General features: G+C 43.8%; 1 protein-coding gene and 1 long non-coding RNA gene across 2 annotated transcripts; one reads left to right on the top strand and one right to left on the bottom strand.

The window, feature by feature from the left end:
• Window positions 1-932: 932 nt before the first annotated feature.
• LOC149857082 (uncharacterized) lies at window positions 933-44779 on the bottom strand. The gene is made up of 4 exons (XR_016444334.1): window positions 43685-44779; window positions 39654-39733; window positions 23463-23633; window positions 933-15768 (listed from the first exon to the last, which is right to left on the bottom strand). It is a non-coding gene; the product is annotated as an uncharacterized LOC149857082 (long non-coding RNA).
• Window positions 42826-45153, top strand: HSBP1 (heat shock factor binding protein 1). The gene is made up of 3 exons (XM_090063860.1): window positions 42826-43671; window positions 44786-44852; window positions 45035-45153. The coding sequence occupies exons 1-3, from the start codon at window positions 43627-43629 to the stop codon at window positions 45151-45153; spliced, it is 231 nt and encodes a 76-aa protein (XP_089919986.1). The 5' UTR covers window positions 42826-43626.
• Window positions 45154-72089: the final 26936 nt, after the last annotated feature.

The following is a 72089-nucleotide window of genomic DNA, read 5'->3' on the forward strand; positions in this document are numbered from 1 at the left end:
GTCGTTTGACCCCAGTACTCTTTCCTGCCATGGCAGGGGGTCGGACTCGGTGATTTGCTCAGGTCCCTTCTGACTCAACCAACTATGAAACAGTAAGGGTTGCCAGAATCTGGAATGAGCTCCAAGGGAGATGGTGCTCTCCCCTCTCTTGGGGGTCTTCAAGGGGAGACCGGACAAGCACCTGGCTGGAGTCGCATGACCCCAGCACTTTTTCCTGTCACTGGCAGAAGGTCAGATTCGATGATCCTTTCATGTCCCTTCTGACCCTCGCATCTAATGAATCTAATGAGGAAAATTTTTTGTTTCAAACTGGTCATTTCTTTCAATTGCCTACTGAAAATAAACACAAAATGAAATCTTTTACAAACAGTCATTTTATAACCCAAGTCAGAACAAGAGATGGTGAAAGCCGAGGTAATCTAAAGCAATGTTGTTTGTGATTGTACATGAATTTTTCTGCCCGTGAACTCAATATATACTTTCCAATTTAAATCAACCAAGCAATGAAGCTTCCTTGAATTTGCTTGGGAAATTATTGCATGATCTAAAAAGAGCATTATATTTGCTATAGATGCAAAAGGCCAAATAAGTCAAATAGCATGATGTAGAATATTTTTAACATACACTCTGGGATTTCTTATGACCTCTTTTTTTGCGGCATTCAAGTGGGTTTTCTTAGTTTGCAAGGCACAGAAATTAGGTAACAGGATTCCTTTTGGGAAGTTGGCATTCAAGAAACTTGATTGTTGCAGTTTCATTATTCATAAGAATACACTGATTAGTTTTGACAAACAATTTTCTGCTTATGGGTGCTGTTCATTTTAAGAACATTCTGTTCATTATCAGCAGTGGTAGTATTGATCTCCTAATTTTTTTTCTGAGTGAGTGAAACTGTAATCAGGAGAACAAATGAAGAAGAACATAACAAAGAGTGATTTGTAGACAGACTTTATTGCTTGCAGATGCCCTTGGGAAGAAGGATGCTTTTCCAAATGTTTTTGCAAAAAACCCATTTTGCATAAATAATCATTTTTACAGTGTACCCATATGCTCAAACCTTAGCCAGCAAGAATTTGGCTGTTTTCAACATTCAACCAGCTGCATATATGGACCATGTTCTGTCAGTTTTGGGAAGAAAAAGCAGGCAATGTGTTGTATGACCAGCTAGGATGTCCTCTATCACTGAGATGATTCTTTAGAAACCATCAGGCTGGTAAGTCTCTTTCCAGGTTTGCTTGGGTCTCTTTGTCAGTACAGTCACTATGAAAACATAACTTCTAAATGGGTGTTGTCAAGGATCTATGGACACATTAGTCTTATGTGATAAGAAGGAATAAGATTTAGGCACATCTTAGAAAATATGTTTATTCCAACAACCCCTGAGAGAGTAACTATAAAAAATTATCTTCACTGGGGTAAGCAAAGATTCAAACAGGCTTAAACAGCCCTGAAATGTCAGGATTCCTGCCCACTGAATCTGAAATTGTTCTTGTTCCCTTCCTTCTCCGTGATCCTCCACATCGCTATACCTATTAACCATTTGCTTCCCAGTGACTTTTTCGGGCTACAGTTGTAAAGCTGACTAGCTCAGCCATTGACACCAGCTTTCTACTCATCCTTATGCTGGTTTACAAGGAAATCCAACATCTAGTGAGGCACAATGCATTCTGGGGATTTATTTTGTGCGAATGAAATGTCTATTTAGATTTGTACCAGCGGCCAAGAGACTTATTAGTGTAGTATTTTGGGTTTGGGACAAGTGAAAGGAGCTTAAGGGTGGTCATCTTAGCTGAACTATAAATCTAGCATGTTGGGGGTTCAGCTTGAGGAAAGAATAAAAGTTCAAGCAGGTTTTATTTTTCCAGAATTTCATCCCTTGTTTCATAACCAAAACGCCCGCAGGAAATAAATGGTTGGAACAGTTCCTTGGGGCATTTTTTTTCTCAAAGTTATAATCTGTTATATAACCACTAATAAGCACCAGAACACAGTAGTAAAATGTAATCATGCAGACACAACATCTAATTGTACTTGAAATCTTAACACTTAAATGAAAAGGTCTGTTGCTTAAACTGACAGTAACTTAAGAAAGAGAAAAACAAACTTTAGGATTTAATGTCTCAGTACAGAACTCTGTGTAGTATATAAGAAGGAAATAATATCTTCTAAAAATGTCTTGCTCAGTAGTCCTAGTGTTCACCCAGGTATCAGTTACTGCTGGACATTAGCCAAGAACCAAAGATTATTGTCTTGCAACTTTCTAAGATAAGTCCTTATTATTTGTCATCAGGTTGTGATTTTATCTCTAAGAACAAATAAGAAATGTGTCTTTTCCTTAAAGGGACATGCATAAACTGGCAAATGTGGACATAGATCTGTATTTTTAGTAGACAAGTCCATAGGAAATGAGATTCTCCATTGTCTTGCACTTTGTGCCATCACTTATACCAGGGCAAAACAGAATGTAACACTGAAAACCCAAACTCCAGGAAGAGCGAAGGAAACATTACAGGAATTAAATGTATTATGGAGATTTTGTGCCAAGCACTAGAAGGAGGGGAAGTATGTGAGACAAATCCAAGATGAAACTGTGATTGAGAAAAATAAAATCACTCAAGCAGCTCGAAAAAAAAACTTATCTAAGCTTAACCTTTCCCCGTACCCTCCAGAAGGCATGTAGGATCAAGGAAAGAAGGTGAGACCTACGTTTGCACGTCTAGACAAGAGCCTAAGCAATTATTTTGGGCAGAGGGCCGTTCACTGAGTTTTGGAAAGCCATCAAGGGCCACATGACAGGCAGCCAGGTGCAAATAAATATTAATTTTCTAAATTTTTTAGGGGCCCCGCAGGCTGGATAGAATGGTCTGGTGGGCCGCATCCAGCCTGCAGGCTGTTTTTTGCCCACCTCTGCTCTTACAGGCATCAACCGAAAAGTTAGCCACATGCACCGTCAAGTTACCTCAGGAGAGGGGGAATAGGAGCCAGATAATGGTATAAATCCACACTACACAAATTGAAGCTAGGGCTCAAAGTGTTCTTCTGCCTGCTACAGCAACCTCTCTGCCATCACTGTCGCCCTGCACACTTCACTGAGCTTGCTGCATTAGTCAGAGATGCAAAACTGAGTCGGTCGCAAAGGCAGAGAACCAGATTATTCATGTAACTGCGATTGGCACATCACGATGATGAGAAAAGCAAGGCACAAAGATGGCCTGGCCTTGACACTGCCCTTCCCCTCAAGTGTCCTACAGCACCAGAAATACATGAAAGCCAAATACAGATCACTGTATCGTCCCAGCCTCACCTACACTCTGCCATCGAATGCACCTTTCCCTGACATGCAGTGAACCTTCTTAAAACATAAGCTCCCCATCCTCTGAAACACCAACAGATTAAAAGGCACATGTTAGCAGGGATCTTGCTCCTGGTTTTAAAATGGGAAGGATCTTTATAGGAGGACAGCTACAACAGTATGACAGGCTCCGTGTGGGGTATAAGAATGAGCTTGTGGCAGGTTGATGGTGGAAGAGCATAAAAGTAGCTGCGTACTGAAGCTAGACTCAATATTGTCTTGTGCTGCTCCCCACAAGAGAAAAAGAAAGTGGTGAGGTTAGGTGCAGGGGGTTATGTCAGTAGATAGGGGTGAGAAGGGGATGTTAGTACCAGCATCTCTCTATTATAAATCCGCTATGTTTCAACTATATTCTAGCCTGCCTGACACAGGGGAAAATATATTGTAATTAGAACTACAAGGAGCTGTTGAACAAGCTCCTCAAGGGCATGATCATTTGGAAAAGCTGGCATAATCACAGCTGTTTGCTTGCTAGGCTCTGGATAAAGAAGCAGCTCTGAGGGCTGCCAATATTTGTTTATGCAATTTTCTCATTTAATGCAGAGAGCAAGAGCAATCAGTACTGCAAAGCTCGGACAGACCCGCACAAAACAAGACAGTGAAGCATTTGTTTTTCCCCAGAAATTCTCTGTTGAATAATCAAGGGCTTAGAGTAGGCTTGGAAGCTTTTCTTTTTCAAGGGCGCTTACACATGAAGTGGCTTCTTCCATTTTCTTACTGGATTGCTGATCACCAGTGCTGTCTCTGAGTGCTGGGTGAGATGTTTTGAATATCCCTTTTAGGTACGGGAGACTGCAGTAACTGCTCTTAAAGAAACAATGAAAACTTCATCAAAAATGTATCTTGTTGTGGATGAGCAAGGCTTTTTGTGGGTCAACTTTTGTTGAATCAACTGTGTAGCTAGGAGAGACCTAGACAAGATTTCAGGATGCATTTTAACTTTGCTCCTAATACCCACATGCAGTTCCTTTGATATGTCAAGGACCAAGCAGAGAGGGGTAAGGCCATTTTATATCTGTGCTAACAAAGTGCCTGACCCATGACGTTGGACCTTCTGCTTCTGATAGCGACCAACACCAAACCCTGCAGGTACAAGAAACCTTGTGTTAGGCAGTGATGGAATATGCTGCCCGTGAGACATTTCATGCCAGGACCTATATAAGGCAACATTAGCAGCAGGATTATTACTGATCTTCTTGGTCCTTCCCTTTTGTTTCTCTCAGAGTCACAGAAGTGCATCCCATTATCCTGACAGCAAGGCCTCTGGATCTAAACTTCACACAGGGAGGCCCTTTTACCATCATCTTTGCTTATGCCCCTGTGGTGGTACCTGGGCTGAGATCCTGCTGCTGTAGCTCTAGTGCCACCAAGTCGTGTGCATGCTACATAGCAAGGGGTAGTGGAACAACTGAACCTGCAGCTAGGAGAGGGACATGTTATATATTGTTCTGGAATTAGCAGCTGTCTTGGGAAGGTGGGATTTACAAAGGTGCATACAGATGAAGATACATGTATTTCCCCTCGTTATTCAGAATAAAATTACTGTTTGTCTCAACAACATATATATTAGACAGAGTGATGCACAACCAGAATACTCAGCATTATAGCACGGCCCTCTCTGCCTGTTCCCACTCCGTAACCAGCTATACCCAGCAATCTGTTACTCAGGGCTGACGAGAGGCAAACGGTCAGGAGGGCTAAAGTGGATCTTAAAGATCTTCTCATCTATTCTTCTCCTCTCCAAGATCCATGAATTGCATTTATTCTTAGCAACATAGGACTGAAAGAGGAGCCCTGCATCATTGGGTTCAGTCCCCTGCAATCACAGGCTACCATGAAACAGGGTTTCCTCCAAAAGGCTCCATAAGACCTTGCTCGATAGCCCTCCTCGCACACAAGAGCTATGGGGCACTCAGGCAGCACAACTCCAGCCTCGTTGTGTCCCACCTTCACCTTCCTTTCCAATAGGGGTCCACAAACAGCCTTTTGATTATGCACGGCTCCCTGGGGGAGCACTGGCATTTCTCCTCATCTGCTATAATGGACACCATGCTCTGCTTCAGAAAACTCCTTGGCTCCCATGCCCCAAACCATTTGCTGGTTCCTCCCTTTACCTGCAATCAATGCTAGATGTGAAGGGAGTTGAATATATTGGGAAAGACCTAGTTTGTCTCAGGCATTCTCTTTACCTGCTTCTTCACCAGGGGAACACAGTTTTGCCCCATCCCCAACAAACTTTGAATCATTGGCACAGAATAGGGCTTTGATCAGCTAATAATAAAAAAAGGCACCAGAAACTTATCAAGCTCAGCTGCTGTACTCTTGTATTTGAAATGGGCATTTAATCCTGTTTGTTCTTTGCCTTACCTATATGCTTTTGCATGATCCTCCCCATCAATACCCCCCCCACAAACTTCCTCTTATCTGATCCCTGCAGACCACAGTGTTCTTTATGTCTTAGAAAGAACAGCAGGGAAGGAAGAGAATGAGCTTACAATAAAATTGCAGTAGGGATTTGTGTAATGTATAGCACACATCTAAGATCAATAAACTGTTGCTTTCCTTCTTAAAGCACAGGCATCATTCACCATGCTGCAGATGCCAAAAGATGCCCCTTCTTTTAAGCAGTTGTACTGCTTTGGAACATAGAAAATTATGAAGCATTGGTAAAAGATGAGTTAGCAAGGAGATGGGAACCTGAAAATTCACCCTCATCATTCAGTCTGTTTTGCCACCAGAGCAGGAGCATAAAGCAAACCATAGATGTTAGGAAAAAAACTAAAACTAAACCAAGGAGTCATTGCAGGCTCTCTAAGCACAAGGCTGCATTGGAGTTCAATGCACTGCTGCAGCCACAGTGCATGCTGTGACTTGGCATATGTAGCTCAGAATGAGTAATCACTGTGCTTCAAAATGGAGCTAAACTAGCATCCCCACTGCCCGCAAGCTGCAGCAGGACTAGATCTGCAAGGATCTTACACTCCTCATACAGGAGCAAGTACTTATAATCCTATGGGCAGAAAGGGACAACCCTCCCTAACTCTTCTTTGGGTTGAGCTCCCTCCTGAAAAGAAACTTTCCCTTTCCTATACAATAACCACACTGACAACACTCCAGACACCTAACCCACAGCTCTGACTCCCAGATCTCTAGTCTTCCCAGAGGGCAAAGCTACTCTGCTCTTATTAATTATTGTGGTCATCAGCTGGCCCTCATTGCCAACGAGACGGATTAACAGAGCCAGATTTCTTCCCTGGCCCTTTCTCTGAATCTTTAATCCTTTCCATGTCCCAAGACAACAGGAAAATGGGGTAGGGGGAGAGAAGGGAGAGGAGAAGGAGCTGAGAAAGAAAACCCCTTCAAATATATGTCCCTCCGTAAATATTTTGAATAATCTGAGATGAAGCCGTTTTCAAAGTTAAACACGGGGTTTTCATGTTTCAGTTGGCTTTCAGTAAGAATTCAGAACTCAGCTTATTTCTTTCTTTTTTTTAAGTGTTATTGATGTAGACTAGAGACCAATTTAGTAATTCACTTGGAGAGTCTTTATCACCAGTTAAAACACTGAAGTGTGGTTTTATCAGCTTGCAAGCTGGCTTATGTGAAGCTGAATCTGTCTTTAGATAGAAATAACACCTGGAAGGACCAGCCTGTTTCTTCTGTTGGATTCTTCATGAGTGGTAGGATTTTCCTTCTCCTCTTAGCATCCCCCTGCATAAAGAGACTTCAGTATGAATCCAACATCCAAGCCATCAAAAATCACCTGGCATGTCTTAGGATGCCAGAAATAATGCTGAGTGATGTGGTAAGAGGGCCAATTACAAAAAAAAAAAAAGGGAGGGAAAATACCCATATTTAATTTATTGCTATAGCCACAAGGAAGTTTAACATTGGTTTTTGGCTGGTTCTTATTAAATCTTGCATTGTTTCTTAAACTGAATTATCACTACATGGTCCACAAGGATTAACTAATATCATGTTGTTATTAGACCAGTTATTGGCTCAGTATGTCAGAAGACTGGAAGATGAAACGAGCTAAGCTCCACAAAAGCAGAACAAAATTCTCTGCTGCTCATTCAAGAAGAAGTTACAATTTTCAGCATTTTGGAAGCAGCCTGATATGAAGAAACGTTTTTCTTCACCGCAAAATGGTCTGTTCGCAACTCCCAACAGAACGCTCCTTTTCAACAACTGTGCATTATAGATATTCATGAATTAGGAAGCATTAGACTCATGCTGGTTTACTTTGTTCACTTTTTGACAGCCTAGCTGTCACCATTAAGTATGAGTGTTTGTATAATCAGGCGCTACTTCAGTGCACTGGGCAGGAATGGAAGATGTGACTGGACATGCCTCAGACAGCAGCTTATTGCAAAGTTTAAAGAGGTGCAATAGTATTGCTGATAAGATACATGCCTGGAGTTGTTAAAAAAAAAAGCTCTTGGCATAAATTCCAGGTTTATTTAAAAACTGGGTAAGGAATAGAAAAGCCTGTGTGTTCTGAGCTCTTGTCTCTGGCTCGTCAGCTTTAGGATCTACTTTCTAAAGAAAAAAAAACAGATCAGCTAGACACATTTTGCTCAGTTCAATAGCTGAGCAAAAGGAAACTGTCACTTTCATATAACTGCTAATGCTGCTACCTTAAATGAACACAGGTTCAATTTTTGGGAGTCTGCCTGAAAACCAGATAGTTCTGTGTTTATAAGCAATGCTGACATGCATTATACTTTATTGTGCTTTGACGACAAGCTATAAATTTCTTCTAACTCAGATGTATATTCACATCTCTGCTTTCAACACCCTGCTACTAAACATGGAAGCAATATGCAGCATTTCATTTACCATATGTGCATATGAATCTATATTTCACTGAAGACATACACTCGTTGTGTGTGTCTGTGTATATATATATATGTATAACAAAGACATGCACACTCATTGATAGAGGTTATATTCGGTACTCAGCTGGACAGCAATATCACCTTATTACAGGAAAAGTGATTTAGATAAATGTGCATTTACTGCAATAATTAGAGCATGTTAATTTTTTATATAAGAAAGATGATGAATTCAGAGACAGCCACCTAGTGTAATTCTAAATCAGATCTGTCTTTCACGTTGTTATCTGTGCCTCTCTGCAAGTTCGGTATTAGAAGCACTGGTTCACTCAGGGTTGTACTAAAGAGAGGAAAGCTAAGCAGTCAGAAGGAAGGATATCTTTCAGTAAGAGAGACAAGGCATGGCGTACACGTACACTGCACAAAAATGTGGCTGAGGTTTTCAAAGATAATTAAGGGGGCTGGATTCCAAAGTGGATTTTTCAGCCATGCCAAAGGGAGGTGCGTAGGTATCCAACTCCAGCTGACTGACAGTGAGACAGTGCAGACTCGAGTATTTTGGACACTCACAAAAATGATGTTTAAACTTGTCCTTTGAACGTGGGTGTCCAGAGCTCTTGAACAGCTTTGGAAATGTTTATCTTTGCGTTTTAAGTTATGATGTACTGTCCTGAAAATGTAAGATATTTTATAGTCTCTTATATATGTCCTTTCAGTAATAATTCACTGGACCTCCCAGGCCCGGACTGCAGGATATATTCTCTTGCACCAGTAGAAAACTTGGTCCCCAGTGCTGGAAGGTCTGTATGGTATGGCAGGAGCACAAAGCCCTTGTGGACCCAGGCAGAACTTACCCAAATGAGAATGAAGCTTTGAAACATTTGCAATTCATAGCTGAGCAATTACCCACTTTCTTCCAGGCTCCTATTCAGCCCTGCAGTCATGCTCTGGTAAGCGTCTCAATTAAACAGATACAGCTGCTAAAATTAGTTACCTCAATATCTATGCATCACTCCATGCTTTTCCTTGGAGGCTCACAGGCATTTCTGTGGGGGCAATTCTATTTCTAACAATTTTAGAGCCAGCACAGGCAACTCTCCTGCCTGAACTCTTAATATTGCCAACCAGATTCTGCCCTGGGTTAGGCTTGCCAGGCTCCGCGTAAAGCAACATTGACTACAGCGGGGACCGCACATAGGCATGGCTGCCTATTCACGCAATGGGTATTTCAGGCTGGGGGCCTTAGATTTGCACAGTGCTCTTCTCTTTAGTTAGGCTGGAGCAGAATTTGGCATCCTGATTTGAATTCTCTTTTTACATACTGTACCAATCTCAGTGCACACAAACGTGTAGCTCTTCAGCTGATGTAAATCAGTACAGCTCTACTGAATTCAGCACAGCAACATCAGTTTACCACAGCAGAGAATCTGGCTTGGTGTTGCCAAAAGTTCGTAGCTCCATGATACCTACCAACTTAAATGGACATACCTGGCTACATCCTCTTGTTTTAGCCTGCAAATGTAGATAAAAGATCGGCTTCCACACCAAGCGTCTCCTGAAATCCCTTTCCAAATCTTTAGACTGTACTGGGCTTCTCCTAATACTACATTAAGAGCTTTCCTTTTCTTCTGACTTTGCATTTCTCTCAGTTCAGCCTCCCAAGAATTCCAGTTCCCTGCATCTGCCCTGAGCAAACTACTTGGCTTCACTTGCTGTGTTTACAAGAGGAGAGTGTCATAGGTGACTAATTTCTTGCAGGTCTAGCAATATTGTGTGAATGTTTACCTTATTTCTTTGGCCTGATTGGTGGAAGGTTCTATCATCAATGCAAGTTTCCTGACCATACAGCATCTAACACCTTTATGTGGAGGGCTGGAGAACCTTAAAGCTAAACGCAACAGCTGCATCTTTTTGTCTTCCCCTCTCCTCTGCCTTTTGCTTTTAAGATCTAGAGTTCTCACTCTGTTTTAGGCTGTGTACACACATTCAAATTATCCGGAAGAATTCTCTCAAGTTTGTTCTCATGGTAGAAAAACCTACCCAGATCCATGTGTACAGACATTCGAATGCTGGGGCCCTGAAGAGTAGACAGCCTGCAGGGAGAGAGCCCTGGGCACACGTCTCAATATGCTCTCAGGGCTCCATTAATCTACCTGGCAACAGATGGCAGCAGTGCATATGGCAGGTCTAACTGGCTAACCCAGACTGCCCATGGCCAGCTTGTGTTGCCAGCATGTACAGACATTTTCTCTCCTAGAAGAAATTCTCCTGGCAGTGATTTAACCCTGGTTGTTTCCAGAGCAGCCATTTTTACATTGGGAGAAAAAAGCCTGAACTTCTGTACACTTGTGTTTTCTCCTGGGAGAGCAGCAGCTCTCACCAGGAGAAACTGAATGTCTGTACAAGGCCTTACCTTAGGCCTCACAAAATAAATATGAACTGTAGCCCCAACCCAATGTGTCAGTGAAAATACTTGCACTGATTTCAGTGGGCTTCGGGTCAGGTCACCAAGCCCCTCTAAGTACTATGTGACATTGTATAAACAATGCACAAGTTGTACCTTCAGTTATGATGTGAGCTGTTATGGCTTCTGGACACAATAGGCTAAAGGATGGAACAGAACACGTGTTGTCAACCAATAACTAACCAGATTACTTTTAACACATATTCACCCAGGGTTTGAGTCCTTTCCCATAAGCCCATCCCTCTGAGTCCTTTAATACTGGACCAAGGATCCATCAATATTGCATCAATGAGGTAGAAGGAGAAAAACTGGGAATTCAAAGCTCATGGTATTATTAGGACTGATGGAGTTACTCCTCTTAGCTGTTATTACTACCTCCATATTTAATAGTAAGCTTCTTCACTGGTAGTTATCTATACACATCTCCTCTGTGGCTCCTTAATGCTGCATTCAAAGAGGGAGGAGCAGGGACTGGCCACCTTTGAGCCGCAGAAGGATGATCAGGTTGGCAGCCATACCTGGCAAATGTTTCCCCTTGGTGACACTGATGGACATCATTGCAATGGCAGTTGTCACAGAGCAGCTGGCACTGGCAAAAGGTAAGGAATGAATGCTTCCAAATCAGGGAGTGCAAACTGCCGATCAGCTGAAACAGTCCCACTGGAACAAGCCAAAATGAAGACTTCCAGCAGGACATTACTAACTCTAATTACTAGGTGTCCAGCAGGATATTACTAAATCTCCTTGGGATATTTAGATTCCTAACAATGTAAATAAAAAAGGCAGGGATTTCTTTAGCCTGGGGAAAGACCTGCTGACAATTATTCAGTTCAGAAGACAGCCATTAATATGCATGAGCTCCTCTAAAATCAGTATTTAAAAATCAGTTCTGTAATGGACGATTTTCAATTTTGTTCTGATTTTAAACCTGAAAGCACTTACTGAATGCACTTTACAGCCCCACCACACCTAGGATGTCTCAAAGTGAGATAGTCAGGAATCTTGACTGAAGTTCCAACAAACTGCCGCCTTCCCCCCGACCCCGCAATTATGTCTGCATTTTTAGTTAAAGATGCAAGATAGAAGTCCAAATTGGAGGGTGTCCAGACATAAGGGAATACATGTTGTGTCCTCCATTAGCATAAACTTACACAACTTCACTAATGTCAGTGGAACTGATTTATACCATTTGAGGATCTGGCTAATAATTCCTAAAATTAGCCTTAAAGGTGCCCTCTCTGTGCACGAACTGAAGAGCTAAGGAAGGATAAAGATAAAACAAGAACACCTGCTCCTTTCCAGCAGGCCCAGCCATGCCCCCAGAGTACCGTTCTGAAATCAATAAACCAACAGTAATGCGAGATGTAAAGTCTCAAACCTCAGCAGCTGCTTTTGAGTCCACAACCCTTGTGTAATCCCAAATGCCTCCTTGGTTATTTAAAATCCCAATGAACAGTCATCTGGGCTGAAATAAGCAGATCATTCACGATTCGTGTCTGAAACTGACACATCGTTTTTCATTAACTCTGCCTCACAATTCACTTGTCTAAAGCAGTTGCAAACTTCAAAGATAAATGTCACAGCTTTTAAATTATGTTGCAGAATGTTTTGTTCCTAATATTTCTATATGTCAAGTGCTAAAGTTATGCCAACAAATATTAAAGTTTTGCTAAAATGACTAGAAATGAAAGCAGTATAGGAAAGTTGAGGCTTTTATATTATTTTCCCTTATAACTAAACTATACATTAAAAGTCACTTTCTACTCATTAATTTATATTTACTTGAAGTGAAGTTTTGAAAATAGAGATCAATCTCTTGAAAGCAGGCAATTGAGGCATGGACCATTTTAGTATGTACATTGTTCATATATTTCAGCCTCAAGGTATGTATGAAGGAAAAAAAAGCCCTGCAAGGAATATGCAGACATATAATCAGTTACTTAGATTGTGGATTTTTTTTGCGGCCTTAAATCTTTAAAACCTCTGTGGCATGTCTGACCCTTCATCTGTCTCAGCTGGGATGCGGGATGAATGAATCTAAACTGAATTACAGAATGAGTTATAAAATGAAAAGAAAATCCAAATATCAAAGCCCTGTTGGGTTATAAAAGGACTTGGCATTCCAACTGGACCCAGCTCTGATTTAATGTCACTGCTTAAAGAGGCACTGTATCTTCTTTACCTTCCTGCAAAAATTACAGCCTGAAAAGACTGGGACCATTTATAGTCTCACAAACAACCATAACTTCCATGTTAGAAAACCAACTCGGTGAATTATTCAGCCTAGCTTTCTTTGAGTACAGCCTTATGGTCCTTATTTATCAGTGCTTTAAACAGACAAATAGCTACTGGTTGCTCTTTGAATAGCAGAGTTCTTAGCAGCTCCAAACTTCATGGAAATAATATGGCCCATTTTGTTGTTGGAGTATGTAATAAATACAAATGTTCATCTATTCAGAATGCTCTTTGTCACAACGTCTTGGAGTAACAGTGGTAATATGACATTCTACCTTAAGCAAAGAGTTAGGTTAGTTACCTCCTGGGGTCCATTCTAGTCCTATTTTCCCATGATTCACATGAAATAACCTGTTAGCATGAATGTTACTTTTTGTCTGTAGATCTCAATGCTTTTTTTTTTTTACAAAGCATCATTTATAGACAAGATGGCCGTCTACGTGCGCACTTAACTGCAGAATAGATTAATCAGCCACAGAGTAAGGCATCACTGTCTGCACGTGCAGCACTATTAGGCTGTAGTGAACTAATTAACACTGCAGTAAGATAGTACTGTTAGAGACTGTACTATCTCACATCAGGGTAATTTACTGTGATTAAACTCACACGTAGGTGCTGACGGTGGGCATAAATTGTGCCTGGTCAGCCCAGCCAGCAGGGAGCCAGACTCCTGCCTGGTGCCTAGCCACATGGTTCTGCACTTTCAGCACCTTTGGGAATTTGTACATGTGTTTTGGGACATGGCACCAGGTGCTTTAATTAGGGAGCCATGCTAATTAAAAGTGCCCGCATGTCATGTGTTTCAGTTTCCCCACACTGAAAAATGGTGGTGGGGCACTTTGAACTAAAGTTCATTGAATGTGTTTTAGTTCAAAGCACCCCGCCGCCACTTTTTCAGTGCAGGGAGGCTGATACACGTGACGTGGAAGGCTGCTGGAGTGTATCAATTTCCGTGCTCCAACGGACTCGATTAATCGAGCCTGCTCCGACATGCTGGATTTCCAGCGTGTCAGAGCAGGCCCTCCACATATCTACAGGAGCTCTTTGTGTCCCAGCCAGCCCCTCAACTGCCTGATGACACTACAGAGCTCAGGACTGACCCCTGCTCCACGCCTTTGCCCTCAGCCCTGGTGTAAACTGCTCCACCCCAACTCTGTCTTGTGTGCACGAGTTGTGCTCATGCCGTGCCTAGGAGTTATTTACTCCAGTTTAAACCACTCTGGAGTTTATTGCTTTACATTAAATGCCTGTGTAAATGCACCTGATGAGAGCAATGGTGTGATTTTCAGTGGCACTTAGTACTGACTTCATTGGAAAGTATTCAGAACATATGACAATCCATCTCACTTGCCAGATTTTCCAGAGCACCTAAACCCATAGAAAATGTTGGGTGCTGAGCACTTCTTTGAAAATTTAGCTGTCATTTAAATCCTAAGACTTTGGGGCTTTTGCCCATTGGGAATACCTGGCTTGAACCAAAAAGTGATGATGGGGAAAGGGCTGAACCCCAAACAACACAAAAAAGGAGACTGCAGATTCATAAACTGGAGCACAAGAAGAGGTTTTCCAGAAGAGACAAGTTCAAAGGCTATGTAAAATCCTAGTGTAATTGGGTGGGTGTGACTGGCCATTGTACTAAAACAGATTTACAAGGCGCAGTGGCTGCAGTACAGCCTTGGGGGTTAAAAAGTGACAGTTCTGTTTCTGGCTCAGTCTTTGTAACTTCAGACAAATATTAAGCCGTTTTGTGCCTCAGTAATCTCACCTGTTAAATAGGTATGAGAGCCTACTGTTATTTAGCCCTTCTTCTCACGCAATTGCAGTTTGACTTGGTGTAAACGCTGCAGGATATGGACTTCAGCAACAAGGGAATTCATAGCACCAAGGTGCTTCCCTAATGTCTCCCAAGAAAAATGTTCAGGTGCCTTCACAATTTGATCAGCTGTCTAGAAAATAACAGTGACCAGGGGCAAACAACTTGTTTCCTTGAAAAATATGATTCTGCTTGGTTTAAAATGATTAATGCTAACGAGACCCAAACCTCACCTTCACTTCTTGGCAGCTGCTTCAGTATCCTCATGATGCCTCCCTCTGTTTAATTAGAACAAACCGGTGTTATTTCTTACCCAAGCAAACAAGTCTTTGAAAGTGATGTTCTTCAGAGGGAAAGTGAGTGAGAGGTGCGCCACCCTGGGTCATGCTATGGGGCCAGGCGTTGCATCGTCTGAAAGGAGTTCTTTCCAAGGCATCATATATATCAAGCCAAGCAGTGTGCACTCAGGCATGTCTTCTGCTGTCCATGGATATAAATGGCTTCGCTTTATGTAATAGAAGTGCAATCTGTACAATTTGTGCATGCGAACCCTACAAGGTGAATTTATGTTGTGATTTAGCCTGATTTTCTGGTCTGTCCAAGGAAGTGGGAGTCAAGGAGAGTACTGAGACATGCTTGAATTCCAGGTGGCACTGTGATGGATGGAATTTAAACTATATGACAGAGAAACTAGTGGTGTTATAGCACGTGATCATTTGGTTGTTAGCTGGTGGTATAGTTTGCTTGTATGGGCCAGCAGGGACAGTGTGGGGAGAGAACTATTAAGCTCCAGAGTAACCCACAATTCAGGCCCTTCATTTTGAAAAACAAAATCTGCTTTTGTTCCCATATGACCTCTTCACCTTCATTGTGGAAAATTACTGATAGCAGAAACAAAGAATTAGAGATTATGAATGAGTTATTTACATTAAAGGGACAAAGTGCATACCAGTTCAAGTTTCCTGAAGTCAGAATTTTTGCACATCATATTGGCTCTTTGTCAAACTGTGTGCCCCACAACTGGACACGTGCAAGTTCAGAGTTACACCTTCAGCATCTTGCTTTCCTACAAACAAGGATAACATTAATATCAATGGAAGATCAAGACTGATTGTGTAGAAAGCTGTACCAATAGCAATAAGTTTTAAATGCACAAAATGTCAGCAAGACAAATGCACTGAATCAATTCTAATGTTTGAAAATCCAGACACTTTTTTTCTCCCTTTGCTTCAATTGTCTCGAGATGGGAGGTTTCTATTTTATTTTTGATAGCCATAGAATCTGAGGAAGGATAATAAATGGTGGTGGAATGTAAGATAATTAATGCATTCAGTAGAAAATAGGCTATATCTCAGCAGGGTATAAATTGCAGCCAGTTTGACAGACACTCTTCAAAAGGAGTCATAAGTTGTGCCTGTGCTGTTTTGCCCCGAAGAGTACTCCACTGATTTTTCTCTTGCTCTTCTGCATATGTAGTTATTAAACATTAATGGCAGGCCTGATTTGAATGATATTGCTGATGTCTCCTAAAAACACATGTATGAAAGGAACCATTGCAAACCACTTCATGCAGCCAGCCATGAGTGGTAATGCACACTCATGGTTTATCTGCTTCACAGTCATTTACTTCAGAGTTTGAATCCATGACTCTTCCCTGCTCATTAAAGATGATGTTAAAAATATGACTTTCCACCAGTTACATTCCTTTGGTTGGGATGGATACAACAGGGACTTACCTGTATGAGCTGAGCAACGGAACAACTCGAGCCAATGTGCACCCGGTGAGATGGGTGAAATAAATGCCAGTTATGAAACTACCTTTTATAATCCATCCTACCAGTGCTCAGGTCAATTCCTGTACTCGCACTGAGAAACACCTTACTCCATTCACTTTGCACATCCTACACCACCTCTTTCACAGTGTAGCAGCTATGTACTTCCAAGTGATGAACACCACCTATGAGTCCACACTCATTCAGAGTCCAGGGACATAGTGTCTTGGGAGCAAGCACTTTAAAACCAGAACCAGGCCACCAGGTATGGAGGGATTTCCTGCTGGACATAAAGCCGATGTAATGACTTCATCCCACCCTCCCTGCATCCCCAGTTATAGAAATTAGGCAGGGTGGGGGGAGGCACCAAAATGATGGTGCTGTGGGAACAACCCCGGCAGGGAGAATGAATTTAGAGCAGCCCTTGGCTTGAAAAAAGTGACATAAGTCCCTTAGCTCCCACGCTTTTTGTTTCTCCACTGAGCAGTCTGGGCATTACTGACAATCAAGCCCCCAGTGTGTCCTTGCAGCTTGTAATGTCAACACTTCTGTCACCAACGGCTGTCACGAAGGCAGAAGGCCCAGTCTCTATCAGACACCGAAGCCTTGAGCACGTTTGATACAGGGAAATCATGCCTGCCTTACTTGTGCCAACAGCAGCTTTATTCCAGGAAATAAATAGGAATAAGACCCACATGGGACCAAGGAACATGAGACTACCATAACGTGTGCCCCCACCTGTGCCTAGACTGCTTTACCTCATCCTGGAAGCTCATCAAAGCTATTACCACCTTGTTTGCAGACTCCCCCCATCCCCCCCTCCTCCCCTATAACATGGACTTTTCTAGACAATGGTATCTTTAATTCAAATAACAGCACAAGAGGCTTGAGCTGAGAGGGTCTCTTCTGCAACAGCTGCCTGGGCCTTATTCTGCATCCCTGACAGATAAATACTTCAACCACTTGAATTAATGCATATTCATTCAGCCAGAACAGGACTCTGCTTGGCGGTAATCATGGCTGGGACCCATAACAGCACTTAATGTCACCAGCCACCTAAATTTACTGTAATAAATGGAACGTTTCAATGGATTCCTAATGATTTCTATTATTAGAGCATAAAAGGCAGAGACCTGAAAAACCTAAATCACACATCTTATTGCCATTTGAATGGTAATAGCTCTGCTGCCTGTTCTCCTGGCAGGCAGGGTGAGTCCCTCAGAGAAGAAGTCCTATATGTATTCGTGCAGCCGAACGTATTTTAATCAAGCCAGGCGTGATCAGAGACACGTTTGTTTTATGACTGGCACATTATCACAGAGCAGTACATGGAAAGGACCTCAAAGCTGGAACTATCTCAACTGCTGTTGCCATCTCCCAGTGTGTATCACTAAGTGTCAACTACCTAGGCTTTTTTCTTGATATTCATAATCTGCCTTTCTGATGGCCTTTGTAGTAGCAGAAACACGTGTACTTCACTTCCTATATCTGATCTCATTGAAGCTGTGGCTCTCAGCAGAAGAGGGTCAGATATTAGCCAAGGTATTCTCTGGGACAGGCCATTTTTAAATACAATCCATAGGCCTCAGCCATGAAATTCAGAAGCACAAGTTTTCCCAGGTAGATATGATAAAAGAATTTAAAAGATGCTTAAAGAGGTCTCCTCATACAGCCTCCTACTGTAGACACTGGACTAATTCTCTGATGACTTGGTTCATATTAAGATTTGTCTCCTGCTGTAGCTTCATTATCCCTTACTAATTTCAGAGCCTCAGGATTGATAGAGCCGCTCTGCAGGATTTCTGTTAGTTATCAGGTGGGTGGGGGACCGAAGAGAATGTCATCCAGTCACGGTCAAGAGCAGTGAATATGACTGTTGAATACAGCTGTAAGAGAAACTTTCTTTACAAAGCAAAGACCTGTCTTTAGATACATCTGTATTGCCTGATGCAATGCATGCATGCATACATGTACAGCAAAAGTGGAAAAGCCCTCCAAGTATTATCTATAGTCATTTTGTAGGCTATCAGCCCCAAAGCACCCTTCAGTCCTGTGCTGTGAGGCTGTGATTTACTCCCAGTGGGGTGAAAACAGAACCTGAGAGATAGGAATGGAAAAAAAAATAGCTGGGTGCTGGACCGCTGAACAAAGCTGACTTTTACTCTGAATGCCTAAATCCCCATAACACACTTGAAATGTTCCCACAGCTGTTAAAGGGAGTTTGAACTGAAACAACGATCACTTGCCATGTTTAAAATGATCACTGTCCTCAACACTATTCTTTTCTGTGCACCTCAAAGCTCCCATCCAGAAATGACTGATCCCATAGCAGCAATGATGGCGTGAAGAACGGCACAATGAAATACATACAGAACAAGCGCCTGAGGTTTGCTTTCAGGTTCGTTATTAATCTCACTGAAGACAGTGGGGGTAGCAATGGTGGTGTAAGAAGAGTAGAATTTAATCCAGGACATTTAAGTGGAGAAGAGCAACGTGATGCAAAACAAGCAGCTGTCAAGAAAGTCCTTTCATACGGCCAACACATCTCTGCTTTGTTCAAGGGGACCACCAGTAAACGGAAGAAAGTAAATCAGCTCCCAAATCCACTGAGCTGGAGACAGAAAATCCTTGAAGAACACGGTCGAAGGGAACTACACCAGTCAGGACATTGTTATGCCTTTCCCTGAGCCTGAAGCAACGGGGTGATGCTTGCTGGTGGCTTCTCTTACATTTGCCCCAGGCCCTGCCACCTGTCTGCTCTCATCATTCACCCACTGCAGAAACACCTGATTTTGGATCACCAGCCTCACTGGCCCTGTAGTACTGTAGGTCCCATAATGGGCCGCACCTGGTGTGTATCAGTAGCTGCTGAACCAGAACTTCTTAAAACTTATGTGCTGGAGGCTGCAAGTGGGAGAGGAACAGGAAAAGCCCTGGTCATGCCCTGATCACTCTTCCTTTCAGCATCCGCTCTCTGCTGCTGTGCGGTACAGGATACTGGCCGAATTGGACCTACGGTCTGACATAATAAATGACAGACCTTATAATCTCGTTTATCATAACCTGGGTGCATCTACACATGCGCCCAACTGCGCAGTTGTTACTGTTACAGTCATTTAGTACTTGCTATCATTTAGGACTCGCGGTACCGGCTGTTGCTGCACAGCTGTTTAGTACTTGCTTTAGCAACAAGCTTTGCAAGTACTAAATGACTGCACAGCACAGCCAGTATTGCGCAGTCCCGGTGCTGCATGGGTTGTTTCTGGCCCTATTGCACAGTAGCAACGAGCTACTGCAAAGTAGCAGGGGTGTCAGGGTTCATGCCCACTGATGCTACGTCACCGCAGCTCATCACTATGGACGTAGTGTCTTGTGTAGAGGTGCCCCCTGATACCTAAATAATGGAGGGATGTGGGGACATTTAAGAGAACTTGTGAATGAATACAACCACATGCTAACACCTAGTCATGCTGAACAAATTTAAAAATGGATTGAGCTGGAACTGAGCACTTCATTCATTTCTATTTTCCCTTTTCTTCCCACCAATGCCCAGTCCTCCAATGCAGCATGTTCCCAGCGGACAGGGCACTAGATTGGGAATCAGGATACCTGGGTTCTGTTTCTGGTTTTGCAACTGGCTTTCTGTTTCATCTTTAGCAAGTCACTTTGTGTATGTGTCTCTCTGTCTCTCCTTCTCCATCAGCAATATGGGATAATGATATTTAAGATACAAAGCACTATGAGATCTCTGGGTGAAAACCTCTATATAAATGTTAAATACCGTTACGATGACTGGCTGATTGCAATGCATAAAACAAAATAACAACACTTCGGACAACAATTTGGAGTGGTAAGGGACAGGTGAATAATGGTTTTAAAGAATGAATTGGTGAACAAGTTATGATCACTTTTGGGTAGAGCTGCTTTCCAGACAAACATAGAGCTTTAGGGCAAGGGGGAAATGCAATCTGCTTTTAGTTTTAATGCTATATCCATTAAAATGCAATGTGTCTGCAAAGCAAATTTCACAATGTCTCTCAGAACAGCCAAAGTGGCAATATAATTTGTCATTCTTATTAAAGGATGTGAGAGAAATGCTTAGAAACTGCATGAATAGGCTATGTTTAACTAATAAAACTTCTTGAGATGACAGATTTCCTGAGGTATGTTATTTTGTATGCTTTGCAGCTGAAATCTTCCTAGAAGTTGACAAATACCATCGGGATTAGAAGCAAACAAGTAATTCACAGCAAATAACTTGTGTGATGAACGCCACTTACTTTTCTGCTCATGGAGTAGTGTAAATTTTAGAAATTCATCTGATTTTCTTTTCAAATATGATCTGCTCGGCAGAATGATACTGTTCCATGCATTGCATATAAAATTCAAATCGCACTGCTTTCAGTTGTGATTGGAGGATAAATCACACAGGGTTTGTTTTTCCCTTGTTAAATTGGTATGCAAGCATTTCCAATTCCCCTGACATGTAGTAGCCAAATCTTTAAATTCCTTCTACGGTTGGCAATAAAATTTGTTATAAAAAATAGATAAAATTCTAATGAAGTTAGATTCTGGAGGTTAAACACGGGGGGGGAGTGGTTTCAGGCAGACACAGGAGAAAATGAACTATCTCACCTATGAAATAAAAAAGTGAAAGACATGGGAACCACTAGCTGGAAATCCTAAGAGATAAGAGTTTGCTATAAGAGAGAAGAATTTCTGTATGAGGTAAGAGATCAAAATCTGGTATTGTATTACACAACTATGAAATACTCCTGGATATAATGAAAAGAAAAGGTCACCAGGTTTTTGTGGGAACCCTACTACAACTAGGATGAGGTGGTGCTCCGGTCATTGTGGAGATTTAAATTATGGTATTGTAAACTAATCAGTTATTTTAAAGCACTATCAGGATGTGTCAGTCACACAATCCTATCTATAAGGTATCCTCAAATGATATCAGTCCCTAGTGATTTCATGACTATTTTTTGTTGATATTTCTGACTTCTTAAAAGCTATATATTAGGGAAAAGTCTCAAGGCCAAAAGCCATGATAGTCTCAGACAGTGATTCTCAACCAGGGTGCTGCAGCACCATGGGGTGCCTTGAGAGCCTTTCAAGGATGCCATGGGGTGCCACACAATGTCAGCACTGCTAGGTGTGCAAACACAATTCACAAGATAAACCCAGAGGTTTCAAACAGAAATCCATAGTTTTAGAAACATTCTGACCTGCGGTAGGCTTTCTGAGTTCTTTGCAACAGAAAAAAAATTTCTATTATTTTTCTGTAGTCAAAAAAATGATTAAAAATGAAGAGCTGACAGTTTCTGAGACACTCAATTTTCTTGAGTCTAATGATGGCTGCCTTGAGTCTAAAAAGGTTAAGAACCACTGGCCTAAGACCATAAAGCACTGAAAGCACATTTAGCTTTAAGCATGTGAGCAGTCCCACTGACTTTTCTAGGATGATTCATGTGATTGACTGCACTGGGGACTAAGCATTATGGAGCAATTTCATGAGCTGAGACCCCAGATCTCATCTACCATGGTGCAGCTCAGAAATCACAGGGTTAATTTTGCCTTGGCACTTTCTGATCCTTTCTTTGCCTGCTAGCTGGTAATGCATGGAGGTTAACTGCTGAATGCAAGTGCCTTGGCTTTGCCGTCGGCATGCCAATTGAAGCTTATATATGTCAATACCTGCACCCAGCACTGATTAAATGTCTTCCTTTCAAGTGCATACAAAGGGTGTTTTTAAACTGTAGTGCGCAGCATTGATCATTACATTATCGCTGTGTTATACTTAATTTCCTCTTCATTTTTCTAGTCAAGCTCTGTGTCATACTATATCAATACTGGTGGCAACATGCTGATTGATTCTTTCTCTCTCGTTTGGCAGGCAAGCACGCTATAGGGAAATCGGGAGACTGCTCGTATGCCATCCCCACAACACTGGATGCTCTTATCCATGTTTGAAAATGGAATTAACCTGGGCTTTGTGATCTTCCGTCCTCCCACGTGTTTTGTAGCAAGCAATTAAAAAGCACAGCTGAACAGCATGAAAAGGCCTTGGAAGTTTAAGGGAGTACTGTGCAGAAGGGAAGGCTTTCTGCGGCAGGCGCAAGCATGCCTGGGCCCTGAGAGTGACACCAGCTTGATTTAGTTTTACTCATGGCAACAACAGAATATTTCTGATGTGTCTTGATAGGCAACTACCAGGGGCTGGAATGTCCCCAACTCTTACTCAATCATGAGAGGAGAGACGGGGGCTGAAGTGCTGGCTGGGGCTTCAGGCCAGGAGAGTGAAGAGTGGTCGTACAATATTCCACTCTTTGAAGAAGTGGGAGGGATGGAGGCAGAGAAGGGAACGTAGCCAGAAAGGCTATGGCTACTATATCCCTGCTCTCCCTGCCAAGTGTCGCAGGAGTTAACCAGACAGAGCTTGGGAGTAGGCTGATCTGGGGGATAGGCTGAAGCAGCTAGTTTTTCCTCCCAGAACAAGGAGAGAGTTGAAGAGAAAGCGTCCCTTTGTGAGAGGCGGTTCCTTCCTAAAGCTTCTCCTGACATGGGCAAGGAGCTGGCACCTTTCATGGGCAAATAAGCCTGTCAGAAAGCTTCCCAGTAGTTTTATCAACAGTTGTTGGCTCATCAGTGATATGTAGCTGGACACCACATCCATTAAATGAAAGACTGCAGAAACACAGTGGTGATTACCTCTCCATGAACCCCAAATGCCAATAAATGCAACCCAGGACAGCTTACGAATCAAAGGGGATAATAACAACAAAACTTTTGCCCATGTGGGCAAGTCCTTTCCTGATATTTAAGATCCATTTCTAACCCATCTGCATCTCAAAACACAGACTGGGATTTTGAGCATTGTGTGATTTAGTAATATGCAGGTTAGCATCTTATTAGCAGCCCAGGGTCAGGGCAGCACACAGAGACATTACCCCAGGGAAAGAACAGGAATTTAACAGAGTCTCACTTTGGTCCCTGCTTCCTCCAAGTTCCAGGGAACGTTTCCTGGTGCAGCTCACTTCCTCTGTGGCACTGACTCAGCTGTGCTGGCTGTAGGGGTCAAACCTTGGCTCTCACGGTCCATCTTCTAAGTGAAAGGAGCCACTTGCAGAGAACACTCTTCACCTTGCATTACAACCTGCAAAACAAGCAAGTCTAACTCAGCACCAATGCGCAGATCTGCTGGGACAGAATCTCTTTGCAAGTCCCTTGTCCCTTGAAGCCAAAAAGTCGCATTCACAAAATGCAATAAATAAATCATACGACTCTTGCTACCACCATCATTTTTTAAACATTTTTAGCACAATGTTCCTAAGTGTGCACCCAGTTGACGTACCTACTCTGTGCAGACCCCATTCCTTATCTGTCATATCTGTGATACCAGCAATATAAGTGGTTGTCGGAAATTAATTAACAAGACAAGGTCCTAACCATTTTTTCTGATAGGTTCAATTTAGTAATTTGTAATAGCAATTACAGGTTCTATATCTATCACCATTTGTGCTCCCTACATACTAGTAGCACAGATCTGAACAGCGGTGATAACTAAATTATTCAGGGTATATTAATAATTCCAAGTCAGTATAATCAAATTTCTACTGCATTTGATTATGAAGAGTACAAGGGAATAATCACAAGTTTTAAATGGAGTTTACATGATAGCTGGTTGAATAATGGAAACAATTTTCATTAATAATATATTGAACAAATATTGCCCGACAAATACTTGGCATATTATATTTTTAAATGGCATTTGCCAGCTCTATGTACATTAAGATGCAAACAAACAAACATGACCACAAAGGTGAGAAATAAGAAAGCTAAAGTACATATAAATTATATAACCTTAATGTCATTCCTGCCACATGGTAATGACAAAGATGCATACAAAGACAATCTGTTAGTAGTAATGATACAATGCAATTTCTTCCACTTTGTATTGGTTTAGATACTGCAAGAGCTGGACTGTACTGCTGTGCTAGGGTACCCAGTTAAGATCTCATGCTAAAGCCTTGGGATAGGGCAGGGGGGTTTCACTTGGTTTTCTCCTTTTCATGGGAGAAGGGTTTCAAGGAGATGAGGGGAATGCAGGGGACACAGGGTAAAACTCTCACTGGTAAGGCCAGGATTTTGTCCTTCTTTGCAAGAGCGCTCAAGAAAGCGACAAGTACAAATCCCATTGGCTTTCATCAGGGCTTGTGCTGCTGTTCCATAAAGCCCACCTTGCAAAGTAGTCCTAAATTGCTAGAAGCGAACAGGAAAAGTTATGAGGTGGGACAAGCCAGATCCCACTGGTAGTGGCTGGGTAGCAGTAGAAACACGCCATCCTGCAGAATTCCTGCTTGGCTCACCTTCCATGTCGTTGGGGATGGCCGCAGAGACTGACAAACACCAAGGGAACTTCATCAGGTTGGAGGCATGTACACGCCCAAACCAAGACAAGGGGGTGGTTGCTGATGGCTTTCACAGGGAGCAACTGTAACAGTACTAAAAGGGGACCCCAGAGAAATCAGTGTTATTGTGAGCCAGTCAGTTGGCTCTAGAAGGCCTGGCAAAGATGCTGATGTGGTGCTCAGGTTTCTTTGTGTGCTGAAAGACACAATAGCTGAACTCACCCAGGTACTGCTGTAAAAGGATTTGGGGCTCAGAGAGTGGCTGGACTGTGCTAGGATCTATGGCAGAGACGACTGATCTAGGGAGCACGTGCACTGGGCAAAGAAGGGCCTGAGTACTTCCAGGGATAGGTGGTCCAGGTGAAAGACTCAGGCCCAAGCAGTCAGTGAACTCACTGCACAGCTCGCCGCACACATACGCACCAGCGAGTGCAGGAGACAGTTCCATAGATTTCATAGACATTAGGGGCTGGAAGGGACCTCGTGAGATCATCGAGTCCAGCCCCCCACCGTAGGCAGGAAGTCAGCTGGGATCAAGTGACCCCAGCAAGAAAAACATCCACGTTTTTTGAAAGAGCCCAGAGTAGGTGCTTGGTTCTTACCCTGCAGGAAAAGAGTCAGGGGCTCTTGAAACCACTCATCACGTTGGACAGTATTCAGCAGTATATTTAAGTGCCGGTTCCTGAGGATGTTGCATCATTGCTGGGGAATATCCATAGGCAACTCCCCACAGCGGGTTGCCTCAATCTCTGCCATGGGCTGAAACCTCATTTTGCTTGAATAAAAGTATAGCTTTATTGCCAAGAGCAATGCTCGCTCCTTGGAAGACTTCCTGCCACACCAAGGAGGTTGGTGCTGGTCATGTATGTAGGCCATGACCTGGGATGACCTCAACTGACTTCCACCCAACATAGATAAAGCTCTTTTTGCACATTGCAGGTGTTCAGGTACCTGACTGTAATGCTCATGTTGCACAGCCTGTCTATTCTGATAGCAGATATTGTTAGACACTGTTCAGTACAAATAAATAATCATATTTAAATGTCAGGCTCTCACTGGCCTAAAAAGAGGTTTGCATCTCAGAACTGCTACATTAAAAGATTGAAAATAATTATGCGCCATCAATCCTGCCTAAAGATAGGCAGTGTTCCTGAGACACAAGAACAGATATTTTCTCCCTTGCACAGACAGATATAGCTCTCATTTATCATATACTCCAAGGGTCCTACTGTATTTTGTGGCAGCACAAAGAAAGAACTAGTTCCCATCAATATTAGCTGCTGATATTAGGGATGTAATGGAAAAAATGGACCAAAAAACCATGAATACTAGTTCTGCATCACAGAAAAATAAAAAGAAACAGCCCTGTAAAAAATGCATAGTCCCGTGTTGTGAAGGTAGCAAAATGCAGGGCCCAGAGTGAATGACTCAGCTTTCCATAGGGATTGTTTAGTTGAAGTGGAGTGGAGATCTAAAGACATATTGGGTGCATCTACAAGTGAAATTAAAGTGAAGCACTAAACTTCAGAGCAGTTTCACAGAGTCAACTGCTCCTGGGTGCAGTTGACACATGTGCCCAGGACAGCAGCACTTTGAGCCAGGGTGGAGCAGCCCTGGCCTGGCAGGAAGCGTGGGGGATGGGCCTCAGGCTCTGGGTGGCAACACTGGGCAGCAGAGGGGCTGGCTGGGGCATGAAGGTCAGGCAGGAGTCTGGCCCTTGGCTGGCTGGGAGCAATTTAAACCTTGTCTACACGTGTGTTTAACTACATGTAATGACCCCGCCATAAGACTGTACTGTCCCCAACAGTACTACCTTAGCGCAGAGTTAAGTAATTTACTGTGCCCTAATACCAGCATATGTGTAGACTGTGATGCTTTACTGTGGAGCTAATTAGTCTACTCAGCAGTAAAGTGAACATGTAGATGCAACCACTGGGACAGCTGGTGTAGGTCACTCTAGCAGCATTGATCCAGTGAAGGTACCTGATTTACACCACCAGAAATGTTAGTTCACTGTGAGAAAAGACTTGGAGGAAGTTTCATGTGAGTTACTTGCATCTGAAACATTACAGTGCATGAATGAAAGCATGGTGACATGTTTATAGATTGAAATAAACACCAAAGATGGCAAAATTTCAGAGCAATGCCCCACACTCCTGCTCACTCCCAGTGCCCACCAGCCCCACAGTACGGTGGGGGGCAGCATGCAGCCGTGATCCCACACTCACCGGAAGGTAATGAGCTGGTGCTGAATGCCAGGAAAAGCGGTCCCTCACCCGCCCTGTGGCTGGTGCTCCCTGCTGCAGCCGCTTGCAGCCTGCACAGGGCTGTCCTGAGCAGGCACAGGCAGCCCCAAGCAGGCTGCAAGCAGCTGCAGAGCAGGGCGCCAGCCACAGGGTGGGCATGGGGCCACTTTTCTTCCCCACCACACTCAGCACCAGCTTGTAACCTGCCCCCACTGCCAGCCTGGGCCCTGCCCCCCTGCTTGCCATACCTGGCAGTGTTTGCTGCTGCTGCCCACCCAGAGCTCGCACGCTAGGCAGCACAGAGGTGGTGTGTGTGTGTGTGTGGGGGGGGCGGACGGGCAAGCCCTGCTGTTGTAGGAGCCTGCCAAACTTCCCCTGGGCCCTACTGCCCCTGGGTCCTGTCATTTTTTACAAGAACCAAGGACAGATCAATATTAATTTTCTAAATTTTTAGGGGCCCTGCAGGCCAGATAGAATGATCTCACAGGCCAGATCCAGCCTGCAGGCCATATTTTGCCCACCCCTGCCTTACAGTGAATGTCAAAAGAAAATTGAGGGGTTACCCAATAAAAGTGTATTAGTACTTTAACAGGAAGGAAGTGTTGGGCACTAAGGAGCTCTTTAATGTAGTGCAGACAGATATTGAAGTAATAGCTGGAAACTGAAGTCAACCAAATACAAATTATAAATTAGGAAAAACTGTTTAATGTGTGATGACTCATGGCTGGGACTAACTGTAGCAATCTGCGTGAGTCTTGGAAAGAGCAGCATAGTTGAGATGCTCAGGTTATCCTAGACTCTTTCAAACTTTTGAAAACTGCCTTCAGGAAAATGAAAAGACACTCACACCCATCTTACCCCATCACCCTGATATCTGTTGTTAAAGACCAAAATATCTTATAACCAGTCACTGCTGGCATCAGCCTGGCCAGCCCCTCATAGCCCTTACTTCAGGAAAAGCCATGTGATTCCATGGAGCAGGTTGAAGTGCGGGAGATGGGACTATCAACATCTTCTGAGTAATTATTATGCTTACTGTTCCACTGGCAAAATATCAAGTCTTTCTGAAAAATAATATCCTGATGTACTCCCCCATGCACACACAATTTATTAGCCATCCCTTCTGCCTTGCCTGGCCAACCAAGCTTATGAAAAAAGAGTTGTACACTATCTGCTTCCTATAATTTACTCAGAGGTTTTTTTTTAAAAGCAATTTTAGTGACAAGCACTAATGTTCAGGATGCAGGGCCCTGTTTTCACTTCTCTGTGATATGTGATTGCTCTGTTTACTCTATATAAGATTGTTCAAACTATCCTCACAGAAGGAGTAAAATCCAAGTTGTCTTTTTTTTTTACACATATTTAATTCCAAGATGAACAATGTGCATATTGAGTTTCTTATTGGTACCAGAGTGTTCGCTGTGGAGCAGAATAAAAGCTGTGCATAGAGCACATGTTTTCAACGCCACATTTACAACTTGAAGAAACTTAAATTTTTAAAGGAGGCTGGGGGTGAACATGGGTATTTGATTAAGTGGATTCAATTTAAAGCTGCCTGGCTAACAGGTTTTATGAAGTACCTGTAGCCAGAGTGAAGATCTCCATTGCACCCATCCTATAATCTGTATGGTGAAAATGTAAAGTCATTTTATCTGCTTAAGCTGCCAACAAGGTACTGAATAATACCAGCTGCAAAGCAGTCAGCTGCAAGGTTTCAGGAAGCATGAGTCAGGACAGAAGGGGAAAAAGGAAGAAGAGCTGTTCTGAACTGGTTCCTTATGAGTCCTGATTGGCTGTGCGTCCCACTCCTGCAGTAGAGCAGCCAATCAGAGAGACAATTCCCCCAGGCAGGATTGGAATTTGCAAGTGGGGTCTAGAGCAGAGGCGGGCAATTATTTTGGGTGGAGGGCCACTTATCAAGTTTTGGCAAGCTGTCAAGGGCTGCATTTACCTTTCTGGCACAGGGAAGTAGGAACAGCCCCACGGTCCCAAGCCAGAAGCCTCTGCTAGACAGGGGCTTCTGGTTGGGGAAGCAGGGCTGGAGGGGCCTTGCTACTGGGTCCTGCTGCCAGCTTCCTCTGGGTCCTATTGCCCCTGGCTTCTGTCATCTTCAACAAGCATCCCAGAGCAAATAAATATTATTTAAAAAAAAAAATTAGGGGCCCCACAGGCTGGACAGAATGGGTTGGAGGGCCGGATCCAGCACCCGGGCTCTATTTTGCCCACCCCAGAGCATCTCAAAAAACTCAGGAGAGTTGGCAACCCTGCCATTATGATGGTATCTGATCCATAAGAAAAAGGGGATACTGGCAGGTCCAATTGAGTGGATCATTCCCATTTGGCAAAGCACTTGCCTACTTTCAGCCACATGCATGTACTTAAGATAAGAATACACTTAAGTGCTTTGCTGAAGAGCAGCGGGTTTAAGCACATGCCTACTATTTTGCTGAACTAGACTCCTATTTGCTAATTTAACAACTCACAAACAGAGGAAAGAAGGGGCCATTATCAAAGCCACTATTTTCTGTGGTTCTTTAAAAACTCTCTCTCACGAGCTTCTGTGCATCACACATATTGTCTGAATTTCTCTTGACATGGCATAAGCATCCAGTCTTTTGGCCAGGGAAATAAAGAACAAATAATTTATCACAGAAATGTGGGAGGCCAAGCACGCAGGTTGTAAACTAATTCTGTGCAAAATCTGGAGAACCAGCTGTCCTGATCTTGTGATGTAGAATGTTATTTATTGTTTATGCAATATGCTGACATGCTAATCTCGCTGGTTAGCAAAAGGACAATGAATAAGGAGGAATTATTTTGTCGTGGTTACTTCTCAAGAGCCCTTCTCCTAAGATACATAATACTCCATAGACTCTTAGACTCTTACAATATGTTTTGCTAGGATACAGAAGTGTAGAGAACAGTACAGAATGAGGAGTACACAGCTCAGCACTGTAAAACAAAGAGGACAGAGTTGCACATCTTATTTTAAACAAAGAGATCATTTACTATGAAATGCAGACAGCCGTGGGATGAAAACCAACACCTCAACAATTTGGGACAGGAAATGAAGAAGTAATCTGCACAAAGAATTAGGGAGGCTAAATGTGCTAACCCACATTTGACTGGAGTATTGCAGTTAAGAGTCATTCATTCTTATCATGACTGAAAAATCAACAAATGCTGTATTAATTAATTGCCAACTGATTCTGGAGGTGGGATTTTACAAGGGAATTTAGCATTGAATTAATTCTGCTGATATTGAAGGAAACTGAAACTTTACAAAGGACTTTATTAGGAGCAAGGATAGACCAGTTCTAAGCATTGATAGCTAATATCACATTTCCAGATTTTCTGCAAAGCTTTTATAATTAGCCCTAGACAAAGAAATATTGCCATACCCACTGCCCTCTTTGCCTTCTCTTCCCGGATTCCACACTCATTCATTTATTTTCTAGCTCCCATCTGTCTTGACTTAAAAAGAATGTTTCTATCCCAGTTTTAAAGAGTTTAGTAGAGGATATGTAACAAAATACAAGTAGTGGGGGGGGAGGGGTTCCCTTTAATCTTGACTTGGGATACAAAGTTGTATTTCACCTTTCCTAATTTATTTGTAGAAGTTTTTTCTTTTAACTTAATAATGGCAGACAAAGAATCATGGCAGAGCGGGCACTGACAGTAATTAGCTATTCTCCTCCATACACAGAGAAAGTATTTCTTATAATTAACTACATCCAGCTTTGTCTGTTAGGAGCAATGGAAATACCAATGAACCTTCTAAGAGATCATCAAGGAAAATTTGTTCGGCTCCAGGGAATTTAAACCACTAGGGTAATTTTTTTTAACCCTAACATCAGCTTAAATATTCAGCACGAGTACATCTGATATGTGCAGAGAGAATGAGTAAGGAATGCTTTTTTCATATTACTGGTAATTTTTATATGGAAGGCCATGGTATATCAGCTGAAATGACCTTGCCATTTTTATATATCCAATTGCAGAATTGAACAATGGCTTGAAAAAGAAATAGCAGAGCTCATATTTGGTCAAGGCAGAAGCAGCAGAGTTTTCTGGACAGCGACATCTATATATATATCTATGTATCTATACATAGATATATATATAGATATATATATAGATATATCTGTAAGAGACAGTGGAAGTAAGGTGGAGAATGAGAAAGCCAACAATAAAAACGTAACTTGTGTCATTTAAAAAATGAGCAGTCAGAATATTTAAATTAAGCAGTAATGACCTTGGTACAAGGCAATTCTTAGGGATTAATGACTGGCTGGAGGAGATGACAGGCCAACATGTCTCTTCTCTGCTTAAGCCCCCAAACTCCTATCAGTTTGGCTCCACCACAAAAATGTTGTTAGCACCAGCCACTGGCAGCTAGTAATGATTTAAAGCACTGTGTGCTGGAGGCATGTTCTGAGCCTCATCTATACTAAAAACCTTTAGCAATGATTTTCACAATAAAGTGTAGCAAGAAAAAGGCCTCTCTGGAAAGCTGTGGGTCATCATTCAGATCTGATACATGGCACTACAGAGGGCAACTATTTCGGGCAGAGAGCTGCTTACTGAGTTTTGGCAAGCCATTGAGAGCTGCATGACAGGCAGCCAGGGGCAGATAAATATTAATTTTCTAAATTTTTAGGGGCCCTGCAAGCCGGATAGAATGGCCTGGTGGGCCGGATCTGGCCGTGGGCCGCATTTTGCCCACCCCTGCACTACGCATTAAATAGAAATCACCTTGAAGCCCATTGGAGTCTAGCTTATGATGTGCTTTTTAGCAAAACACCAGAGAGTCATTTTTAACTGGTGCAAGCCAAAGCCAACGTAACTTGTGTCATTTAAAAAAGGCTGCAATAGTAGCCTGGTACTCCCTTTATTTTCAGACTGGGATTAAATATTATCTTCTCCTTTCTCTAGCTGGAATCTCATCTCGAGTGCATCAGCTGGTGTACCTTTGGGATGTAAACCAGAAATTCTTCAATATTTAATTAACATCGGGCAGACTGTATAATCTAGTAGGTGTGTCTACACGTGTCAGTATGGCAACGTTGTTACTACACCAAAAGGAAGTACTAAATCACGGTGCAGTAACAACCCGTACTGCGCTATATGCAAGGCGTACGGCCATAGCACGGTGCTCTAATGGGGGAGCACATCACTACGGTGAAGTAGCTGCTGGTCACGTATAGATGCCCACAGATGCTATACTGTCGTAGTGCATTGCTACGGCAATATAGGTTCACATGTAGATGCCCCCACAGAGTCCTCCCAGGAAATGCTGGTAGATTCGGTCTTTTTTCCCTCCCATACTATATAACGCGAGCCCAGGACTTTAAAACACAGATGGCTCAATCCTGAAACATGCTAAGCAATTCCTCAAGCTGCCAAGGGCATATGATTCCCAGTGGCAGTCAAAGGCATTTAGCAGGATCAAACTCTTAATTGACAATCTTTTAGGCTGAGAGGAAGGCTGCCTTAATTAATGAGATAAAACTGTGAAGACATGGACTTATGAATTTACCTGTTAAACCATCAGGTAACTTTATTGTGCTGCTCCCCCCCTTGAACTCCTCAGATAACTCCCTGACTCAACTAATTGGGTTCAAAATGCACACACTGCAAAAAACAGTAAAGCCTGACTTTTCCTGTTAATATACCTGCAAATAATAACCTCAAGTAAACCAGATGCACCTGCTGCTGCTTAACAACAGGAGCACCCCAACACGTACTTCTACACACTTAGATATGTATTTATCCCTTCTGTCATCATCTAATTAGCTCAGAGATGGAAGCAAGGAATATTGTACGCTAAGAGCAAAATTCCCACGTTCAAAAGTGATTTAGGCAAGGAAGGCCCAATTTTCAAAGGTTCTTCTGGCACTTCAGGATGCTAGTAGGTACCTAACGGGAATTTCCAAAGCACCTAAGCAGGTTATAACTGCATATAATTCCCACTGAAAATCGGATTCCATGGCCAAGATCCTTCAAGGTATTTAAGCATCTTACTCCTTTGATTTCAAGCAAGAAATCCTTGAGGACTGGTCCTATACTATAGCTGTTTAGGCACCTAAAATGCAGATGGGCAGGTAGTGGGATGTATGGAAGCACCAACTCCTATGTGTTTCAATGGAAGCTGGGCTCCTGCGTACTTTAGGGAATCCTACATTGGGGCACCTTTAGAAACCTAGCTCTAGGTCACTCTGGGGAGTTAGCTGTTCAAAGTCCAGTTGCAGTGTCTCAACTTATTAAACAGTGTGCCATTAACGTTTGCTTGTGGCTTTTGGCAAATCTAAGATTCATGAAATACAACTGAAAAACAAGCAATGTGTTGGTCAGATTTTTCTTCTTTGATGTGGGCTTGGTCCCTACTCTCCTGGCTTGGCTCTCAACAGAATATTCCCTCATGTCTCTTTAATGTAGGAGCTCGTTAGGAAAGTACTGAGCAAACTGGAAATTTTGATCCCATGTTGTGTTTTCCACAAGTAGCCGCATCTTGTGATTTAAAAAAAAAATCCCAGGGAAATGTTCACTCCCAGGACAATCTGTTTGTTTCTTCCAGTCCAAATATGATCATGTCACCAGGATGAGAGCAATTAGCCCAGTTTTGCTAAAGGGCTAACACTGCGCTCTTTGCTGGGCCCCTTGCAATGCACAGCAGCATCTATATGACCTGAGAGTGCTCAGCACTTGTGTAAATGAGGCCATTGATAAGCGAGGTCCATCCTGCAGGTTCTCATTTACTGTGTTGGCAGATGCAGCAGTCCACACTCTGTGGATGAGAATTATTCTCAATGAGGTCCAATGCAGTTGCCGACAGGCTTTATAGAGCCTGATCTGAGGTTCTCACCATCTCACTGACATCACAGAAGCTGCAGAGAAAGCGAATCCTCCTTTATCCCTCTGATCTGTAAAACTCCCTTTGCTACAGAAGCTTTCCCCTCAAACCCCTATTAATTAGACAAGTTGAAAACTGATCATCCACATTTAATTAGCACCACAAAATTACAACATGTGACTATGGGGTGACTGCTTTTTCTTGGAGCTTTAATGAGATGCCCTCTGGAAGGCTTATAATAATTAATGGGGATCACAGCCTCTCTGTTCCATAACATAGGTCTCCACTTTTCTGTCAATAAAATGTCAAATGCAGGTGGGATCCATAAAGACCAAAATGTTTTAGTCTGAGGCATTCTTCGTGAGCCATGAACAGAGCTCCTGTGATTTAGATATTACTCCGTGGGGGGATTGAGTACTCACGATTCTCATGGATGTCAACTGAGCCATTCGTTTGCTGAGCCTGGCATGGAGAACGTTATGTCACCGTTCCTAAGCACATCTGTTTCCAGAGGAAGCAAATGGAGGCAATCAGCAGTGCTTTGCTATCTTTCTGCTTGAGTCTCTTCTGCGTGCAAAATCTAGAGAAGCAGCGGAGCACTGGCAGGGGCCACTCACTTCTGGAACAAGCCGGAGAGGTCTGGGCTGTTCTAACCAGTGTTGCCAGGTCCTGAATCAGAAATTATCATATTGGAAGCTCAAAATTATTGTACTTGCTGAAAAACTACTGTACACAGAAAAATTATGCAGATGAGTTTGCAAATACGTCTTCTTCTTATTTACTTGATATTGCCCACTATGAGTTGCCAGACAGCGAGTGAGATCAAAGTCGAAGTGTGTCTTTATTTTGAGGCAAGCCTAAGAAAGTACTGATAGCAAACCCAAAAGTTGGTTAAGACTCTCTGAGAGTAACTTGGGTTCTGCGTATGTTGCATCAATGAGCTGCCTCCAAAATTATTGTACATTTTGAACACTTTTACTGTTATTGATCGTACATCATACAAGTCGAAATTATTGTGCAAATAATAATAATTATCGTATACCTGGCAACACTTGTTTAATTGACACCAGTGGTGCAGCAAAGTGGAAGTCCCCACACCCTTTCCTTTCTCTGCTCTTCCTCCTTAACTGTAAGGGAGCCAGGCACCAGCCAGCTCAAGCAGCGCTATGCCAGGGAAGTTCCTCCTTGAAAGGGGAAGTTTTGGCTATTTACAGTCAAAAACTGTCCTCTTTGGGCCCTTTGCATGGTGCAGAAGCTGACAAAAGAGTACGTGCCACGATATGGGAAAGTCTTTTGACTATTCGGTTGGTTGTGGCCCTCATCCATGCAGATGCATGAGGCCAAACCTATTGTTCTAGCACAGAATTAGGACTGTTCTCTGTACATAATAGTGTAACTAGCTCCACAATATAAGCCTCTGGCTTTTCCTGACTCCTACGGGTTCACAAAAAGAACTATTCTCCTACCATTTGTCATTAATTTTCTCTTGCACAGAGAGAAAAAAATTGCTCCTTTTCTTTTTCTTTGCAGTCCTGTCCTGATGTGAGTTACAGTGTCAAATATTTACTTTTAAAAGAGTTTTAAACAATTGCAAACAAGACTTTTTTTCCTGATTGTTCAGGCATTTCTCTTAATGAACCCTGAGAAGAAATTACTCCATCTAACAGATCGCTAGCAAGTACGATTTATGCCGGTCAACCCTTCAGTGTTTGATCAATACCTCCAAGCATTTACCATACCAGAAGACGGATGGCAATTTAAAGCAGCCTGTGCGTTGAATATTGAATAAGGAGAAGGATATAGTATCTCATCTACTGCAGAGTACTGCCTTCAGGTCAAGTTGTAGGACCTGGACTACACTGTGAGTAATTCCTACTGTTTGTATTGATACGGTACTTGCATGATTTTATTACATAAAAGAAGTCATCTATCTCACTGCAATGTTACTTCATCACATTAACCATTCACTGAAGTGCCCTTTGTAAGAACAGCTTAAATAATGCAAATCTTGTTCAAAAATTTCAAAAATACTGCAAAACATTTTCACTTCTGTACAGTCTAAACATGTACTCAGTACTCATCTCGGATGTGATAAGTGTCAGGACACAGTCCCACGAAGTATAAAGTGCCACAAAGCCCCACTGAAATCTAAAATGCCAATGATTTTTCACACCTAGAGCTGTGTGTATAACTGATTTATGAATTTGCAGCAGGTCTGGAAAATAATCTTAAAAAAAAATCAAAAGCCTTTCCATCTGGGGGGGCAGGGGGCAGGTAGTAAATTTAAAAGAAGAAAAGTTTCAGGTGATATAAAACACTTTGTTAGAAATTTGTTTTTCTTATTTTCAAACTTTTAAAACCATTTTTAAAAAATAAAATTGAAGTAAATTCCTATTCTATATCCGTTTGTGGACTGTTTTTAAAGTATGCTGATTACCCAGGGTCACAGACTTCTACATGTCCAGGACTATGTACTAGTACTGTGGCAACTGCTTTAACAACAAAGCAGTTACTAATAGTGTCATCAGGTGGTCACTATACCTACTGGGCAGCTGACAAAGTTACTGTACAGTAGAATAAGTGTGGGCATATAGGTGGAAAATATTATAGATTTAAGAAGAGCAGAGCTAAAGACTGCAGTGGCCTTCTTCTTTTTCTCCCAACTCAACCAAAGGTTTGTGATCAGCCTAGTTTTCTTGGTGATGCCCAACAGCAGAACTCCTTCCTACTGTACCATGAATTCTAGAAAGCAAGGCTCATATCTTTCCAAAAATCCTTTCCCTGTCAGTAACAAGAAAGGCTCAACATCAGTGACTGTAGACCTAGTATTCAGATTAAACCTAATGCTCTAAGTAAATGAAGAAGCAGAAGACGCAGTCAGTCAACAGCAAGAAGGGATGTCCAAGGGAAAAGCACTGAATGTGCTGGTGTTATTTGTGTCTCCAGGCTTCACCCTATCCTGATACCTTCCTGCCTCTACTCCCCAGCTCCTATGGGTGACAGAGAAGTTTCCTTACTCCCAGGAGCACAGCTTCAGCCATTTTGCCTCCGCCCTCATTTCACACGGCCAGAGAAGAATGAGGTCCTTGGGATCTGGTACAGGACATGTGACAGGGCAAGAGTTACTAAGGGAGAAATCTAGATCTCACTTAACTTTCTCTTTGACATGCAGTCACTAGAGCTCAGCTTTAGTTTTTGAAAACATAACCAATTAACCATTACCAATTGGTCCTATTCTGGTACAAATCAATTTCCAATTTATTCAAGTCTTAATTTTCCTTTTCCTATAATGTTTAACATGGTTTCAGTTAAACATTATTCACATGATTCATGAAACCCAAGTGTTCATTTTCCCCTTGACGGTTGTTTTCTAATTACAGTTCTTTGTTTAACATGTCCCAATCTCATGTATATTTGAAAACCTCCTAGGAATGTTTCCCCTGTCAGCCTTACGGATGTGTTCTGTTTGTTCCACTTCCCAGTCATTTCAGCCGTTAGCTATCCCAGCTGTAATTGACTTATTAAAATTTCATTTTCCAGGTTTCAATTGAATTTGTGGGCTTCAATAACAGAGAATCTAGGGGGGAAAAAGGGAATTTGTGATCTTAAATATAAAATGGTATCTTAAACTTTCCAAACCGTGCACAATAAGGTGATGGCACCTGTCACAGATGATGGTTAATATTCATGTGCTGGGATGTTCTGAATGCTACAAAGGACACTGGATAAAATCTGATATTCTAGGTTTCAGATAACTGGGGATATATTTAATGTAATTAACATACAGGAGGTGACATGCTCTTATTTCAGGTAACAGGATATCTTGGATGATGGAGGCTCGGTTAACCAAAACGCTGCTGCACAGTACATGTGCTGTCCTGCCACTCTTACATATGTAAGAAGTGCCCTGTTGGAAATCTTCCTGCTAAATTCACATCAGGGATTAGCCCACTGGCAAAAACTGCTTCTGCAATAGCAAGGGTCACTTGAAGCACTTTGGAAAACTGCAAATAAGTCTGCTTCGGTGTATCATTTGACCATGACTCTGACATATATAGTCCGGTCATTCTGCACTGTATTTTAAAGGGATGTTATTAGCTATTTTTCAAGCAGGCTTTGTAAGGTCCCTTGATGTTAAGAAACTCAAGAGTTCCTTTGCACACTCTAAAGCAGAGGTTAGCAGTGCATCAGGAGTGGTAGGCCACAATTACCCAGCACAGTCTGAGGTGGGCCAGCCCTTCCAACCTGGCCACTGACACTGTGCAGCTGTGGTGCAAGCAAAGCCCAAAACACTGCTGAAGCCTCCTGCTGGCAAAAGCCCTGGCTTTGTGGGCAGGGAAGAGTGGCTCTGGGCCATAAATTGATGACCCTGGCTCTGAAGGGCGTCAGGTGTCTAAACACTTTGCCATGAACAAGGCAGAGAGAGAATGCAACCAACTGCTGTTCCTTCGTTCTGATCACTTGTGGACATGATCGTGAAAGGATCATTATCTCCAACTCTCCTCTCATACCCATTTTGCCTCCATTCTCTCTTACAAAGGAAAAAATAATGAATACAGTGAAAGAATATAAGTTCATTTTAAAAGTTTGCCGCTGGTTAGATGCAACACGTAAGCGGTAAGGATAAAGGCCACCTTACCATATTAAGAAATCTAAGCATCATGTGCAAGATATTTGGACTGACTTAAAAATCTTACGGCTATTTGGAATCATATCTGGTCTGACTTCCAACTGGAAAAAAAAAAGTCTAGAAGGTCTGGGGACATTTTATGCCAGCCTTGAATGAGCTGGGACAATGGAGAAAGCTGGTAAAGCTTCTCACATATGCCAAAACGAACAAGCCAAGTCAAGCATCACACAGGAACAAAAATCAGCTGTTTTGAGTAAAGCAGACATAGATTTATTTACAATGGCTGCAAAAAAAAAAAAAAATCTAGGCTTGTCCTAGCTCATTATTCTCATTTCTCTGAGATGGTCTGGCTGGAACTACTGCAGCTGAACTGCTGATTGGGCATATCAAATCCATTTTTGCTAGTCATGGTTTGTCTGACACGCAAACGTCTGACAACGGCTTGCACTGGAGTTTAAGCCATTTGCGACGGAGTGCAGCTTAAACATGTAAACATGGACCCATTATCTGGAATCCAACAGGCTGGTAGAAAACACTGTTGAGATAATGAAGCACTTATTGAAAAAGGCTGCAGTTAAATTAATCACTGTTAAATTACAGAACCCTGCAGACGAAGATCGAGTTGTCACCGGCTGACATTTGTTCAACAGAGAACGGGAAGCAAGCAGGCCTGGGCTGTTAGAAATGGAGGTCAGAATCAATGGGGAATTGCAGAAGTATTAGAGACAGGAGGCAAACCAATAAGGTGTGATGATTTGGTGCCCCAGGAGCTGCTGCCATTTAAAGAAAGTGACACCATGGCCATCTCTGCTTGAAAAGTTACTGCATCCTCAGATGCTCTGCACTGCGAAGGCTGCCTCTGAAATGACAACAGGCCGACCTGCAGGGTGAGCCCGTCATTTCAGACGTATGGAAACATACTGCGAAGGACCACAGATGCCTTTTCCAATTCCTTGCTGAGTTGACCACAGGGCAACAATAGCAGGTGAGAGCACTGAACCTCAAGACCTGGCACAATCGGGATGAACGGACTTACCACCACCTGGCAAGTGCTGTTGATGTCTCGGAGTGGACTCATCAATCCATGAGGCATTGTGAGGCTCAACAGCAGAGAGGCTAATGGAACAATATTAACAAATTGAGTTCATACATTGGTTATAAAGTATTTGACATTCTGTATTGTGTTAATGTTGCTTTATTGTTAGTATCATGTTTGTCTGGGGAAGGAGCTGTAGAGAACTCTGCCTTCAAGAGGTTCAGGCAAGAAACAGCTGGTACAGGCAAACAAGGTTCTTGGGTGACTGACATCTTTTACTAGACCAACTCAAATAGTTGGAAAAATTCTCCGTAGCAAGCTTCTGGGTTTAAATGCCCATCGTCAGGCTGAGGAAGCATCTGCGGTTGGTGCATGCTCTCAAATTCACACATCAAACCCTTGGACAGGCTCTGGATTCACTGGTGTGCCTGAACACAAATCTAACTTATTGTCTTTCTGTTTGGCATCACTTGGGACACATACAGGTAAAAACAAAAGACATTAGGCTGAGCAGTAATCAGAGTCAATTAAGTGTAACTATCTTATAGTTTTTAGCAAAGACTTTATATTATTTTTCCTCTTCTGTATAACTGCCGTGCGGCACTCTCACATTTATGTAACCTTGAAGTCGACTGTTAATCAAAGTGAACGCTTTGTACTTTTCTCCACTGGCATTAAGCTACACATGCGCATTCTGTAAATTTCATTTCTTATCTAGAAGTGTCATTTCTGCAAAAATGAAACTTATGTAGAAAGTCTGCCTAGCAATAATTATGTAAAAGAAAACTATCCTATCTCTATATATGATAGTTAGTGTCATAGAGGCAGTCCAACAAACATCTATAAAAGAGGCAAAAAAGCAGGAAGCAGCAGCGACGACAACTGGAAAACTCTGTGGGCCTGATCACCCCGCAGACCGGTTCTCAGCCTCCCCGCCTGGGCGTATCCCAGCGAAGACAAAGGCCTCAGAAATCCGACAACTGACAACGATTCACCGTGTTACAGTATTGCTTTGTATTTCCCATTCATGAGCCGTTGACCAGTTCTGGGACTTAAGGAGCCGGCAGCCGCACCTAGCTTTGGACTAGCTCCTGTTGGAGAGCAAGGGCTGGCTCTGGAACCTCGTAAACCAACGGACACCCTATGGATTAAGAGACACTAACTACTACTCTAAGTCGTCTACTTGTGCCAACTCGGCAAACCTCGAGGGCGGCTAAGAGCTACCTCAATTCCGCCCCACAAGCCGCGCGCTCGTACAACTCCGCAAAGCCCGCGGCTCCCCTAAGCGGTGCCGGAGCCACTAGCCCGGCATTTTGCCACATTAAGTAAGCAATTGCCTAAACAGCATTAAAGAGATCGATAGGAAACAAAAAGGAACCAAGTTTTGCCACAAGGACATACAGCAGAAGGACAAAATCATGTCTGCACAGAAGAAAGCGCTGGGCAGACAGAGAAACAGTTTTATGCAGCGCATCTACACAGATGCTTAGAGATCTTGATAGAAAGGGATGGATAAGGAGTGTTAGTGATAGACCATGCAATTCAAATGACAATCACAACCCCAGTTTGGTAAACACATCCTTTAAAAAAAAAAGGGGGGAATTATTTTTTCTCCATTCTTCAGAGCAAGAAACTGTAATCAATTTAGGAAACAACCCACTCACAGATAATGAATCTGGTATTACTTTAGCACTGTTGTGATGGTCACCTCCCTAGTGGAAATCCCCATGTCTTCATTTTATGATGGCTTAAGTTGGAGAAGATGCTATTAATACAGCACAGCAGCCTGCAGTTGCCTGGAAGGTGCCTTTTGAAGATCATGCGAAGATAATGAGAAACATCCTGCACTTGCAGGCTCATCACACATTTGTTGGCCAGAGTTAACTAGAATCTCTCTTCACAATCTCTTAGCTACAAAAAATGCTGGCTGTTTTACAAAAGAAAACTATCAATGAGCTAAGGCATCTGCCTCCAGCGGGCCTGTGCTAAGGAAAGCTTCTCCTGCGTCTTCTTCCATCGTGAAATCTTATCCCATGAAACTTAGTAGCACCTATCCTTATGCCCAAAGACCACGGACTGGAGATGTGTCTGGCATGAATTGCATCTGCTCTAACTGCTCGAATTTTCTCCTAGTTTCTTTCCTACACACAATCTGCCATAAATCCCCAAATATATTTTCAGTTAATCATCAGTCCCTTACATAACATTTCTGACTTTCACTGCAAACCCATAACGCCGCTGCTGTCCCTATAGCTAGCCCTCGTCAGAATCCAGATTACCTGTAAATGCTTGCAAAGCAGGCTTAACTGCTCATTTGTGGTCACCTCCAAAATTAAATAACCAATAAATAAATAAATAAATAAAAGGTGGAGGATTGCTTCAGATCAAATCATTTGGAGCCTAGAAAATATGTATGCTCTCACCAATTTGTGAAGGTCTTTCTTAAGTGCATAAGAGAGACTATGACATCTCCCTATGGGCACAGCTTTTGTTAGAAGCAGCAGGATTATGGCTAAGCTTAATGCTTTGCAAAAATAAATGAATAAAAATTTAACATCTTCACTTCTTCCTAAGAGATTTTGCCACTCCTCACTGGTTACAATTAATACTCTGCCTCTTACTTCCCAAAACAGGGCTTATTGTCTGAAAAGAAACCCTATGGATGCCTTTGCATTTCATATCCTGCTTCCAGCTGCAACAGCACCTCTGGCTTCAGAACTACCATATTTTCCTGTATATAAAACCCCCCAGTATAGCATACACCCTATTTTTGAAAGGCATCATGAAGGAAAAAAACACCAAAAAACTGCCTAGGGTTATGGCTGCACAGAGGCTAATCTTCAACTCACTCAGCCTCCCTTTCCTGCATAACTAAAGCCCTAGATAAAGCCTGGTCTCCGTGGGTGGACCTCTGAGCTTTAAAAGAGCCAGACAGTGGGTCCAACTGCACAGTTACTGCGCGGTAACTGCCATTATTTTGCAGGCCTGGCAGCACATGGGTTGTTTCAGACCCTACTGAGCAGTAGCAATGAACTAGTTGTTGCTACTGCAAAATAGCATTGAGTCAGGGATTGTGCCCGCCAACACTAGGTCACCGTAGCATCTTGTGTAGATGCGCTCCCTGTGAAATAGATGGCACAATCCCCCTAAGAAAGCTGAGCTTCATTAGTAATCAGAACTCATGGTAGAGCTCACATCTTTTATTAGACTAATTGGAGTTTTGCAACCAAAAAAAAAACTTTAATTGCAAGCTTTTGATTGCAAGCTTGCAATTAAAGACATTTTTTTGTTGTTGCAAATATCTACTTAGTTTAATAAAAGATACCACCTCCACCACGGGTTCAGATTCCTTTTTTCTCTAGATCAATACGGCTGCACCCCAGATACCTGTGCTTCATTTGTGGTACTTCCAGACCCTTAAAAAGGTGAGATTTCTACAACCTATTCGAATGGCAGTCGTTGCTCAATTTTGCAGGCCTGTTTTAGGGAATTTAAAATACAGATGTTAGAGGTAAGGGAACACAGGGATACGTGGAGCACAGACCCATGCAGTGACGAAAGATGGGTGTGAACTTGACAGTGCCATGAATTGGCCCTTGACTCCATCAGCTGCCTGAAGAGCAATCCCAGGGCTGCTGCCCAGAGGGATTGCTTCTAAATGGGGTAAAAATTAAAAAACAAAAACAACGCCCCCCTTGCTGGCTTAGTAGGCCACCCCCACATTTAATTCTTATTTTATTTGGAAGGAGGGCTGATTGGTAGGAATGCGTGTGTCTACTAGACAATACGGTAGACATCCCTTTCTTTTGTACTCTCTGAACTGCGGGGACTACATTCCCCACAATGCCCCTCGCACCGGGCCAGGACAGGAGGGGAGGAGCGCTCTCCTCTCGCGAGATTTGGGCGCGGCCCGGAAGTGCCCGCGCCTTGGAGACAGGAGGGGGACGCGGCGCGCAGTGACTGAACCGTCGCCATGGCCGAGACCGATCCCAAGACCGTGCAGGACCTGACCGCAGTGGTAAGGCGCCTACCTGGGGCCGGGGCCGTGGGCGCCGCCTCTGGAGCGCGAGCTGCGCGGGGCGGCCGTTAAGGGCGGGGCCGGGCGGCCGTTGGAGGCGTGGCCTGGGGGGAATAGCGTCAGTAGCGGTGGTGCGCATGCGCATTGCGGGCTGCCAGGGGACAAGGGTCTGGAGGGGTGACGTCAGAAGCTGTGTTGCGCATGCGCAATGCGGGCTGTCAGGGCACGAGGTGCCTGCTACTGCTCCCCACTGGCAGGGCGGAGGGGAGGCGGGTACCACAGCATAGGGGAGGAGGGGGGCACTGAGTTTGAGTCTCCCTCGAGGCAGCCACCAAGTGCAGCATCAGGAAGCCGGGCCCCCCAAAAGCCCAGCACCATCTGTACAGGGCTGGATGTGGCCGCCTGGCCCATGTTTTCCAGCTGGCCGGCAAGCTGGATGCTTGGCTCTGCCATCTGGATTTGGGGTTGAGCACCGCCATCACAGAGCTCGAGCTCCCTCGTGCGTCTCGGCGTCCCCTTGCTGGCGTAGCGGTGGGGAGGATTGGGCTGCCCCACGGCTTCGAGCAGGGTTGTGGAGCTGCCTGGCCGGCGGTTCTCAGCCTTTTTAGATTCGAGGCACCCCCTGGGAATTGCTTGCTTTTAAGTTTTCACTTGGTTTTTAACTACGGGTGGATAACAGGAGCAAGTTTCAGGTTCATGGACGTTTAAGGGTGGAGGGGACACCTTGCGAGATCATTGGGTCCGGTCCCCCTGCTCTGGGCGGGAAGGCTGCCCTGACCCAGGGCGTGTCCACCGGGGTCAAATAGCCCTGGCCTGGCGCACCTCTGCCACCTAACCGGTGTGCGTCCAGGCTCCTGTGGCAAAGTGCTCTGAAGGACATGACGGCCAAACGTTTTAACGCTGTGGATCCCTAGGTGAAAACTCTGGGTTCATCTTGTAAATGTTGGCTCACATAACTGGAGCCATTGGGGGACATGCCGGCATACCCTTGGAAGGATATCAAGGCACTCTGGTTGAAAGTTACTGCACTAGGCTAAAAAAGTAGAAGGAGGAGATATTAAGGTGAAAAGTTTGAAAGCGATACTTTAAACTTAAGACTTTCCCTGTGTTTTAGGTACAGACATTGCTTCAACAGATGCAAGACAAATTTCAGACCATGTCTGACCAGATCATTGGAAGAAATATCCTTTTCTGTACTCGTGCCTCTCTGGGTGTGCGTCAAAGATATTTGCAGACTTTTACGTCTATCAAACTCTTATCTTTGCAGTTCGGCTCGTTACCGTTAGCTGTCCCTAGTGAAGCTGCAGGCAAGGAAATAAGAATATAAATCATGTACAGTTCATTTTCTTTAACTTGCGTTAACTTGACGACATGAGCTGTCGCATTGATGACTTGGAGAAAAACATAGCTGACCTCATGACGCAGGCAGGAGTGGAAGAATTAGAAGGAGAGAACAAGACGCCTGCTCCTAATAAGAGCTAAAGTGAGAGAATTGCTTTGCTTCCCAAGTGAAATCTTCTCCCTAAGGATGTAAATAGCAGAACTGGCATTGACTTTAAAGGGGCCAATTTTTCATGCTCATTTGAGAAGCAGACTCTGAAATTCAAATAGAGCAATTAATGAAACTATTGTAACAGGAGTTTGTATCTTTCTTGTGAAGTGAATTCTAGGATATTTGTTCGTGATCTTTAGGAAGTTCCTACCAACTTGTTCAGGCAGGACGGCTGCTTCAGTGACTAGAGGCATGGAGTATTAAAAACTGGAAACTGAGAAAAATACAATGTATGAAGAATGCAGACTGGTGAAATAGCTGCGTCACCGCCTCTGCTCACGTAGCCTGACATCACTTGCACAATTAATGTTTATTCTAACTGGAGTTGCGCTGGCGTTGCAGCTAATTTCACTGACTCATTTCTGCCAGTCTCCCTAGCAGTGTCACTGTTTGTTGCCCAAAAATAGAAATTGGGCAACAACCAGCTGCTTCGCCAGCTTTATAAGCAACAGTTAAGGTATGGGTTCTGGCATGAGACTCCATTAAGAAAAATCTTTGGACTAGTACAAGTTTGCGGATCATGGTGAAGTGATACTAAAAGTCCCGTACACAGGCTGTGCCTATGCTGGATTAGTGAGGTCAGTTTACCTTGTGAGATTTCACTTAGTTCAGTGAAAAATTGACAAAAGGTGATTTATTTATAATTGTTGTAGGCCTTGAGTATAGGAAAGTCCCAGTGTTCCCCATAGAGCAGTGGTTTTAAGGAAACTGGTTTTAAGCAGTTTTAGAAGAACCTTAAAATTGGGGACAGAACAAGGTATCTTTTCACTGTATCATCAGCCCTCAGCTCCCACCCCCAATCCACATTGTACTATCTGCTGGAAGGGAAGATTTTACTTTGAATTCTTACGTATTCATCTGCTCCAAATATGACAGCAAAATGTGGGCAGATGAGGGTTTTGATCCTGCAGACTTCTATTCAAATGTTTAACTTTATATTCTTGCCATTCTTGTTAGTAAAATTAAGGTCTTGCAGTTTAGATTAGTCTGATCTTAATTGCACCAAAGTTTAGCTTTATTCTTCATATTCAATCATGCTTAAATTCCTACTGGGACCTTGCAATTGCATAAACGTAGAAATTTCACACTTGCCAATCTCTCTTCGTTTAAATGCTGGGGGGGGGGGGTGGATCAGCTGCCAGCTCACCTTTTTTGTATTCTACTAGCTGTGCGCAGTGCTTCTGTTGACTGTACTTGTCTAATCAAATTCTTATTTACAATATCTTTTATCTTCCTCAACAGGTTGCCAATAAATTAGGATGAATGCTGGGATACATTTTTTACAAGCCCGTGAGATTACAGAACAGCTTTTTGCAACTACTGTGTGTAAAAGCATTTTTATATGGTTATAGAGCTTGCATTCCTAATGTATATTGTATACCTAGGCTTAGGTTAGTTTATATTTTGATTTGTGTACTGTAGTTTCACGTTTTGAATTCTTGTTATAAAGGATCAACTGTGTTATTAAAACACAAATCTGATGGATCTGAACTAAAACTACTGAATGTGAGTGGATTTTTGTGAAGTCATTTATTTTTCTCTGTTTACCTTTTATAAACATTTCATTTTGATGGCGAAAGATCTAGTGATTTCTATTGAAATTGAAAAATTAACTTGTCATATGTAACTTTGTGGAATGAAGCACAAGATTGAAATACAGAGTTAGTTGTAGTACTATTTAGATAGCATAAATTACTGAACCAGTACAAGGCTGTTTATTAATGTTTTTAATATATCCAAGATGACGCTTCTGGAAACTTGAGACTCCAGAAAAAGAATCACAGCTTGCTCATACTCTTGTATTACTTTACCTATTGAGCCTGTATTTTAATTCTCTAAAACACGTCTGCAAAATTGAGCAATGACTGCCATTCAAATAGGCTGTAGATTTTAAAAAGCTGAGGTGCTATTAATTCTTGGTTAAGGTTTTCTAAGAGTATTGTAAGATACTAGACTGAAACCCTGATAGCGCAGGTCCATTAACAGTGTTATATCTGAACAGTAGTGTTATGAAAATAATGATAAGCCACTATCTGAGAAAAGTGCCAGGTCTTTGAGGTTAGATCACTGGTTCTCTGAATGAAACTCTGCTGATTAAGAAATAGCAGAATATCCTTGTATGCAAAGGAAGGAAGGAATCCAGTTATCAGAGAGTTGTAAAGTCCTGGTTATTGTGAGAGCAACAAAACTCTAGGACTCTTCATAATCCTCTGATCCAGAAACCAAAACTCATATTAACAAGTTAAATTAGAGTTTTTGTTTTCATAAATATTTTCTGAATAGTCTTTACATATCGTTTTACTGGAACACAAAAGTGACCAGCGTTTGGAAGATTGGTGTGGCTGTTAAAATACCAATGCAGTTTGAGTATAACTTTGGCATAACACTGAAAATGCATCCAAGGGTCTGAGAACTAGAGTGGAATTATGAAGGCAACACAAGATGTGATTTTTCAAAGCAGGAAAAACTACTATAAGCTCATAGTAATAGGGAAAGTTGTGATTTGTAGGTGTATGCTGTACCACCAGCCTTAGATTTGTTGTACTGTCATTTAAAATACCTAATAAACTGTTAAATGGTAACATATAATAGTGAGATTATGTTTAAAGCATGGACAGTAGTGCATGCATTTCACTAATCTACCCAAAAACTTGAATTTCAGCAATTGAATACACCATTTAAAGGCCCTGGTGTAATATTTCACCTGCATTTGATATAATACAAGTTATCTGACTGTGCATCCATAATTGTTGAACAGGATTTAGCTATCCACTGAACATTACAATATGGAGATTCTCTGTGAGTTGTTTTCTAGTTCTCAAAGCAATTGCACATGCTGCTTTTGGCTGAAGAATTAGAGTGCTGAAATGAAATTTTACTACGCCTATACACTGTAACATTTTACAGTATACAGGGGAACCTTTAATGTGGTATAATTAAGAAAGTTACATTATTCTCTCTCCCCCACCCTTCTAACTGTCGTGATTTTGACTGTGTATGACCTGACTAAAGTCAGTACTTTTCAACAGGTCTAGTTACAAATATAAGTTACCAAGAGAATTACACTTTAAAGGGGAAAACAAATTAGGATTCACTGTAAGCATTAACTGATTAATATTACTCATTAGAGAAGTTCAGGCAATTTGTCATTTATGTTTCTTACAACATTTATCTTGAAGATAGAGTATCAAACATGGGGAGGTACTGGAGTGCACAGGACTGATGCATTTAGAAACCCCTATCAAGAGGAGGAAGTTGTGATGGATCAGCCATGTCAGGAGAATAAGACTATCCCCAAGAATATTTTGTATAGCAAGATTTGAGATGGCTCTAAAAAGCAGGGTTGCCCTCTATGGTGGTACCACACTGCAGAAATTACATGAAGTTGTTCAACATCAAGGTACAAAGGTGGGAGGAGTGTGCAGAATCCTGTTAGACCTGGAGGGAACATTTAGTATTGGGTGCTGCTCAACATGAAGTGGCTTGGATCCTAATGATGGAACCAAAGTGAGAAAGAAGGAAGCAGCATGCTGTAAACTTGCTCCAACTGGGACAACATATGCATCTGTGAAACTTGTAACAGGCTGTCGCACTCTAGTGGGTTTTGTCAGCCACAAACAGATTCATCAGGCATCTGATTAGACCTCTTACATGTACCCCATGATCCAGAGGCTAGATTGTTGCCTACTGTCTTGAAGACGGACTGTAATTTCAAAATGTAGCCCCAGGGCTAGAAACAGCAGTCTGAATCCAGCATGAATGGAAGTCAGTTGTCAACTCTCTCTTATCTGTGTACCTACTTTCTATTTTATGAACATGCCTCCAGTTGCCACAATGTAGTTTGATTTTTCTTCTCGGTACACTTACATCCCGTGTCTTTCTTTCACAAGTGAAGCTCTGCCTTACCCCAGGCCGGCCTCGTTTCTGCGTATGCCTGTAGTATACACCCCGCACTTTCCTAGCTGGAGTCTTTCTAAAACCAAGGAATTGGGAATAGGATGGTCAGTGCTAGAGCAGCAGACAAAGGTGGAGACATTTCCATATGAAGCACACCAAGCAAATGAACTTTTTTTCAACTAGAGCAACTTATGACTGATACAAAGTACAGGGAAGATTCTGCACAGTACAACAGTAGTGCAGTGAGCCTGGGTACAACAATAAATTGTGGTGTGGGGTGTTTTCTGATTAGTTTATCTGATTTGCAGTTCACTTAAATCAGCATTTCTCAACCTGTGGGTCGCAAGACTATACGAAAGGGTCGCAAACAAACTTTAAAAATGTATTATCCTTTAAACGAGAAAAATGGAAACTGGTTTTTAACCCCCCCCTCTCATTTCAAACCATTGCCCTGTGTGTGTGTGTGTGTGTGTGTGTGTGTGTGTAGATTATCTATCTATCTGTATGTATGTGTGTATATTTCTATATCAATAGATATATATAAATATACGCACAAATATATAACCCAGTGACCCTCACACACACGCTTCCTCTTTACCCATAATTGCAAGTGGTTGGAGGTGAAGGGTGCAGATCGCTGATTTCACTTCCTGTTTGACTCTGGAAGACCAGCTTTATTTAGCTAATTAATTCATAGGCCACTCTCTCTCATTACTCAGTAAAATATAGGAGATCCAGATTCTGCTTTAGAAAGCTTTTGCCAAATAAATCATGGTTTGGCTCAATGAATGTTCTGGTAAGGTGAACTGGCTCTTAAAGCCCGTATGAGGATATACAGATTGACTCTATATCCATACTGAGGATATACAGACTGACTGGATGTGGGAGATAGCACTATGTCTTTCTTGAACCAAGGTTCAGATTAGTACCTTCACCACCAGCACTCTGGGGGTAGAGATAATAACTAGGAACACTGTGGAAGCTTTTGCAAAATGCTAATTTTCCAGGTAGCTCCAGGGTTTTCTTCACATCCCCTGCCAAGACAGGGAGATACAAGTCCCTTTCTTACATACGAGAGCTGACCCAGAGCAATGAAGTGACTTACTAAATGGCACACAGAATGCTGGGACAAAGTAGGGACTTCACCCAGCCTCGAGTGCCCCGTTCACTCTGAATCCTTCCCCTTGTGGTTTCATTTTGGTTATACTTCATTTGGAAATCATTTAATTCAGGAACAAAATGTCTAAAATGAGTACTTCAGTATTTCACCATGAAGTTATTTGCAACCAAGTCTCTTCCCAAAATAGCACTAAACTGCATCCCAAGTTCTCACATGATCTTCAGTTATACATCTTAAAAAGAGACTAATTTCCTAGCAGACACTGCCTCCTTGTGGACATACACTTTCCATTAAAATCTGTGTTCAGATTAATTATTTGGTTGCCTTTTAATGTAAAAGTTCATATGTTAGGGCTTGAATGGGCCACATGCTGCTTTGAAATGTAATAATTATACCAGGTCAGTCTGGTTCTGCGGTTGCAATTAAGAAAATTTATGGGATAAGCACATCCCATAAGCCTCGCTGTACTTTAATAGGACTTGACATTTTCGTGTTATTTTTTGTTCCTCTGGTGTAGAGAGTTAATGAAATCAGATGATTAGGAAAATGAAGCATGGAAACAGAAACCAAAGAAACAGTTATGCAGGCACCCTCACTTGGAGTATTTAACAGGTTCGACAAAGTATTTTCTCCTTTTCACTTCTGCACGCAGAGTATTGTGTACATTAAGCCATTTTGCTAGAGGAAACTGAAATACCATTTGTGCAGCATGAACACTTTGATTCTTTTTTATCTTTTTTTGAGATTTATTGAAAAAGTAGGAAGATGAGATCTCAGCCCTTGGGAACTTACAGCCAAGGGTGGAGAATGAAAGGAAAATGGGAGGCAGCAAAGCAAGGAAGAACTGCTGTCACAAGCTGTGACTGGTCAAGGATCTCTTGTGCTAGGACACAGAAACAAAAAGGTGCCCAGTGTCTCCCAGAAAGTCAGTAGCAAGCTTCTTATGAAAGTCTGCTATTCCCATAGTTCAGTTCAGTGCCCCTTCCCTGCCTCTCAGGCACAGTGTGCAGTTGGCTTCTTGTCCCCCGCTTGCAGCCAGGTGCATCTACACGAGACATTTGCTGTGTAGCTACCTAATTAGCTCTACAGTAAAGTCTCAACCTCTACACGTGCAGCTCTATTGGGCCACAGGAAACCAGGTTAGAGCAGCCTAGGCTGGCAGGCTGACCCTCCGGGTCCCCTGCCAGCTGGGGCTGCTCCGCCCCAGCTCAACATGCGATGTTGGGCGCACATGAAGACACAGCACCCAGGAGTAATACATACTCCAATGTGTGTCGGAGTTCATTCATTCAAAATTAATCTCAAGTGTAGGTGTCCCCACCACCTCCCTACCCTAGTTAATCAGGTAGCAAATTATACCTGAAAGCAGCTCCCACCATGCTTGTGTAGGGTCAGGTGCTCTGTAGCCTGGAAGGCCCCAGCTGCAACACGTAGCTCCTGTTGTAACCAAATGTGCTGCCGTGCCCTGTCAGTAGCAAGGCTAGGGATTGGTTAGGGATTCTTCAGCAGACCACATTCCCCATCAGAAAATGTCATTGCCCTGGCCTCAAAGATTTCCCTGGGACCGTGAATTAGAATTAGGCTGAATTTGGATGGAAACTTGCCCTACTTCCTGCCAGCTCGCCTTCCCACCTCCCCAGACACTCTGGCTCCATGGCAGTTTGCCCGGCAGACAGCTGGGACTGCCAGGCTCCACAGGCAGCTGGCTTGTTTGGTGACTGCTAAGGCTGTAGCAAACTGAGAGGTCACCATGGTGGAGCAGGGGTGGGATGGTATATGTGCGTAGGCTGCACAGATAGCCTGACTGATTGTTGGGCAAGACCCAGCATTGCCTGTGGGTTCAAAAGATTCAAAAGATTCTGCTTGCAGGTCTTTTAAATGGCGCTTCCTTCCCAAACAGCTGTTTCATGCAAAATATTACATTTTTAGCTTCTGGTTCTGATTAAAATCACTTCTGTCCAGCCTATCTCCCTCTCCCCAACTTCTGCAAATACACAAGTTTTCCACGGGACAGATTGTGGTGCTAATAAATCTCTCTGTCATTTTTAATGTGCATCTTGCTTTAAGCATAATCTACCCTGGTGCAAATTTAAGCTTCAGTTTTCACAAATGTTTGAGCATTCAGTTTTAAAAATAAGTGCTGCCAAAGCAAGTTGCCAAGTATGTTGCACATGGAAACGGAAGGAAAGAGCATTGTGGTAAAGTCTACAGATAACAGAAAAGCATCCTGCATAGTTTGGTCCAAAGCTGATGGTAAAGAGTTACAGAAAGATCTTCACAAAACTGACTAGGTGGGTAATAACATGGTGGGTTGAATTCAACATCGGTAAGTCCAAAATAATGCAAATGAGAAGAAATAACCCTAATGATACGTATATAGTAATGGGCTGAATTAGCTGTTACCACTCGGGGGAAAGATCTTGGAGCCACTGGAGATAGGTCTCTAGAAACATCAACTCAGTGTGCAGCTGTGGTCAAAAAGGCAAACAGAGTGTTAGGAATCATTAGCAAAGGGATGGACACTAAACAGAAACCATTCTTATGCTATTCTGTAAATCCATAGTGTATCCATATCTTGAATACCATGCGCAGTTCTGGATCTCAGAAAGGATATGGCAAAACTAAAGAAGGTACAGACTGAGAGTGAAAAGGCTAGGAGTCCTCATCTTGGAAGAGAGATGACTGAGGAGGGACGTGGCAGAGGTCTATGAAATCACAAATGGTGTGGAACAAGTGATTCTCTTTGTCTCATAATACAAGATCAAACAGCGGGTTTTAAGTGAAACATAAAGTACTTTTTCATGTGTTAATCATGTGCTATGTAAAACTCCTCGGCACAGGAGGCCACTAGTACAAGTGGATTCAAAAAAGGATTCAACAGATGTATGGAAGACAGATCTATCAGGGTCTATGCAGCATTACAAAAGGGATGGAGCCTCAGGCTCAGAGCATCCCAAAACTGAGGACTGCTGGTAGGTGAGTAAGGCAGGGTGGGTCACTCAACACAGGCTCTGCTTCCCAGATCTGTCCTCTAATCATCCACTACTAGCAAATATCAGAGAGAAGATGCTGGGGTAGCAGCAGCTTGACCTGACCCAGAACGGCAGTTCTTAGGATCATGGCAAAAAGACAAAAAGGGACACGAACATGGCTGAAGCAAACTAATTGAAATGTGAAACCAGTACTGTATTAGCCAGAGCCCTCAGGGATGGGTTTTGCCACCAATGAGTGAAAAAAAGGGGAGAGGAAGAAGGAAGAAAGAATTTGAAGCCACTTTTGTGCCTCTCTTTATGTTGGTTCCAGCTCTTTGTTTAACCCAGGGCAGCCATAAGGATGCTCCGATTTCTATCTGGGCGCCTACAGCCCCAAGGGTCCACTGTCCTGCACCCACCACCAGGGTAGCTGGATGGAGCAGGCAGGTAGCTGGATGGAGCGGGGGGCCCCACGGGCAGGGCACACTTGACCAGGCAGAAGGGATGGGGCCACGGGAGGGTGGGGAGTGGTGTTTGGGAGCAGGACAGGTGGATGGGGCTGGGGCTGGGATCACAGGGTGGTGACAGTGCAGGGCCAGGGACCGAGATCTGGGCCAGAGCTACAATCCTCTCCCATGACATCCCAAGGCACGCAGGAGGTGGATCATGGCTGTCTCGGGCCCTGGCATTACACTGTCACTGCTGAGTGATCCTGGCCCTGCCCTTGCCCCACTCCTGGATGCTGCTCCCTACCTGCTTGCGGCCCCATCCCATCCACGTAGCCGAACGCGCCCTGCCTGTGGAGGTCCCGTCCTAGTCTCATCTGCCTGCTCTGTCCAGTGCCCCGGTGGTGTGTGCGGGGCAGACGGGGCTGGATAGGATCAATTGGCTCTCCCCCACCCCATGTCAGTTGGTGTAAGCAGCTGTGACGTTGGGGAGGCTGAGGCTGGGTCAGCACCCCCTCCCAGCTCTCAACAGCTCACCAAACCACCTGAAGTGGCCCTCCAGCCCAAATAACTGCTCACCCCGATCTACTTGCTGCCTCCGACCCATCTCAGGAAACTCTTCCACCCCCACAAAGCACAGAACAAGTCTCTTCTTCCCATATTACACAAAGTTAAAAACAAAAGTTTATTCAACTTACAGCATATTTAAAATTGATTGGCTTTTCACACCACAACTCATCTTAAAATCATCCCATAGATTGCACCTACACAATTAAAAAGCACAATCACATTTAAAAGGCAGCATCAAACGTATAAGTCTCTGTCACAGTCTGCTCCAGCATGACTTGATTATTTAAAGCTATGCTATAAAAACTGATTTACGCTATATCCCTTTGATTTCAATTTCAGAATGCTAACTCACAATCATTGCTTTAACTGATAGGGACAGAACAAACACTCCAGGAAAAGGAAAGGCTAGAATATAAAATCTGCTTCTGTCATGTCTATTGCCCATGCAAATTTATCTCGATGGGTTTTGCTGTAGATTTTCTCCAGTGGAACACCCCGATTTTTACACCCGGAAAAAATGATTATTTAACATTAGCACGTGCATGCGATAGGCCTTTACCGAGAGAATAAATACATGATCCTTAACATAATGGAAATGATAACTGAGGGTCTTTGAACCAAATTTCTTTGATAGCATTAGGAATCTGTCTCTCAGGCCCTGGCGTTACACTGCCACTGCCCAGTGATCCTGGCCCTGGTCCTACCCCCCAGTCCCACTCCTGGATGCTGCTCCCCAGCTGCCTGTGGCCCCATCCCATCCACCTGAACGTCAAACAGCACAAATGCATTTACATGCCTTCCTGAATCAGGACTCATGGGCCATATCCAGAAAGCACTGGAGCTAAGCATATTTCCCATGGACTTAGATCAAGCCACAATTGATGACCAGGTTTTAAAACCCCCTGGGCAGGTTGGCACCTTTGAGGCTAAGTGGTTCAGAGAGAAATGAGCTTGTGTAGGCAACAACTGACTGCATCAGATGCGGTGAATGGACTACACCAGTATATTTAAAGGATACAATGTTTGTTACTGGACAATGCCTCCCAGACTTGGGAGGAGAGACTCACCACGCGACAGTGATCCGAGGATCCAGGTAGTTCAGTTTGGAGGCGCCCAAAGCAATTTGCTTGTTTTCTTCCCGGTCAATCACTTGCACCTCCGGTTTCTGCAAACCTTCTTCTGTTCTTTGCACTGCTTTTTTCTTGCTCTGCACTACCCTGTGGTCAAAAGATACCATTCCTTTTCAGGTAACTGATATGGGTCTCAGCAGAGACAATCCTAACAGGGTGTGGGGCTTGGGGCAAATCAGCCTGTGCAGGGTCCAGGCCCAATGAAGCCGGTGGCAGCAGTGGGAGCGGGAGGGGTGGCGAGTGGCCTGGTGAGAAGCCGGTGGCGGTGGTGGCGCAGTCACCAGCACTAGGCAGGCCCTGCAAGATGGGCCGTGGCCGCTCTGTGGGGGCCCCCAAAGCGCGGGGCCTGGGTCAGTTGCCTCGATTTGCGCCCCCGTAGGGACGGTCCCTGGATTTCACCGTTCCACTCACTAACAAAAGAATACGCAAAATAGATCTATGGTTGCCATTAATCCACATCGAGTTCTAAGCAATAGAAAAGTAGCAAAGTGAAGTTTGGCCTAAAGGAGCTTAAGGGAGCCTGGGAGCAGGCAAATCTGAATACGTTAACACTAGCACATACTCCCCTCGGACACAAATGCTGGGCCAGCTGCATACGTGACATGGCAGATACAAGATGACAGTTACATTTTCAAGATGCATGGCACATATTGTATTTCCCCACAAACAATACACGCCTTTTCCCCAAAAACTAGCTGCTGGAAATTGTAGCGCATAGTATATATGAGAAATATGGTAAAAGCAGTTTCTGTAGTCCACAGAGCCAAAAAATGAACAGGCTCAGCATCCTAACTGCTGATCCTAAATGACTTTCTAAAAAGAAAGATCTTTTCCTTCTTTCATTCTGCCTTTCAAAAAAACAAGGTGTGTATCTTATTCTAGGGCAAGTTAAGTGCAGGAAAAGATGGCATTTACATTTTGCTGTGGGTATGCGTTCACCCCGTGCATTCTGAGTAGCAGTGCCACCGTGACGAAGCAAACTGCGTGCTCTCAGCCAAAGGCCTGCCTGCCCTTAGTTCCTTCTAAGTGGGATACTATCAAAGACTGCTCAAGCTATGGGGGTGGAGGGAAGAGATGGGATGTATTCTTGCACAACAAACTTCAAGGAGCAGGTAGTGTAGAGGAAGCAGCTGTATTTTCACCTTGGGTTGACTGTGCACATGCACAGTCTAATGCAGCCGGCTCCCAAACCATTGACATTGCAGACAATGGGACTTTGAAGCCACTATATGAACTCAAACTGACAGCACCAAATGCTGGAACAGCAGCGAATGAGGGGGGCAGAGCAAATTAAGCTAAGAACATAGACGGCAAAGATTGTAATTTGTGGTTCTTCTACAGAAGTGGGTGCAGAAGCAGTTTGTGTTGAAGCAGAGATGGGATGGGATCTTGAGATAGGAATGGAGCCATGGAGTTGCCACCTGGGTTAGTGATATCCCAGTGACAGAAGATGGTGCTGGTTCAACAACACTGAGTACACCAGTCCTTATGGGAAAAGTACTCCTGTAGGAATCCCGATTCAGTGCTGGGGAATTTATGGTGGTGTTTGTGGGGAATCCCTTTGTGAGACGATGAGGCAGCCATCCTTGAGCTCAACCAAATAAAACCCAAAGACTCTTCCATCACTCTTGTATCCTGGTTTGGAAAAGGAGAGACATTTCTTCCCTGTACTTGGAGCAGACAGAACCAGAAAGGCTCTCTCTGTGGAGCAGCTTTTAGGTTTCCCAGAGATGAATGCACTTCATCAGGGGATGTTCCGGCCAAGTCTGTTCCAGCAGGTGCTCCCTCAGGCAAAAAGTCTCTAGATGGCCTCCAGAAGACCAGAAGAACTAGGACAACTGAGCACTTATCTTTTAGGCAGACACGGTTCTTTGGGTAAGCCCGGTATCTTTTATTACACCAACTCCAATTTGAGTTGGTGTAATAAAAGATATTGGATTATCCAAAGAACATTGTCTGCCTAGGTCCTTAGGCCACAGGTTGTCAACTGGGGTGCCCAGGGGGTATGTGCAGGTGGGCCAGGACAGAGCGCCACCACACATGATCCTGCAGTGCCGTACAGGCGCCAGCCGCCTGGCCAGATGTGGGGGGCAGGGTAAGCTTGCATGCGGTGGCTGCTGCTGCTCCATGTCCGGCCATGCACCGCTGCATCAACCCCCCTGCTATTTGGCAGCCATGGGGGAGGGAAGGGGTACAATGATCCAAAAAGGTTGAAAACCCCTGCCTTAGACCAACATGGCTACCACCTACACCATTTATCTTCTAAGTGTTCTTGGCCTGAGCAAAGCAAGCACAGCTTGAGAGTCCATCATTAGCAGCATGACAGCTCTACAAGAGGCACGCCGCTTGGAGACTTCTGCTTGATTACAGATAAGTCGCATCAGCAGATTTGGGAAGAAAAATCTCCCTAAGGGAAATTTCTTATGCTGAAGTTAGGAAGTGTTAACTAGTTGCAGTGAAAAAACATTACTTGGAAAGAAACTGGAAGCTCCAATTCTCTCAAGGTGCCAAGAGATCGCAATACACCCAGGCTCTTTCACAGCCTTGCTTGAGAGCATGAGGCCACACTGCGGCGTGCTCTGCCACAGCATACCACACTCCCATACCAGTCTGCAGCATCATGCCCCCAAACTGAAACTGAAATCCATCTTCTAGCGTATGAATTGGAGCTTCCCATCCATACGGCCTGAGTTTTCACCTTGTTAACTCTGCAGAACCCTGCTGTTGTGACTCTGGACTGCAAATCCCAGAGACCTCAGGGGCAGCAGGAAGAAGCAGTAGATACACATCCCATGCTGACTATGTGCCAAACAGCTCTGCTCTTGTGCCCCCCCCGGTTTCTGGCCTTGGCCACTGCAGGCATATGGCTGCATTTCCTGAATCAAAAGTGATCGTCTGTCCAGTTGTTTCTCAGTTTAATCTCTGCACTTTAGACTAACCTGCAATGACTGGATCAATTCAGCCTTGGGCTTTCTGACTGTCTGTACTTAACCTATATGTTCTCCTCTATTATATGACTGCATCTACTAGTACAGGTCAAAATATACGCTGGTATCATAGGAGTCTGCGACTGTCACTAAGCAGCTGGATCTGTTGCATTAATGTTGTTTAGTGGTTTGCAGGGGACTACCAAGTGAAGTTAGTAGCATCACAGGCTTGATTCCTGAAGGGGGCTAAGCTGGTGACTCAGGTAAAGTTTTGGTGGTAGGTTGCTCCTCCAGGTAGGAAGTTTCTATGACAAGCACCAAATGCTTTCAGAGCTCTACGAAAAATTATGGACTGCAGCTGCCCTATTTGAAGAAGGAGGCCCCCAGCATGATTTTACTCGTCTTTGCTACATTCCAGGGAGGGAAGAGCCACAGCTGTGTGCGACTGTTGGAATAAACTGACTTGCAAATCAATCGTATTTGCCAGCAGAGATGGCCAAAAACCACACCCCAGCTCCCAGCCGACTCTTGAAAGCTGGCGAAATTCAGAGCCACCTCTAGTAAGATTTTAAGCAATCAATGACCACTTATAACCATCCAAATACTTCAACAGCTACCCCAGAGCTTCCCGATGACAGAGGCAGAACCTTGATTTTCCGGTTGCAAAACTCACAAGAGTCTTATTATTTTCCCTAAAAGAAAAACCTCTCATAGTCATTAGCCATGAGCTAACGACATTTGACACTCATCTGAGTAGACAAAAATTAATGTCATGGACATCTTAGTTCACAGTGTCACAGAGTCATTTGCAAACAGCTTTCCATTCCCTCCATCACAATTCCAGCGCTCTCTGCAAATTCAACAGTCTGTAACTTGTCAGCTTTTAAACCAAAACGACATCTGCAGGAATTGTTTGCAAACAACATCAGATTCGCAGAGCTATCTAAATGCAAAACACAGTCCTCCTCATTTCCAATTAATTCAATTGCTTCTTGATGAGGATTGGTCCTAGAGTTGCTGGAAATATGCACAATGCCCAGCAAAGAGCTGGAAGTGTTGTTATGAAACCAGTCGAATGGTCCTCAGAATTATAGACTGATCCATGGAAAGAAAGTATTTGGAAAAGCTTAATAATGTGTTTCAGAAATTCATTTGGGCAACGCAGCATTGTTGGTATGTCACTCACATTCTCATCGGTTATTTGCTGAGCATCATCGGTGCGCCGGCCAGAGAGAGAGAGAGACAGTTACAAGCCAAAGACCTAACAATCCTAAATGAAACGTGAGAAAAGAGAGGAACAAGCTGATCTATAAAACTACAAAAGGACAAGATGTTCTTACAAGGGACAGAAACCGGTGTCAGCCTGATTCAGTAGATGGCACTCTGTCCTCTGCAATGAAATTCCAGTGTGGCGTTAGAGTCTCTTGGTTACACAGAACTGCAACCGCTCTGTTAGCTCTGCTGTAGGACAGGATTTTGGCTGGGATGCTGTCTTGAGCTAGGAAGAACAAACGAGCACAAGGCTGTTTAGCAGAGGAGTTTTGCTGAATCAGCAGCGTTGGCTTAGAAATGGTATTTAAAAGGTTTGTTTTTTGGGAACTGGCTTCTAGGTATATGTATATGGTCATATATGCATATATTCTTGCTGAATAAGCAGGAGGCCTCAGTTAGTTCCTTGGTCTCTCCCACCACGTGCAGCATGCCAGATTCTCTTCCTTTTTTCATATCAGTTCATCAAGAATACAGCTCCAGCTAAGACAATGAGGTTATATCAGTGTAATCTAGAGTAAGTGCAAGCGAAGCCAGGTTGCACATGTCCTCACAGTCCATACTATGGGATATGTATGATCATATAATTCCCATCTGTCATTTTAGGTGCTGTCCTATAATTCTAGTGATTGCTACCTTTTCTGGATAGGTCAACTGTGCAGCCAAAACTCGCAGACGAAAGGGTAGTGGAAGCAGACTCTTAATGTATAGACAGTGATTACTCTTAAACAACTGGATGATAACTAATATTCTCATTGTTTCTTAGTTTATACCAGCACAAAACAAGGGAGACCGGTGGTCCGCTCCCCAACACTTATGGAAGCACACACCCCTTTCTAAACTTAGGATCTGTGAGCGCTTTCAGCTGTTGTTGCGGGGTAATAGAGGCAGTGTACGTGCGAAAAACCTTGGCTGTCAATCCCTCCATCAGACACTGAAGGTACTTATTGAGCATTGAGGTCTGCAATCAGAATGATACACCTTTAGTTTAAGAATGACTTACTCTGGCTCTACACTTAATCAAGGGGATTTCTCAAATGCTTCTGTGTTCGCAAAAGCTGAGGAAAAGGTGCCTTTCTCTACGTTTTCTGTAAAACTGTAACACTTTGTCATTATCTGCTATATGAAACAGCAGGGCCAAAGTGCTTCGAAGAGCCACTGTGCCACCTTTCCAGCATCCTGAGGTTTGGACTCACAGTACGCTAGTAATTCTCATCACAAGTAGGGTTTTCTCTTCCTTTGATGTATCCAGGCCCTGGAATACACGTACCCATTTTGAAGTGGGACCTTGAATCCAGGACTTTATTAATGACTAGCAAATTACCCACCAAGAATGATGGGAGAAATGGGGGCGGGCAAGACAAGGCGCTGCACGCCACCACCCCGCGCTGCCACCACCTCCCAGGAGCAAGGGGGCAGGGGAAGCTTGCACGCGGTGGCTGCCAGACACTGGCCCGCACTGCTGTCACTGCATGTCCGGCCACGTGCCTTTCCCCCCCCCGCGCGCTCCATGTCTGGCCCAGCACCGTGCCCCGCCACCCCCACTCCACATCCAGCATGCAGCCCCTCCCCCCCAACAGTGCAGGGCAGTGGGTGGCCCCTGCCCCACGTTGCCACCACTCCGCATCCAGCCATGCATCGCAACCCACCCCCAGCTCTGCACCTGGCCCCACTACATCCCCCCTCACGTCTGGCGGAGCACTCTGATTAGCTGTTTTAGTAAGCATTGCAATTGGCTGCCAAGACAGCCAATCAGAGTGCTCCAAGAGCGTTACAGACAGACAGACGGGTACACAGGCAGATGGACTAAGCCCTTTATGTATATAGAATAAGCAATGTAACAGCAGAAGTTACTCTTTCCTGCCATGGCAGGGGTCAGACGTGATGATGTGCTCAGGTCCCTTCCGACCCGACCAACTGTGAAACTATAAGTAGTCAAAAGTCCCCACGTCGTTTTGGGGGGTTTATTCATGAGAGAGAACCCATGCCTCCAAATTTAGAAGACCTAAAGAAAAAACTGTATCGGGAGTGGGGGAAAAGAATACCTCGCACAAGCATGTGATAGATGATTGGCGCACCATGCTTTCTTCTGGGGCAGGAGTAAGATGAAGTGGCCAGAGGGGAGAACGCAGGGACAGAAAAGATGCCAGCAGGACTAGGAAGAGGATGGGTGGAAGTAGTAACCAGGCAGAAAATAAGGATCTCAATGGTAAAATAGCGGCTACACGTTACTCATGTCCAGAGCCCCGGCTGGACTTCCCCTCACCACCCCACAGCAGCTGGCAGCGAAGAGAGTTTGGCTCCAGACAGCCGAGTCCATCCGGGAGACTTTCCGCTCCTTCTTTGCCGAGCTCGAGCGGTGGGGTGAATGGGTGCTTGCTGCCTTCTGCTCTAAAGGGCGGCGCGGTATGGAGAGCAAAGACGGGGAAACTGCACAGACTCGACTTTGCCCTCTCCTGCTACTCTAAGACCAGAAGAACGAGCCTGGCTGGGTATGACGACTCCAGGCCTCATCTTGGCCGGCGCATGCAGAGAAAACCCTTGCCGGCAGTGGAAGCCCCACATTTTACCCAGCATCCCTGGTGACCGGCCCTCGGACGCTCTCTCCTTAAATGCACACAGACTGTGGTCAGAGTGGCGATAGTTCACACATCTGCTGCGATCCCACTTCCCACAAGCAAGGATGGAAAATTTGGCAGCTTTAGTGTTTTTCTGCAGAGCTGTATCCATCTCTGTCCCCTGCTGTTTGGGGGCTTTAAATTAAAAGAAATCCAAACCTCCCTTTGGGGTCTGAAAAACATTTTCAAATGTACTGCCTCAGCCATGACTCTTCTCATGACACTCTCCATGGCTTTTCCACACCAGTGACTTTCTAATAGCAGTAGAGAGAAAAGAAGTGCTCCATAAAATAGCATTAAACAAGAAGGCTCAGTGGTAATTAAAGTGGGAATGGAGAGAAGGGAACACTGGGTAAAACCTGCTGGAATGTCTCTTTGGGGCATTTCAAACAGTTTTTTGAAATAACATTTCTGTCTTTTTCTGGCGCTAATTATACATTTGCTGCACACTAAGCAGAAGGCTAAATTAATTGGAAGAACAAAGGTAATTTGTTGAGGGTTGGAGTGAGGCCACTGATGCTCATTTCCCTTGGGAGGAAAAAAAAAGTTTTTCTGGAAGTAATGACTTCTCTGGAGTTTGGCATCAAGAAGGACAAGAACATGGGACCAGGACGGACTTGCATCCTTTGGCCCCCACCACCTTCCTCCTATTCCAGGGGCGGGCAATTATTTTGGGTGGAGGGCCACATACTGAGTTTTGGCAAGCTGTTAAGGGCCATGTTACAGGCAGGCGGGGCAGATATGTATTAATTTTCAAAATTTTTAGGGGCCCCGCGGGCTGGATAGAATGGCCTGGTGGGCCACATCCGACCCACGGGCCGCATGTTGCCCACCCCGTCCTATTCCCTGGCTGTGCCACCCAATGAGCTTAGTGACAGGAGAAAGCAATAGGTGGGAAGTCTCTCTCTCTGTTTTTCCCCAGCCTCCCCAGGTTCGTTCGCCATCTGGCAGTAGGTTGCTTAGATAGAAGCCGCCAAATTCAATCCGTCAATATTAATCACCACCACCACCACCACGACGGCTCTGTGCAAGGCTCATACTCACGTTCAGCCTGTCAAATAGATCATCTCCCCCTTGCTTGTTCTTCATAAACAGCTGGAGATTTTTAAACACCTTATTAAAACAGAATAGATCATCATCAGTCAGCGCACTGCAAAGATAAATGGGTCTTACATCAGTAAACACGTCACTTGACAAAAGCAGGCAGGAGACCCCATTGATCACATCTGAGAGAATCTGCAGGGCTGAAACCACCACAGATCTGAGCCTCCGCCGTTTCATTTTGTACCTAGCAGTGCCTACGTTTAGTCAGACTGCTCCGTCCTCCGTCTAGCTCAAGCTGTCAAATGTCCTCAATCTAAAAAGATAAAAATCCCAAATTTCCAGAACGCCGAAATGCATGAACATTCAGAAGCTCCCATTCCTAATGAAAAACATCTGGTCAAAAATCTGCCGAATGCTTGTACAAATTCGTTATTTCCCTAAGGACAGGAGTGCTTGTTTTGCCAGACTTCGAAGCCAGCCGCTCAAAAAAGCGTGTGTTCCGGTCTGAGGTTCAAGTATATTTTTTTAATCAAAACCCAAGTGCTTGTTGAGATTGCATTTTGTTCTCTTCAGAGGAGACATTCTTTTCACATAAGAAATCATTGTTTGCCTAGTAAAAGCCTTGTGTTTAATCTAGAAAAATGCCTGTCAGGTGCTGGGCTAGTATTTCCCTTGAAGTTGAAGAAGTTGAGGTTTTGCAAACACATACGGAGTTCAGCTCTAGACCCTTCTCCTTTGAAATGGGACCTGAGACAACCACGCAGCGGAGGGAGACCACCGTGCCAGGGCGCTCAGCTCCACTCCCAACTTTTCCTCCATGTCACTGCTCGACTTCAGGCAAAGCACTTAACCTCTATGTGCCTCATTTCATCCATCTGTAAAAGAGTAGATAAGTTACCTAATTCACACGGATGTTATGGAGATTAATTAACTAACGTCTGGAAAATGTCTTGAGATCCTTCTGTGAAAGGCACTATAAGGGCAAAGTATAGCCGTATAACCATATGCAAAAGGTTTATTGCTTAGCACAAGACAGCCTTGCTTTATCTTCTTCCCTTTGCATAATCATGGAGTGTTTTTATTAGGAAAGTAAACTAATGGCAGATTAAAGTCGCTCTGCATCGAATCACATCCTAAGGCAAAAAAAAAAAAAAGAGTGCTTACTGAAGTTTCCCCATGGGGCGAGTGTTCCCATTACGGTACTGCCTCAAGGTCCCACCTAGGATTAGGTGCTGTGCAGAGTGAGAGGTAGAGACCAGCATTTTAAACCATCCTAGAGGAATGCACAAGGGAGACTGACTTGTTTAACACAGGCTTATTTTGGTTTGGCTGAAGTAAAGCTAAAAAAAAAAAAAAGCTTGGTTTAAACCAAAGCACCTTTGCCTGTTGAGCAAATCAGTCCTAAAAATAAAAATTAAAAAAAAAAAAAAAAATCACACTCATGTGCAAAGCCCACAATTACTGCTTACAGGGAGTTTAAGATATAAATGGGGGGGCGGGGGGAAAGGGTAAGAGGCATGTAGGGGAGCAGTGCTCATGATCAAAGGCATGTAGGGGAGAAGTGACATGCCCCAAGTCAAAAAGGACATCAGTTGCAGAGCCAGGAAGAGAGCGCAGACCTCCTGACTTCCAGTCCCAGCTCCATCTCCAACCTCAAGCTTTCTCCCCCATTTAGCAGCGATTTTCCTTTGTATTTTCCCTTCTTTTCCACACACAATTTGTTGTAGTATCGGATGGAGTCTTTACCCAGGAAATCAAATTCCACCACATGCTTTTCTCCACCAAGCTCCAGGTGCGGTTTCACATGCTCCGCTCTCAGCGAGCAGCAGCCGACTGGATCGGCCGTCTCCCCTTCTTCCTTTTCGTTCCCTGCTCTGAAAACCAGCTTAAAAACAGAACAGCACGGGTCATACCTACATTGCCTCTGGCCTTGAAGCATCAAGCTGTAATGACATTACATCTTTGTGTACTACTCACGGGGCTTTCAAGCTGCTGTTTATATCTTTCTGAGCTATGTTCCCAAATTCCTCTCCGGGTTTCCTTTTTTTCCCTTTTTGCTTTCAGGTCTTGGTCATCATTCAAAGTCATTTTCTTTCTGTCAGAATGTATACGAGCTCAGACCCAAACCTGGGAGAACCTCAGTAACTCTCATCTTCAAAGTTCATCTTTACTGGGGAAGGCTTCATGGCTCTAGGGACTGGTAATGGAATACAGGCATACCTCGGAGATATTGCGGGTTCGGTTCCAGACCACCGCAATAAAGCGACTATCGCAATAAAGCGAGTCACATGAATTTTTTGGTTTCCCAGTGCATAAAGAAGTTATGTTTACACTATACTGTAGTCTGTTAAGTGTGCAATAGCATTATGTCTAAATAAGCAATGGACATACCTTAATTAAAAAATACTTTATTGCTAAAAAAGGCTAACCGATGGAAAAATGGTGCCGATAGACTTGCTCGACGCAGGGTTGCCACAAACCTTCAATTTGTAAAAAACGCAATCTCTGCGAAGCGCAATAAAACGAGGTATGCCTGTATAGACTAGCTCACCTGGCACGGGCCAGTCCATCTGCAAGCCAGTGAGAAATGAAATGAGTGATCTCGATCTCATTGCCGTTGGTTTCACTCATCACAAACGGGCATGCTTGTTGGCCACCACCGCAGGGAAGCTGGAGTCAGTGGCAGAACCAGAATTGCGCCAAGGAATCCCGACTCCTCCTCTAGTGCTGAAGGGGCACGGAGAATGAGCAGCCTATATCCTCACGATGGATTAACTCACTGGACAATGATACCTATTTTCTAGTTGATCTGGGCTGTGAAGAGTAAGAGAAATGCTTTCAAATCAGATGACTTTGGTTTAGACCAAAGCCTCCAAGGAGGGGCAGTTAAACTGGAAAGACATGAGTGGAAGGACAACTAAAAAGACAGCCATTGGCATCTGGTGAAGATGGAAAGCCAATGTGCCCTCATGAGCGTACAAGAAATTCCAGAATTGGTATGGATGCAACTTATCCAAGTCACTTAATGTAAATCAGGAAAAAATGCACTAGAAAGTTCCCTGGGAACCATGACTGAGAACATCATTTTGGGGGCTGAGGTATATTATCCCGTATAATAAAGAGCCAGGCACAATGGAATAAGCAGTAGTATGAAGTGCATCTGAACAAGGAGAGGACACAAGACAGCCAGAATAAAGGGCTGCAACATCCTGTCAGTGAGGCTCAGAAGAAAGTAGGAAATGCTAGGAAAGGGAGACCTGGTGGTACTTAAGGTTGTATCATTTTAAACTGGCAGTGTCCGAGTTTGGGAACCGCTGCTCTAGAGAAGGAAGAGGTTCCTGAAGTGTGACCAAGTGAACCTGCCTCCCTCAAATTTTGCTGAAGTAAAAACTAGGCTACCTGGAGTGTTTCTTGGGTCCCGATCCGAGTGCTCCTTTCACTTAACGAGCACTGTTTGTATGGTGATTTAGATGAGAGTGCTGGACTGCCGGGAGAGATCACAGCAGCCATCCTGGAGGGCTAAATCCAAGTTCCTCCAACACAGGGTTCAAGGGACCCAAACACCTGTTCCCATTAAAGTTAATGCAACTCAGGCATCTAAATCCTTTCCATTTTCCTTTCCTAGACAACAACTCATTAACTCGTCACTGGCCTTAAGCTTCAAAGCACTATGACTACAGATGATCAGGGAGTAATAGGGGGTTGAATGGAAATAAATAGAGCCCTACTCTCTAGAGCTGGCTGAGTCTCAGCCATTGCCAAAGATGCTCTCCTGGGTTCAGAGTTAACTTGCCCGTTCCAAGCTTTCCTGCCCAGGAGATGCTCAGGGAGTTGCAACTGGCATTGGCCAGCTGGTCCACCGAGGCTGGGAGCAGACTGCTGCTACCAGATAACAGAGTTATTCCTTGGGCTCAAGTGACAGAGGCTTGTGCAAAAAGCCTCCGAGTCAACCCCAGATGGCCTGTTGCAAAGGGCTCATGCAATTCAGAAGCCTGCCTAACACTGGTAGGAAATCACCATTGTGGATCTGAACTTCAGAGGTCTACCCCAAGCTTACAACAGAACGAAGGATGCCGAAGACACTGTGTTCAGTGGCAGCCACTCAAACTACCCAGAAACAACAGAGGGGCCTGGAGGGACTGAGCTAAGAACGAGAAAAAGACAGTGGGCACAGCCAAGAAGCATCTTCATCAAACCAGTGCCTGTTTAAAAAAAAATAATAAGGGAGGTGGAGGGAGAGTGAAGGAGAAGGAAGGTGCCTGGGGACAAGTCCTGTTGGACAACGATGGAAGCACTAACCTTTGGTGAGTGACAAGTGAGGTGATGTGGCTGAATGCTAACTAAGAGGCTTGAATTATTCATGCAGAATTCAGTGTGAAGAGGTTTAGCCTAATAACCTTTTGCAGCATCTCCCCGGGCAAGGGATTTCACTCAAAACAAGATCTGAGAGAGACTTAGGTAGGAAATGAAAACAAAAGCACTAGGATCTTCCCCACTCTCCCTCCCATCACTGCTGTGCGACTTGATAGAGGACATCATTCTCTAGGGCTCGGAGCCTGGTACTTTTCTCCAGCAATGAATTCGTATCGGTGGGTTAAGATTAAAAAAAAAAGCAGTGTGACATTAAATTCATGACCTGCCCTCTAGTGTAAGTCATACAATATAGTACCGAACGTGCCAGCCAATCAGGTGCTCTACCCTTCTCCTGGCACAAGGGAGTGAATTGTGCGCTTTCAAGGGCTCCTTGGGTAAAGGTTTCTTGCACAAGCGGGAGATGGACTTCATGGCCCAGGAGGCCCCTTCCAGTCCCACGTTCCTATGAGTCAGCCTTAGTTTTGGCTTTTGAAGGAGATGTCAAAATGCAAAGGCTTGTTATTTCCCACTGATAGATGAAAAGATCCCCAACATCAGAGCTAGCACTCATTTGTATCAAGCAGCAACTAGAGGTAGACAGGGAATTTTGCTGAAGTGTTTATTTGTAACGGGTAAATATATCAAGTGAGCAAACCACCACCTAAACATCAGCTGCGGGAAATGCTGGTTCTCTCCGTCGTCCTCAGTTGTTTTAGAAAATCCACATGGCCACAACATTTATAATAGATTTGCATGGCTGGATGCATTTTAGTGCATCCATACAGCGGGTGCCCCCATCTACAAGCCAGGATTCCTCAAATGCCTATATTCACTGGCACCCAACACTCAAAAGTCTTCAGAGCTACAAATTCTAACCGGCGTGCACGTGCAAAATATGTTCATTCACCATAGCTGATACCACCTTTAGCCTCAGTCTCTCCACTGAGAAGTTCGGATGTCAGATCATAACCAATACAACCAGGTATGCATGATAACCAAGTGCTCTAAAATGCGAAGGCTGGGCAATCCCTGGTCTTCCTCAGAAACCAAGCAGGTGCCATCTGCAGTCTGCCGTCATAAGAAATGCGTAGAGGTTCTCCGTCATGCTCAAGGTCTTGCCAAGCAATGGAGGATCATATTTTTAAGAATAGACAACCTAGGGCCCGATTCTATCCCAGTTATAGCTTATTAGGCACAGAAGTAGGCATACATGCCTAAACATCATTCTCTTCTACCCTGTTCAAGTCCTGAAAAATCTGTGAATGCATCTACTTTCACTCTCATCTTGCCCCTATAACTGAATCACAACACAATGGGCTCATCTCCCTTATACGGTGGCTTTGAATGATTTTCCACAACTCGAGTAGAGTGGAACAGAAACACACTTGGGTGCAAACGTCCACTTCTGTGCTTGAAAGTAGAAAATCATCTGGCCCTTATTGCTCCTGAAAGGTGTTGCACTGACGGCCCTGGGGACTGAAACGGTTTGTCCGCCCGTACAGCAAGTGCAGTGGCAAGACAAACCCAGGGATGGGAATAGAGTTCAGTTTCCACACTCATTCCCTTCTGTCAGCATCAGTGCAAATCCGTGTCAAGAGCCTCAAAGCTGAGAGCCATCCGGGTCATGTCAGGTCATCCATCCCACTGACTGGCTGGCAGACAGATCATTTCCGACCGAGGTTGTTGTTTTCCCCACTTAGCAAGCTGAATCAGAACCAGAGATGTCAGATCTACATCCTACTGCCCTCCCACTAGCCATCCAGCCCCACACCACTTTCAGGATGGGTCTCAGTCAGGGGTCATTTTGTCTCAGGATTTCCTATCTTATCAATGAAGTAAAGTGCAACTGCTCATTGCCGCAGCTTCATTTCCTTGGCTCTCCAGTCCAGGCAGTACTGAGCTTGGATCCTGTCCACACAGGTCTTCAGCTTCCGGGCAACTTCATACTTTTCCCAGTCCTTTTCTCCCTAAAAGGGAAGAGAATGAAATCAAGTTAAAAGGCAGAATACAAGGTACTAAAAAGTGACTTCATCTTTTGAGATTGGACCAAACAAACTGCTCACTCCAAAATATACCCAAGTCTTTGGGTGGGAGGTTTGGACTCCAAATCCAATACTGGACTTCATAAAGGCTCTTTTCCTCAGTCTGACACATGAATCCCTGAACATTTCCAGGTTTTAATGTCCCCATCTCCCCTATATGGTGGTTCTGAATGATCGCCAATGTATTCACACTCACAGACAAAAGCAAGCACAGGGCAGATCTAACTAGCTGCTGCTAAGCACTTGACAAAGAACAGCAGCATTTGAGCTCCCTTGGAAATATAAGGGACCCTCCAGTCTCTATTTTTCAAAGGAGACTTACTTAAAATAATACAATTAAATATTCTGCAGTAACTGCATCGGCTCGCAAGCCCTGTTTTTGGACTTGGGTCTGTTACTGATGAACAGCAGAAATTCAGGGCAAAGCTAAATATTACCTTGCGCCTGCCTGAAGCCGCTAGATGGAGCCACAGTCATTCTCCAGGCTGAAACTTGGGGATGTGGATGAATTGGCTTAAAGAGCAATGGAAAAAAACAGTATCTGGTGTAAATAATATATTTGCAACACTTGCGGCGCATTTGCACAAGGGGAGGTTCTTCAAATAAGACTGGAATCTCTGCTATAATCGAAGGATATGGAGCAGTACATTATGCAGCTTAAAATAGACCCAGAGATTGGTTGAACCAGTTACTGTAACTGTCTTTCATCTGCAAAAAAACATTTTAGTATGAGCATAAATAGTAAGCAACTGCCAAGGGTTGATGTGGATCCTGTTTGGTAAATCTTAGCATCTGGCTCTGCTTGGGATGTATGGCTTCGTTTACAACGTATAGGGCTCAAAGCACACCCTGGTGAACAATTTATTCTGGGCTAAACTCGAGGAGACCGTTATTCCAGAATCATTGCACTGAAATATGGGTTTGTGAAGAGAAACCGTGTGACCAAGAGCCAGGCACACGGTGCGAGTTCAGATGCTCAATAGAGGGATTTGCAATGGGTGGATGAAGCGTTTGTTTCAATCCATTTTTTAAAATACTCTGGGCAGGACTGATGCGATAGGAGCCCAGCCAGGAATCAGACAGCACAGTCCTCAGTGAAGCACAGCTGCGGCCAAACAGAACTGAAGAGGGTCACAACCTCCAGCTCCTTTACAGCACTTTCCATCAGCAGATCCCGAAGTGCTTTCCCAAAAGAGGCCTCTATTTTTCAGATAGGAACCAGAGGAACAGAAAGATGCACTGATTTGCCCAAGATCATCCAGAGGGCTTGGAAAAACCAGTCCTGTATCTCCTTAGGCTCAGTCAAATGCTTCATGGTGGATGGCATTAGGTACACAGGGCAAGTTAGATCAGCCCCTTACGGACTAACTAAATCAGAGATGTATTGCATGAGTTTCATGAGCCCAAACTCACTTCCTCATTCACAACATCCACAGGCCAAGAGGTCAAAAATCAAGATTTGACTACATGACAGGTCTATCTCCAGTGGCATCTAATAATTGAATATGATGGTGCCCAAAGCCACTGAACGGTGTTAATGCCGTATTATGCTAGGTACTGTAGAAAAGTCTAGGAAGACCTGAACTTTCCCTTATATTGACAACAGTTTGGAACTGGCACCACGAGACTCCCAACCCACAGCATTGCCATAGAGCAGCTTTCCGCGTGCACAGACAGAGAACAAGATGGCATGAGGGAGCCCAGCAACCTTTTCCTACAAGTGGCAAAGCTGCCTCTGGCAAGGACAGAATAGGAGAGTCAAGATATGAGATTACCACCATCAGAGATTGAAGAGCATCTCTCTTTTCTACCCAGAGGCAAATACCCTTCTGCTGTGACCCGGAGAGCATTTAACGCAGGACAGCAGCCGTCTTGCCTATTTACTCTCTTCAGGCCTCTTCGCAGAAACAGCTAATTCAGCTACAACTCCTGATTTTTTTTTTTTTTACGTTAACTATTGAAGCAAAACAACTGGCAGCGAAGCTCAGCTTCAGCATTTGCTGTGCTCAAATGCTTGCCTCTTGGCTGTGATTGAGTCCAATACATACTTCTCCCTCTCATACCAAAAGCACATTCTGCAATGGAAAACAGTAGCGTAGGCATTTTAAAGGACACTTTACCATCTGTATGGCCTCTGACTCCTAGTTTCTGATGATTATTTTTGAAACCACAGAGTAAGACCAACCTTCAGCTTAGAGCTGGCATTCAGCATGACATATTTGACTGATCCCTGCATGTTTTCTGTCCAAGATGCCAGCCAAGTGACTGTATTGTTGTGACAAGCTTCTTTCCATGTGTGTCTTGGTGGGGGCACTGGGATGTCAGAATCCCTATATGGGGAAAAATTCATACCCACGTAAGCCTTCATGAAGTAGCACTTAGCAACTACATTGCTAATTTACTCTCTACTTAAATAACTAGTTTAACTCCCATTGAATAGCAAGTGGGCTTTGTGGGTGAAGAGAAGATCAGAACAAA

The sequence above is a fragment of the Crocodylus siamensis genome, chromosome 9 (assembly GCF_052110815.1).
Source record: "Crocodylus siamensis isolate JL-2025a chromosome 9, ASM5211081v1, whole genome shotgun sequence".
Lineage (NCBI taxonomy): Eukaryota > Metazoa > Chordata > Crocodylia > Crocodylidae > Crocodylus > Crocodylus siamensis.

Bases quoted from the DNA above. Each gene is read 5' to 3' on its own strand.
- HSBP1 (XM_090063860.1), top strand. From the start codon at position 43,627: ATGGCCGAGACCGATCCCAAGACCGTGCAGGACCTGACCGCAGTG. The intron at 43,672-44,785 runs GTAAGGCGCCTA...CCTGTGTTTTAG, and splicing joins TGCAGGACCTGACCGCAGTG to GTACAGACATTGCTTCAACA. The intron at 44,853-45,034 runs ATATCCTTTTCT...ACTTGCGTTAAC, and splicing joins TGACCAGATCATTGGAAGAA to TTGACGACATGAGCTGTCGC.